The 51,151-nt window shown below is 46.0% G+C and overlaps 4 protein-coding genes and 1 pseudogene across 5 annotated transcripts in view; 3 read left to right on the top strand and 2 right to left on the bottom strand.

Annotated features, from left to right (window-relative positions):
* The first annotated feature begins 5,927 nt into the window (after positions 1-5,927).
* LOC130383974 (RILP-like protein 1) lies at positions 5,928-11,380 on the top strand. 2 transcript variants are annotated; one of them, XM_056591921.1, is made up of 6 exons: positions 5,928-6,256; positions 6,606-6,905; positions 7,516-7,719; positions 8,437-8,588; positions 8,742-8,840; positions 9,617-11,380. In XM_056591921.1, the coding sequence occupies exons 1-6, from the start codon at positions 6,062-6,064 to the stop codon at positions 9,708-9,710; spliced, it is 1,044 nt and encodes a 347-aa protein (XP_056447896.1). In that variant the 5' UTR covers positions 5,928-6,061; the 3' UTR covers positions 9,711-11,380. The 2 variants fall into 2 exon arrangements, with proteins under 2 accessions (XP_056447896.1, XP_056447895.1); XM_056591920.1 differs by having other exon boundaries at positions 8,434-8,588.
* Positions 11,381-11,584: 204 nt separating this feature from the next.
* Positions 11,585-14,601, top strand: LOC130383977 (RILP-like protein 2). Its single transcript, XM_056591922.1, is given in 5 exon segments — positions 11,585-11,885; positions 11,887-11,988; positions 12,105-12,256; positions 12,848-12,979; positions 13,554-14,601. Coding segments are annotated over 5 exon segments (600 nt in total). The 5' UTR covers positions 11,585-11,693; the 3' UTR covers positions 13,576-14,601.
* Positions 14,602-14,626: 25 nt separating this feature from the next.
* On the bottom strand, positions 14,627-18,394 carry LOC130383976 (N-lysine methyltransferase KMT5A-like; annotated as a pseudogene).
* Positions 18,395-19,448: 1,054 nt separating this feature from the next.
* LOC130383978 (mitochondrial translation release factor in rescue-like) lies at positions 19,449-20,367 on the bottom strand. Its single transcript, XM_056591924.1, has 2 exons — positions 19,934-20,367; positions 19,449-19,807 (listed from the first exon to the last, which is right to left on the bottom strand). Exons 1-2 carry the CDS (start codon positions 20,213-20,215, stop codon positions 19,586-19,588), a joined length of 504 nt encoding a protein of 167 aa, XP_056447899.1. The 5' UTR covers positions 20,216-20,367; the 3' UTR covers positions 19,449-19,585.
* Positions 20,368-39,136: 18,769 nt separating this feature from the next.
* The window catches only part of LOC130384026 (membrane-associated phosphatidylinositol transfer protein 2-like), a 32,780-nt gene continuing 20,765 nt past the window's right edge, over positions 39,137-51,151 (top strand). The window contains 7 exon segments of the mRNA XM_056591999.1: positions 39,137-39,318; positions 44,898-45,112; positions 46,117-46,238; positions 46,770-47,003; positions 47,474-47,577; positions 47,579-47,819; positions 49,187-49,285. Coding sequence (XP_056447974.1) covers positions 39,241-39,318; positions 44,898-45,112; positions 46,117-46,238; positions 46,770-47,003; positions 47,474-47,577; positions 47,579-47,819; positions 49,187-49,285 — 1,093 coding nt within the window. The 5' untranslated portion in view covers positions 39,137-39,240.

Raw genomic sequence — 51,151 nt, 5'->3', positions numbered from 1 at the left:
AAGAGGAGACAATTAAAAACTCCAAAGTTCAATAACATCAAGGAGCGCAGTAGGAAGATTTAGAGGCTGATTTAAAAAAAAAATTAAATTAAATCCCAATGACACTCTGCGTATTGTCGGTCCGTTCTTACTTTAAACAGTGTCAAGGTTAAAACGGAACATTTTAAAAAGGTTCCTGATAGAAAAACGGTTCAAACGGTGTGAATAAAAACGGTATGAATGTTAAACCCGTGTGAATAGCAGAATTGCCCTCGCAGTCCGCTCCGAGCGGTGGGCGCAAAGCGCTCTCCCGGGCTGTTTCTGAGGCGTGGTATTGGCTCTCAGTGCATCTCCCTCCCGTCCTAACCCCGCCCCCTTGTCCTGCCAGGTGAAGCCGCAACAAAAACAGCACCAGGCTGACGGTGCTGCAGCAGGCGTCCCGCACCGTCAACGAGATGGCGGCCAACGGTGGCGTCCACCGGACGGGCCTGGAGAACCTGGAGGAGAAGGGTGTGTGTGTGTGTGTGTGGTGATTGTAGGGGTTGGGGTGTGTGTGGATATCTGAGTTCTGTCTCCTGCACAAAATACTGGTCCCAAAAACAAGTCTGTCTGTTTTACATATCCGCGTTTTTTCCGTGCAGACACCATGGACTTCTCCGGAATGTCGCTCATCAAGTTGAAGAAGGAGGGAAATGAGTCGCAGGCAAGTTCTGATCCAACGTGTGAAATGTAGTTCATTGTTTCCACTTAGAACTACAGGGCCCAGGCCGCTCTGAACAAACCAGCAAGACCAACCCCCCCAATATGGCACAGTTTATAACAAAAACGGAATGAAGTTGCAATTAGATGTCTTCTAGTTCTCACAGCGACAGAAGAGTAGACCGTTGCTTCATGTTAGAACCGTACCCCCCCCCCCCCCCCACCCCCCCCCCCCCCCACCCACAGGTGAAGGTCCTGGGAGCTGGAGTCTCAGCTGGAGAACGAGCGCCTCCGGCTGGGGAGAGCTGAGGAAAGAAGCATTATGGGATAGACGGGCCGGCCTGTCTCCGACGACAACGGAATCGTGTCGGCCTCTGCCTCCTCCCCGTCCCACGGCAGTTCGGGGTTGTCCCCCAGGCTACAGCCAGACGCCAGCGTCATTGAAGAGAGGAAACCACCGCTGGCCCAGAAACCCAGCCTCCTGCCCAGAGGCATGGTAGGACCTGCCTGAATATCATTTACATTTAGGGCAACTTTCAATAAGTCTGTTGTCAGAAGAAAGAGATACGACAACAATATATCGCTGTCGGTACAGTATAATTGTATAGCGGAAGCTGCAACTCCAGCCACTAGAGAATTCTCATAGGACACCGTGCATAATGCAGGTTCAATTCATATTTGCTTGTTTGGATTTGTTATACCGATAATCTCACCATGGAAACAAGATTATTATCTTGTTTCAAGGTGACTTAATTCACCTTTCCCTTTCTGTTGCAGTTCAAGTGATCAAGAGCACAAAAGAAGAACTGGACTTTGATGGCTCGGACGCTGAGTGTCTAAGCTTCAGCCCAGACCGTTCAGCACCAGGGTCTCTTTTTACAGCTTTTTTAAATCTCTCTCTTCTCTCTATATATATATATTATATATATAAATATATCTCAACACCTACACAAAGTATTAATATTATTTTTGCCACACTGATAATTTGGATCCCAGATGCCTATATCCCCAAAGGTATGAGTATTTTGATTGTATTTTAAAACATGTTCATACAGCACCACACCTCCACTGCTTGTTAGTTGGTTCTTAGAGTGTATGGCACAAGGAAAGGAAACAAGGGAAGGAACCATGTGGTTATTTAGTGTGTAGGGCACGGGGAAAAAGGGAAGGAACCATTTGTTCTTGGTGTGTAGGGCACAGGGAACAAGGGAAGGAAGCATGTGTTCTCAGTGTCAAGGGCACAGTGAACAAGGGAAGGAACAGTTTGTTCCTTTATCATGCTGATTTGTTTCATCTATCTTAAACCACTGTATATGAGCCCCTCGTGGCTGCAGAGCCTGCTGCACTGTGTTGAATGTGTCTATCCTTATTCACAAGTATGTTTTCTGGTGACTGAATGGTGCTGGTGCACGTGGTGCAGGATGAGCACAACAACACGCCTCACGTCTGTTTTCTGCACTGTTTCTGTCATGTTCTGCTCGGTGGTGGTGGAGCCTGCCCCTGGTGACTGGTTCTTAACTGATGGCCGAGGGAGTCCATTGGAATGTATAGCTTTCATAGTGTGTGTGTGTTTCACCCTCCCTCCTCTGAGTTTTGCGTAAAGGGGCTTTGAAGCGCATCTTTTCTGTTCTATCCTTCCTCTGTATGTACTGTCTTTATACACTCAGATCTATTAATATATGTTAGTAAAGATAAAGGTGTTTCCAATTGTAGAATTGTAATGTGCTGAATAAACCATGACTGTTTATGAGTAAGTATGTCTTCAGTTTATTCTTATGAGTAACAACATTAACTTAACAGTAGCTATTTTGAATCGATTATTTCATAGCTTGCTGTTGAGCATTTACTTAACTTTGACTATGCTACTTTTGATAACAGAATTAATTGAAACTTAATATATGCAGCCTCTGAAATATGTGTTAGTTTCTAATTATCACAAATTGCATATGCATTATATTTTTGTTTTTTCTGTGAACTCCGGGGTCAGTTGGGTTCACTAGGGTTGACCTCGACCTGCCTAGTGTCACTGTTACAGGACGCTCTCCTAGGACACACGATTTTGATGTTTGTCAGACCGTTGAGTTATAAGTTGAGTTATAAGTTGGTTAAGTTTAGGGTTTGGGTCGTTAGGGTAGCCTGTGTCCTTTTAGATATTGGTAAATTTAGATAGGTTAGCTACGGGTTCTGTTTCCTCACTGTTGTCATGAATTATTGCAGTAACTCATGAGATTTCATTCGCCATCCCAAGCATCATCTACTCTTGTCCCGGAAGTCAGTCACAAAAAACATCGCGTCACGACGGTCCTAGAACTGGCAAGCCGCCTGTTGCAGTAACGTTGCGTGGCTCGAGCAACAACCGATGACATTCGCACATTGAGTCGGGTTTTGGCCAGCAACCTGCGCCCTTGAGGCGCATATAAACCGCTTTAAAGTCCGGACTCATGGACCGGCGCTTACCTTGCAGGTTGAAACTTAGTTATATTTGTTATAAACGTCTAAACTGACGGGAGGAGTATGTTATTCGGAAGAGGAGGGTTTGAGAACGCAAAAAGGAATATGGAGAACTTGGATCTGCGTTAGATACGAAGGCGTCGGAGATGACGGTGGTGGACGTTAGGATATCGCAGCTGTCGTGGGTCAGAGGAGTTCGAGTGGGGATCGACCCGCTACGGATGTGAGGCCTTGCTGCGGCTACTGCCTCTAAAGTGGTCCGGGCCTGGAGCTGCTGGGATGGTACTGGGTCCCGCAGGCGCTGTCAGCCCGGAGGGGGGAGGAGCTGCGGCAGGAGCGGGCAGGCTGAGGCGGGAGAGGGACGACCGGCAGTACCAGGAGAGGAGGGGCGCAGCAGGTTGGTGAACCAGAGACTCCGCTGCCCATACGGCGGGGGTAATGGCCATTTTAGCCTGTAGTGACAAGGTCTGAAAGAGAAGAATACGTCGTCTTAAGTCTTGTCCCAATAGCATGTTGACATCTTAGTAAGTTAGGCTATTTCAGTGAATAATACTGAAATACTGAACTCAAGACTCACTGTTCAGAGTCAACTAGACTCTGATAGCGATAGATTGTGGTTCTCTTTCTTCTGACAAATGTATTAATTGTAAGTTGCTTTGGATAAAAGCGTCTGCTAAATGCCCTAAATGTGAATGTAAATTAAAACTGTATCCTAGCTCACCAAAATTAAAACTGCTATATTATATTGTATATTATTGGTGATATTATGAAATGACAGTTCTAGAATGATACCTACATTAATGTGAGAACTTCCAATTCAACTGTGCAGAGGTTTTTTTGTGATATTGGTTTTTCCTTTGCCAAACGTTAGGAGCTTGAGTTGGTGGAGGACGCGTGGAGAGGTGAGATCCAGGAGATGCGCACTCAGATCTCTCACCTGCAGTCGGAGAACCAACGGCTTCGGACCAGCTTGTCAATCAAAGAAAAGCCAAGCGCTGAGGCAAGAGCCAACGAAGAGGTTGCAGCAAATTCAGGTTGCATCCCTTACGATGGCCCTTAAAATGCCATTTATTGTGCATTGAATGCACTAGTCAGATTAACATGGAAGGAGGCATATTCCGACCGTATAGAATCAAAGTTATTTGAGGTAGGAAGGCCTGTAACAAATCACAACACATCTTGACTGGCGTTCTCCAAGTTATTCATGTACAGGTTTACTGTGTAACATTACCTTATTAAATTATTGAATGAGAGGTTTACAACACATCTGAAAATATATTTAAAAGGGACCCTCAAAACATGTAATACTTCTGTCTCATCGCCTTTCCCCTGTGTTACTAAGTGGCACAGCTCTGCTAATATATACGCAGTGTGGGTGGTAACACGATATCAAAGTCATCAGACACTTGCTCCCCACTCTGCAAAACTCAAGGCTCTCTTGGGAAAAATAATGCAAGGCTGTGCAGTGTCAGAGGAAAAGTTAAAGGTGTAGTTCTGCATTGAAACACGCTGCTCCTGCAAGCTTTAGGGAGTTTTGCAGGAGTCTTGCTCGCCAGGTTATTGCTGAGGCAGTCCTAGTAGGATGCTAGCCTGGTCGGGAACCATTGGCTGTCAGAACAGATTAAACTTCAATTAAAAAGTCAACCCCACGACCTCACCCAAAGGGCCTGGCCATCAAATGTTCTGGGATATAATATATAAAGTTTACTGGTATGAAAACGTATGTATAGTACATGGGAATGGTTGTAATATGACATTCATATTGCAGTATCGATGGAAGTAATCTTGTAATTATCATAGAGTGATGGAATGTTCAGTGCTGGTTTACTTCAAAGTCCATAAAGGCCGGTGGTGGTCTTCATCGATGTCCTGCTCAGTCATGCAGACCACAGACTCTGATTGTGCCAATGCTGTGGAACTGTGTGGACAGCATTAGCTATTGTGTGGGGAGAGAGGGGGAGGGGAAGAGAGGGGGACGGAGAGAGGGCTATGCTGGCAAGAGGGCTGTAAATCTATTTTTTACCTAGACAGAAATACCAGGCTCATATGTGCTTGTCACTTTTGCTGCAGTTATTTTTAGTTTCAAGGACATAAACAGCGGTCAAACAGTGAATTATAGATTTTATTTACTTCAAGTTAGTCGCTGCGATATGGTATATAAAACAGCGAGCGTGCATTGTTCTTGGGGTCTTTGTACTGCAACAAAGGGGCCGGCGTACACCCAGTCGCATCACAATACATAATGGGAGCGAAAAGAGTTCAATAAGATGAAAGTATCTGCTTGGATTCACTTACATTGAACTATGTATATGGTCATTTATATGTGAAGACAAAATGGTTATTGATGGGAGAGTCGGTATTAGACACCTTTATTGTAAATGTTTCGATAAAGACCTTCATCAATGATTCGCTCAACAATTTATATTCTGATCATTTTATGGATATTATATTTTCATATTTCAGTCAATATTACACAACCAAACCCCTGGGCACAACTATTTTTACGCAATTACATGACAATGAATAATAATATGATGGTAACTAGAAGGTTGTAACGTGCAGGAAGATTAATATATTATCCTCTTTCAGTAATGTATCACTATGGTGATACATTATTGTGAGATGGTGATGCAATGATTGTGGTATGGTGATACATGATTGTGATATTGTGATAAAATTCCGAGATATGGTGATACATGATTGTGAGTGGTGATACATTTCGTGATTATGCTTGTGTGATATGGTGATACATGATTGTGATATGTTGATGCATGATCGTGATTATGGTGATACATGATTGTGATGTGGTGATACATGATTGTGATGTGGTGATACATGATTGTGATGTGGTGATACATGATTGTGATGTGGTGATACATGATTGTGATGTGGTGATACATGATTGTGATATTGTGATACATGATTCAGGGTGATGATGCCCGGTAGATATGCGCATCAGTACCCTTATGTTCCGAGCTTCATGAATGTGTCTTCTGCGTACCCCCTAGGGAAGTCAGAGAGGGAGCAGCAGTGGACCAATAAGATGACAGATATTGTGAACAAACAGAGACACGAACTCTGTGCTAAAGACCACAAGCTGTCTAAGAGGAACGAAGAGGTGGAGGCGGTGAGCATTGAACCTCATGAACCAACAACTCTGTTCACATCAAACTCTTATATTGGAAGTCTGATGGAGAAACATGGCTACTTTCTGAGTGCAGACTAGATAAGTCTGATCAAATGATACAAAGGTGCAAAAGTGTGGCAACTCAATTGCCTTATTCAGCTATGAATCAAAAATGAATTATTCCATTTCATCTTCATTCAGCATAAACGACTTAATCTTCCCACCGATCAGAGAGCAAACAATAAGCTCCGACCCAGACCAAGAAAGAACACTGGAAAACCCAGAAGTAAAACCCAGTGTAGGTAAACCCCAACCTGCTCCAACCCCGTCTCCCCCCGGCCTGCTCCAGCTCCAGGCCCAGCAGCTGAGGCTGATGCGGATGAACCAGGACCTGCGCCGCAGGCTGGCCGCGTTGGAGGGCCAGGGCAAGGCAGGCGTGCAGCAGAGGGTCGAGCTGGAGGCGCTGGCCCAGGCCAGGCTGCAGGAGCTGAGCTTGCAGCAGCAGGAGCTGCGCGCGCTGCAGCAGCAGCTGTCCGGCCTGGAGGCTGAGCGCCGCGGCATAGGGGGGCCAGAAAGGAGGGCGAGGGCGGAGGTCTCTCCGGCCCAGACCACGCTCGTGTCCACTCAGGTCGCCGTAAGCAGCAACAAGGTGACTTAGTTTAGTTTGTTGGTTGAATTGTGAGGGACATGTTGTACAGAAGGCCTGTCAGTGAGGGGAGATGTGTTGTTATAGTGTCACAATAAGTCAATTTAGTCCAGGACAGGTACGTATATTGTTTAACATAGGTAACAATGCAACAAATGATAAATCACATTATAGTATTTACATAAGCAACAACCAAAAACACTTGTCCATGTCTTAATTCAACACACACTCCGGCAGGTAGAGTAGCCCGCTGTCAAGGGGTCCACTAATGAGGATTCCTGCGGTAAACAAATCAACGCAGGCGGGTGGTTAGCGCTGATGGACCGTTAGGAGACACACCTGGCAGAGAGCCCTTGTGATTCTCACACCAAATTCCTGATAACAGACCACATGGAGAACTGCTGGCGCTGTTGCCTTTATTACCCAAATACATCAACACTCTGATGTCCTGTCTTCTGTCTTATCACCGCCCACAAGTGTTCATACATCTATAGTTTTCAAAATGTGGAGGGATTGGAGGCAAACAATAACCCCCCACTACATTAACAATGACCTTTAGAACCTCTTGTATTATATCGTGTGCGTTTGTGTATGTGTGTGTGCGTGTGTCCAGGCTGTGGAGGCGCCAACTGAGCCCATCAGGCAGCCCTCACTGTGGGTGGAATGCGGAGGAGATTCTGGACTCCTGGCCGGTGTGTTCGAATCTGAGCCACTGTGTCCGGTCTACACCTCCTCGTCAGACACAAGACCCCCAAGGGGGGTGGAGGAGGAGGTGGGGGAGGAAGAGGAGGAGGAGAAGGATGTGGCTGCCTGCGCGGTTGGTAACGTCTGTTTGAATGAGGAAATAGAGGGCCTCTCTACGGCTGCTGTTTTTTGGAATGTTTGTTCAAAGGTCTGTCGCATGTCAAGATCATTTATGAAAAGAAAGCGCTTTACATGTCCCACTTTAATGTCCTTGACTCCTTGTTGATGTTTAATTACATAATTACACAAATAATAAGCAATTTAGCACCCTGTAACAGCATGTACAGGTTACTGTTTATGTTATAATGGTATGGAACCATAACCTAGTGTTCCTAAACTTAACCCCTAACCACACGGTGTAATTACATGCTGTAACTGCTTCTGTTCGTTAAATTCTACGTATTTTAAACATTGTGCATTTAAAGCGCAACTGGCAGGATAGGACTCTGAATAAACCTGAATTAATCTGAATGAATCCCTATGTGGGGAAAGTATGAAGGAACCGATGGGTAAACTAGATTCCTGTTGTACAGTTTAGAATCACAGCTAGACTAATTTTAGTAGCGCAACGTGCACGGCACGCACACTAAAATACTGAATTTGACGCAAATCAACAGCCCCCTGCTGCTTTGTGCTATATTTGGCCCGTGGCGGCATTAATACCATTTACCTGCATGCTGCTCTTTAAAGTGGAGATCTGGTCCAGGATCCATAACTTGGCCCTGTGAACCTCTAATTCGCTGTTGATCAGAAATAGGTTGTTTAAGGGTTCTGTTGCTCTTTAAAGCAGGCGGTGTCTGGGGGGGGTGAGGTCTCCCACGGTTCAGGGGATGAGTCAGACACACGCTTCACGCTGCAGGAGCTGCGGGACGTCCTGCTGGAGAGGAACGAGCTGAAGGCTCAGGTCTTCGTGCTGGAGGAGGAGCTAGCATACTACAAGAGGTCCAAAGCAACCCTGTTAACCAAACATCACTGATCCTGATGTTAGATGTTGCTGCGCCCCATAAACAGGGCTGCTGTTATGAGTTATTTCTGTCCAGTGGTATCAGAGCAGCTCTCTGAGCAGAAACATGAAACTTCTCTACATTCCCTCAGTGAGGAGTCTGAGGATGAGGGGATGTTATTCGCTGATCCAGAACCAGATCCACCATGTTCTGCCCCGGCGGCTCAACCAGACTCGGGGATCAGGCGCCTGTGAGTAAAATCGACCCGGTCACCTAACACACAAAACACCAGTCAAACGTCATACTTATGCCTGCTCAGAAATACCTCATACACCACAAATTGGCCTTATACGCCACAAACATTCAGAGGTCACCACAGTCACATCCTACAAAATAGACCACTGCAAAATGTACACGATTCTCCACAAATCTCCCCAATACACCACAGTTAAATGTACTTCATTCACCACAGTGAAATGTACTTAATGCACCAGAGTCAAATGTACCCAATACACCACAGTCAAATGTACCCAGTACACCACAGTCAAATGTACCTAGTACACCACAGTCAAATTAACCCAATACACTACGGCCAAAATTAACCCAATACATGTACATTCATCCATATCATGTACTCATTTTCAAACCACAAATGAAAGACCAAGGCAACACTACAGTCCAACGTGCCTAATACAAACATTGTTTAAGGTAGGAATGTGATTGTGTGAGAATGATCGGCACATTTTAAAATTTGCATTAAAAAATGCATTCATATTAATAAACATATAGTGTATTACATTCTTCATTTTTATGTTTGATTGATGTGTACAATATAATATATCGGTATAGATATATTTGATGTATGATATGGATGGATCAAATAGTAAAGAATAAAAGAATAGTTAGATAAAATACATAGTCATTTGGCTTCTGTTTGTCAACATTTCTCTGAAAGGATTTTTCCAGTTGCAGTTTCTCATGCTGAATCTAGTTTTATCCAATTCTTGTGTTTTCTGGCCTGAACAGGATTTTCACGGCCATCATGCCGATGGTGGCGGCCGGTTTGATCCAGGACGACCCGACCTTGCTGCCCATCAGGAGGCTGTGGTCCCTCGTATGACCCATCAATACCTTCCAAACCGTCTCTTTTAAATGTCAACCTCCTGTGGAAACATCTCTCTACGCCAGGGGTTCTCAAAGTTTTGACAACTGAGGGCCAATTTAGGAATCCAAAATTTGACTGAGGGCCGCCAAAGGAAAAAAGAAAATGGCGGGAAACACCACCAGCATCCCAGTGGTCAAAAAAAACCTTGCACCGTGGACCTCCGGGAGTGAGGTCAAGTGAGGTCTAAATCACGAAACTGAGGTTCAGCCTTTCAAAGTAATGTACAGTCGGATTAAAACTTACAAATGTAAAAGGGTTTAATTGAAAGCTAGAGAGAGTCGACTTTTCTCTTTATATTCATTTATTTTTGTTTAAATTAATATTGATATAATAATAAAAAAAAAAAAAAATTCTTATATAAAACGTACATAATTATGTATGTCATTGCGGGCCGCCAGGAATGATTCCGCGGGCCGTCATTGGCCCGCGGGCCGCACTTTGAGAACCAATGCTCTACGCCAACCGCATAGTGTTAATATGGTGGCAGCAAGGGCCATCAGATGGAAAATGAACTGATGTATTTGCACTAAGAAATATTTTAAGTTAGTGTAAGATATTATGGGTTAAGAATATAACGGTTTCCCCACCCTGCACTCCTGCTCAACTCTGCCCTGCTGGAATGTTCTTAAGAACACTAGCTGGCTGGAGGTTTGTGGCAAAGGGAACACAGCTCATGACAACCAACCAACTGTTGACGTTAGGTGGAAGAAATACCTGAAATAATCGGTCAAACTTAGGTCATTGGTAAGGTAACCTTTTTAGAATGTTTAGAAAATGTCTTAGGATTCAAAGTATGTTTTATGTAAGGGTGGGTGATAAATTAACAGAGTACTTTTGTTTGGGTGGATATGTCATCATTGAGTTGAACAAAAATATTTTAAATATAGCCCTATAGTATTCAGAATTTGAGATAGCCTATCGGAATGGCTTTGGTCTAATCCACAAAATATATATAAATATGACTTGTTGACCTATTGATGTTATGCATTTATCATCTGTATCCTTGTGAATATGTACATTTATAAATTATGCATTAAATATATACTATTTTTGTATGTGGCAGGGGTTCACAGAACTCTTTAAGGATCCTTTCCTTTCCTATCCTTTCCTATGCTGCCATCTCAAATGAAAGCCTATTCTACTGACATCGGACCAATAGGCAGAGTGTGGTGAAATCTAATGATATAATATTCTGTGGTTGGAGAAGAGATAAACCATGACTGTATCCACAATTATTAATAATTTCACGTGTAGAACAAATTGAGAAAATCTTAATCGTCTAGAAAAATGTGTTTAAAGTGTGTTTGTTTTGTGTTTGTTTTAGCCAGTGAGCCCACTGCCTCATTTAATTGAACACTGTGATTTATAGAGTCAGTGAGCCACTGCTTCAGATTAATTTAACACTGATTTAAGAAAAAGTGTTATAGGAAGGTGGGGGGCATGTTAACGCCATGTTTACGACCCAAGCCAACTTTATGATACCTTTTTAGTAGCGTCCTTCTAACTGTTATGAGCGTTATAATAAGCGATGTTGTGTATGAAATGAGTCCGACAAAGCGTTATATTATTGGTGTCCATGAAGCAATTGGTGTCCAGGACAAATTACCCACGTTTAAAACGAATAAAACATGGGTTTTGGTTCAACTGCTCTTTCAAACATAGACATCCTATAGGATGTGTATGCTTTCATCATTAAGGTAAATTGAAACTTCCTATCACGTGCTCTGGCTCACCTGACTCATCGCCCGTCGCGCTAGGCTTCCCTGGTTACCATGGTGACTCTGCCCTCCTCCTGACTAACACAGTCCGCCCATTGGCTCCCGCCGAGGACAGCAATCCAGAAGTGACCGAAGGAAGAATCGACAGCAAAGTAAGTTTGCGTGTGTTTTTATAGTTCCTAACTTACGGATGCGGTCTCAGGAAGGCCCCCGCTGAGAAATGGAGCTGCGGGAGGACGCCTCGCCAGCTTCGGCCTTCGAGAAGGACGCGTTCCAGCTTACCGTGGAGGACGTGTACGACATCTCCTACGTGATCGGTCGAGATTTACTCAAGATCAGCAGCTCAGGTGAGGAAGTGTCGGACCTGCAGTTCCGGATCGTCCGCGTTCTGGAGCTGTTCGAGACGGTGGTGGAAGCAGTACAACCTGTCGGTGGAGGAGCTGAGGCTGGAGAGGGACAACCTTAAGACCGAGCTGGACCGTATCCTCGGGGAGAACTGCACGGAGAACGGCCCGGTGCGTCTGACTAGGGACTGGGCGTACGCACGTCTCTCTGCTCTATTTTCCCCATTGGTTTATTGGTCCATTTTCAATGCTTGTTGGGATGACGTGTGGTCGTGTTCTGATTGTAGCCGGCAGTGGGACCCGATCAGTTGGTGATTGACCTGAAGGACCCCAACAGACCCCGGTTCACCATGCAGGAGCTGAAGGAAGTGCTCCAAGAGCGGAACCAGCTTAAGGCCCAGCTGATGGTGTCACAGGAAGAGCTCCAGATGTACAAGAGGTGAGGGATCTCTGAACAAACATCAGTTTAACAATTCATTCATTACTTCACCAGAATAAGGTCAACAAACTGACCACTGGTAATTAATCTGGCAAAAATATTTCACAACTGACCATTTATATATTGAGATTTCCTTATAAAAAGTGATATTTTACGTTCCTAAGCGACATGTCTTAGGAACGAGAGTTTAATTGACCCCACAGTAGCACAGCAGCTGATCTTGTAATTTACTTGTATTCCAAGTCCTCACTCTGCTAAACAATGCAGACACTGAGACAATGTGTCACACATTCCACAGGTTGATAATGTTGTCATCAACATGTTGTCAGCGTGGCTCATCCAATGTTCCTAACTTTTGTAATTCAGGATGAAATGACTTGAGGGAGCTTAAGGTAATCACACAGGTTATATTTTTTATTATAAAATATGTATTGTTTATTATTCCATCTTATTTCATCCTCTGTTTGAAAAGGAGTATTGAATGCTAAGACACTGCATCCAGTGACTTCCCATCCTAGAACCAGCCAAGGCCTGTGATTAGGTTATTAGTGACCTTTCATTTGAGTCATTCATTCCTCTGCCCCATCCCAGTGGCAGGCTACCAATGGAGCCAGGTATGGTGGAGATAGACCTGGAATCTCCCCCTGCCACCGACAACGGCTCGGCTGCAGGCGACGACGCCAGAGAGGAGCCGAAAGATGAGAGAACAGCCATCTCAAAACTGTGAGTAATGTCTACTTAAGGTACATTCTTTCAGTAACATTTAACCAGTAAAACTGGTGTTCTTTGCGAAATATAGTACTTGCCGAGTAACACTGGTGTTCTTTGCGAAATATATATGTTTAGCTAAAAATAGTAGTTAACTTTTTATTAGTGTCCGTTCCCAAATCTCCCATGATTCCAAGGGATGATGTCCTCCGTAATGAGTGTTGTCTGAATGTGAGCGGACAGAAGGGCAGGAAGTTTGTCAGATAGAGCGAGAATACATCATGTGGGAGGGAGCTGGCTCTGAGATTACTGAACAGCCGGTCTACGGCCTCATAATGATTTACTTGTGACCTCTTCGTGTTTTTGCTGATGCTATGGATGCTTGCGTGTAGTCCAATGAAGGAAGGGATAATGGAATCTTCTTAAACCAGCGGAGACTGAGACTTATCTCCAGCTCCCATATCGTCTGTGACCTCAGCATAGTCTGTGTAGCTACTCTGGTGCCTTCATATAACATATAGAATACATTAAGAGAAACCCTCAGCATTGTGTGAAATATTCCCAACTAATTTTGTTGTTCTTTTTCTAGGTTTTCATTCAGGAGAAAATGAGGATTACTTCTTACAATACGGGACCAATTTATTAACACACAAGCCAACAAGGATTTTTTTCCACATATTTTTGCATTTTTTTATACAACTTTTTTAAGCTTTTTTGTAATCCATAGGATGCAATAGCATGTGATGCATTAGACATTTTAAAGGTGCAGTGTTTATAATTTAATGGAATCAAGAACAATAGACTTGGCAGAAATGTAATATAATATTCATAAGAATGTTTTAATCAGTGTATAATCCCGTGAAAAAACTAGATAAGAGTGGTACTGCTAAATGCCACCAAATCCTACATTGAACCTTTAACAAGTGAAGGACAATTATGCAGGGGATTGTTTCTGATGATGTACATGGTGTTAACTTGAAAGTATTGACATAATCTCATCCTGTCTCAGGACCATACTGCTTAGTATTCAATGAAGAACTTTCTGAAGTATTCAGTCCTAGATGTATTTAGATGATCGTCAATAGTTAAGCAATTGCTTTTTCAGCACCGGAAAGATTTACCAGCCCAGCAATAGTCCAGTGTTCTGGTTAAAACCAGACTATGGGATTCTGTACCCAAAGCAAACACACTTGAATAAAGTGATCTATACAATTTCTAGACAGACAGAATTTTCAGCGTTTTGTTATGATTGTGCTGCCAAGTAGCAACGCTATTAATCTCAGGGGAGAATTTGCTATTGTCCTACAAATGCACTTGGATGTTAGTTCAGATATGCAAGTCATGAGTTTAAACTACTCCTTTTATTGCCTGCATGTGTGATGGGCCACCCTCTGCTCACAGCAGTTTTAAATGGAGGACCTCAGAACTGACAAAGTATTACGATTCAAAGTTAAATGCACATCCCCTCAATCTCATTTCAGAAAATGCAACAATTTTCACTGATTTATTTCTCAATTTACAATATGGCTTTAGCCACAACAGTGAAACAGAATGGTAAATACAAGGAACTCCTACAGGGTATACAAATACTTCTCAGAAGAAATGGTATCCCTCACTCTTAAACTATCATTTTACGACAGTGGTGAAGAGAAATTAAAAGATAAATCATGAAAACAATACAGCCGCAGCCTCAGTTCAATTCGTGGAAAAGCTCATGTCTAAATATTTATAAAATCAGCAAGTTAAACTTGATTTAAAAAATGAGCAATTTTACAACTTTGCTCAGTCATATTATCATCTTCAAAACAGTGTTGTCAATTAAATATGTGAGGGGGGGTGGGGGTGGATGCCAACAGCCTAGTATTTGAGCCAGGGATGAGCACTAAGAGAGGCTTTTGCTGCGATCCCCATAGTCGTACAGCAGCTCTTCTTCTGCGTCAACGTCCCTGGCCGCCACCAATATGAGATGGGGTTTTCCATCAATGTCGTGAGCCTGGTCTGGCAGTTACCAGCTTTACTGTGGTTGATCAATCTGCCCAGGCGGGTAGTTTCCCTTGTTGCGTCCACACTAAAATAAAAAGGCGCTGTAAAAACAGACTAGTATACATCCATAGAGCTACTATTATTAGTAGCATGCAAAGTATTGACCCGAATGAAGTTCCTCAGATCATTGTACCACGTGTCCTTTGTTTGAAATTAGATGCCAATTCAATGTGGTTTTGGTCAAAGATCAATAAAAAAAATAAAGCCTTTTAAAAAATATGCAGTGGAAGTTACAAAATTGCTATGTTCCACTCACCAGTAGGTTTTGCTGTGGTACTGGAAGTAGTACATGTAACAGCCGGTGGCAGGGTCCAGAGTATATTCAGCCTCCCTTTTCTTAGCCCGTTCGATATCCAGCAGGTCTCCGTTGTACTCCACCACAAACTCTCCTTTTATGAAGCCCCTGGTTGCAAACACTCCCCTTCCTTTGTCATCTATGTGTCGCACCTATTTAAATGGAGAACACGTTTGCAATTAATATTGAAGGCGTAATATTTGGTCAAAACTTGAGGTGGTTAATTAACCTAAATTGGCGGTGATTTAATACTATTAACAAAAGTAGTTATCGCAGGGGAATCTTTCCTCCGCCTTCAATGTCCAGGTTTTCTAATGCTGTCCTTCAATATACTGGGATGGGTATAGGGTCCCAACAAGTTATTTTAATAAATGTTTACATTCTCGCAGCTTTATTTTTTATATGAAGCAAGATAAGGAGCAGGAAGATTAAACAATTCATAAGTTAAACTCAATACTTTCGTTAACCGGTACCTGCAATCCTTCTTCGACACCATTCTTGATAAGTTCGTTGATGTGTTTCTGTTCTTCATCCTTGGGAGTTTTTGGGAGAAAAATATGACTTTCGTAAGATTTGACAGACAAATTCTTATGCTCTAGTTCATCGATGAGAACCAAATTTTTACATTTAGGGGATTTTTTTATCCAAAGCGACTTACAACCTGTCATTCAAACACTGACTGTGGAGTTGACCACGCAGGGTGACAGCCAGCTCAGCAGAAGCAGTCAGAGTGAGGCGTCTTGCTCAGGGACAACCCTGACACTCTGAGCTACTGCCACCCCTCCTCGTCCTCCAACTCCTCATGCACCTTTCAATCCTCTAGTACCAAGAGGATCATGGCGTCTTATTTGCTCCAAGTAACACAGCAACTTTCATACCAACCTTCATCTCAGCTTTAGTTTTCCTTGAACTTCTTCTAATTGGATAGTAATCTGTGACTTTCCTGTTTTGGGAAATCTTATTCTCTGTTCTAGAAAACAACAAGGGGGAAAGAAACAAGACGTAAACAACCATGTGATTCAGGGTTACGCGTTTGGAATCATTTGGATACATTCAGTTTCTAAACATACTTTTTCACCCTGGCTTTGTGACCACCACCTTTCTGGGTTTTGGTTCCATTAGCCTTGTTTTGTGGTGCAGGCCCAGTCTGTGAAATGGGTTCTTTGTCCTGGGTTTTTTCTGTGTTGGTTTGTTCTCGGGACTCTGAGAGGAGCAGACAGGCCCGGGCTGACTTCTGTTCGTTGGACTTCGGAACCTCGCTGTGTATTTCAGTAGCTCGGTCTAAAAAATGCCAATCATCAAACATTAGACCAAGAACCAATCCTTCCAGTTTGCCATGAAACCGGTATCAGAACGAGTGTCAGTTAATACTGATATTTTGTGCAAGTCACAGACAAAAAGTCTGCCTTGCTGATCCACCGAGAACAGCAACAGCTGAACAATATTAGTTACAGATAAGGCAAGAAAAAACTAAAAGGAATCCAAAATGAGCACTTGTGATAGAATATACAAATGTTGTCAACCACTCAATAAATCCCCTACCTTTCTTTGGCTTTGCTGCATCAGTGTGAGGTTTTTCCAAGCCATTTCCTTCCTGGAATACACAGCTGGAGTTTTCACTCAGAGGGGATCGGGGTTTGCTCGGACTCCACAGGCTATGGAGTGTGGACTGGGCTTTACACAAGTTGTCCTGCAACACAGCATCATTCATGTTCGCATTATTGGAGAGATTAACAACCTTGGTGCAATACTTCTGAATGGATCTGCTGTGTGCTATTAATACAAAGGTATGGAATGAATAGAAGGGCAGATTACATATAGAATTAAAAAAGTTTAACTAAATGAAATGTCAAAAGTAGTTTATTCGACTGCTTAATGCTGAATTACCACCGCTACTGAGAAGCTGACTTTACTGCCCTGGATAATTAATGTGTAGCATCATTGTGTGAGAAAGTGTTGGTAAAAGGAGTAGCCAAGTAGGAACCCTGTACCATAAAGCTACGTCTATATCTGCTCTTAAGGCCACGTTTATACGTAGCAGGGTATTTATAGAAACGAATATTTCCCCCCCGTTTTTCTGGGTTGTTCACGAACTATTAGGCTACGACCGCCCATACTCAGTTTCTGTTCGCTTTGCATTGGTGGAAGTGAGTAGGGGGAGTGGTTAATTAGAGCGTTCAGATTGGACGGTTTGACTAGTCATGTTTTGTATTTTTTTTTTTTACAGGGACAAACATTAACAAATTTCTCCTACAGGGCATTGATAAAGTTCTATCTATTGAACAGAAAGAAACACTGTACCACAGCATTGGCCTACTGAATGACACATATATTTTAAGCATTGGACTGAATGAATAAATATATAGTTATGTTTTTGCACGTTTGCAACGTTTAAAAAGTTCAGGGAAAGGTATATGCCTCTACTGGTGTTGCTTAAACCAATAGCATTTTGAGGCTAAAGTGTTGTTTCTGAATATTAGTGTTAGGGGCCAATAATGCTTACTATCATACATTAGTCACCATGTCTGTGGACACATTGGTATGCCGTCACATGTTAATATACCCCCCCCCCCCCCCACACACACACACAAAAACTTGAGAGCCCTGCCGTTATCCAATATTTCAGTACAATAGTTCAATAGTTCAACATCATTTGACCTAAACAATGTACCCTGTTCATCTCTGGTTTGTTCTCCTTGGTCTCCTTGAGGGCTTCTCGGTGTTGAATTGGGTCCACGGGATTACTGGTGGTCGTCAGAACATGCTTCTTCCCTAAAGAATAGAGGCAAACATATAGGTAACTGAAGATACTTGATAATAACGCCGTGAAACCAACCACCAAACAGTCTTTGTTGTTAACACTAGCTCCATTACGATAAATCACCGACATGAGGTTACAACATGCTCCAGCTGGATACCTTTGGCCATCTCAAGGCTCTAGACCAGCCGAGAAGGTCGAGGTCTGCTGAGGGTTCGGCGGTCGAAGGCTGAAATGTGCAATATTGTCTAATTAGGAACAGCACCAGAACGCTGCTCGACCCAACGCCAGAGCGTGTGATGGATTTTAAAAAAAATGTACCGCGATGCTGATTGGCTATTTCTACAGCCAGGATATACAGAGCGAGGTAGGGCCCTCCCCCTTATTTCCGGGAGGGCCCTCCCCGTTATTTCGGGAACATCCGTCTGAAGCTTCTAGTGGCGAAGTCATGCCTCTTCCGGTAGGGTTATGGTTGGGTTTCAAATGAGAGAAAGTAATTAATTTCTGGTCCCAGTCTTTATATGCCCTGGATTACACACAGGTTGTTTGTGGATTTAAATTATAATTTTTCATCCAATGAAAGCTAAACAGTTTCATGAAGATGTTTGATAATGTAAGGTTTTCTGTGAGGCCGCTCTGTGAACTACAGCTCTTCGCTGCCCTCGACGCGAATGATATACGTCACCACCCGCGCTTAGAATTCCGGTACAGACATGCCGATCTCTCTGCTCCACTTCACCGCTTTTTTCCAAGGGGAGAATAAAACCCTAACCCATTTGCACAATAAACCGTCAAACTCTTGACATGAAAAAATATCATATAAATCCACAAACAACGTGTAATCCGGGGCATATAAAGACTGGGACCAGAAAATAATTACTTCCACTCCCTTGAAACCCATTCATATTTTTCAATCTAATAGGTCCCATGGGCTCTACTGGAAGGGCCGTGACTTAGTCGCTCTATAAGCCCATGCTCTGAAAACGTTTGAATTTGAAGCATCTAACATTTCTAACTCAATACATTGAGTTAAATATCGTTGTCACTTTCTTGTTTTCTAACTTGGTTTAAATAATATTCAAAGTTTATCATAATCGGAATGGGTTTTGTCGTTCACAAACTATTTTTGCTTAACCCGTTACATAAGCCCTCGAACATAATTTATCCGTTGGAGATAAACTTGTTCATAGTTCATCATTTGATATTGTACACACGGTTTGTGTTCATGTTGTTTGAGGAGTAACAATTTTTTTTTTTTTTTATTGTCATTAAATACAACCACTCGGGGAAGTGCATTTTTATTCAATGAGCATCTCCCTCAGGTTCTGGCTTCTTACCCAAAAATATCGTCGAAATAGGTTTCTTAAATGTAAATATTGAGAACAGAAACTGTCTGGTTCCTTATTCAAAACATAACAATGACGTTCTTATCAAGTACAGCCAATCATTGTTATCCACAACTCTTATCATTATTTACACTCACACACTGAAAAACATATACCACACTGAATATTACAATCATCTGTCACTTTATGGTTTTCATCTCCGCTGCAAGGGCTTCTTTGAACATTTTCTTTTTCTCTAGATTGTCATTGGCGTTTTTCCTCTTCTCTTGTTTCCTCTGCATGGACTCCATCTTCCTCTTGATGATTTCACTGTCTTCTCCTTTACATGCAATATCCACTTTTCCTCTCAGGATCTCTCGAGCACGTTTTCGGTTTGTTTCCACCGATCTCGTTTGATGACACTGGGGAAATAAAAGGCGGAATGGTGACAATAAGCCCGCACGACCCAGGAAGGCTAGTGGTGTTCATTCTCAATACCAGAGACCAATGCACAGACGTCCATGCACAGATAATCGTGATTTACATACCTTCACTACAATCCCAGTGGGAATGTGCTTGAGCACCACACAGTTGCTGGTTTTATTCGTAGCCTGCCCGCCCGGGCCCGACCCTCGAACGAATTGTTCTTCGAGGTCTTCCTCGTTCAGGACAGGAAGATCTATGAGGTCCTTCTTCCCAGCTGCTAAAACCCACGCAGGTCCTGCAACAGGAGCGACCCTCAGAAGGGGAGCTCTGGTGAGAGATCTCCCCCACGGAATCCACCTGGACGCTGAGTACACGGAACTTATCAGCAGCAGCACCGAGCCCATAGCAGCCGGTCAGATCCTCCTCACACTAAACATGATGTGGAAACATAACATTTACAACACGTGAAGAGTATGGGGTCCTCAAATCATCAAGGACGTAAACAGGATATCAGGACGACTTCCTACTAGGCAGCCAATCGGGAGGCAGAATGTCTTGGTGTTTTTTTTGTTTGTTTTTTATATGAATGCCTGGTTAAATGGATCCCTGTGTGTAGAAGAAGGCTGTAGGAAACACGGAGAACTAAGGTGTGTAGAAGGAAGTTCTACTTTTACACTTTTGGGGTCATTTGTAAAGTAACATCTGCATTTATTAGCTATGTGTACAGATATATAAAGATAGTAGTTGGGCCAACTGGGAAAGTTAATCTTTGAGACAGCGTCAGTGAAGAACCACAGACTAGGTTATTGAGTTGAAGAAGTCTGTGAGTGAACCGGGAGTTCTATGATGTAATCTGAGCGCGCAGTCAATCGACATGCAAATTCCTAAAATGATTTTTATTTCTTGACTTGTCATAGCTATGACTAAAAGCAGGTGTTATAGTTTAGACATTATGCAAGCCTTCCAAATATATAGTCAATACCCGGGCGCCGTGCAATAACAGGATACAAACTTAGTGTGTTTTATCTCCTAGACAAGGCATGCTATTAGAGACGCGTTATTCTAAAGCGTCCACACGGGGGTGCTACGGCGTGTTATTAAGCCTCCGCACGGCGGTGCTACTGCATGTTAATCCTAAAGGCTCCGCACGGGGCGCTATTTCGTGTTATTCTTAAACCCTCCGCTGGGGGGGCGAATCTTTTTCGTAGGATGGTAGGGGCAACTACCGCCTTTTTCACCTCTGATTTGCCTTTGATTAGTTAGAATGGCTCTCCTCCGATTGGTTAGGGTTAGAGTTAGGTTTATGGTTAACCCTAACCCTAACCAGAACCCTAAACCTAACCATAAAGTCCTCCAAATAGCAAACACGATTTGAAGGAGAGCCCTTCAAACCAACCAGAGAGAAAAATGCGGTACATGCCCCTACCATCCTACGAAAAAGAGATTGGCGCACGGGGGCGCTACTACATGTTATTCCTCAAGCCTCCGCACGGGGGCGCTACTGAATGTTATTCTAGAGTCTCCGCACGGGGGCGCTACTGCATGTTATTCCTAAAGCCTCCGCACGGGGTGCTACTGCTTGTTATTCCTAAAGCCTCCGCACGTGGGTGCTACTGCGTGCGTTCTGCGGAAGTGCGTCGCCGCTCGGATGCATCGCGACTGTTCGGCCGACAGGAGGCGTTTCAAACCGTGTGACTCGGCGGCTGATCCTGGGTCTGCGGCGGACGGTGGAGCAGCGGTAAAAGGCGTAGTGTAGACTGAGGATGGCTGCTCGTCATCCATGTTCCTGCTGTACTTTGGATTCTAGGAAGTGGAAGGAGCTCCTCGGCTAAGATTTCTCCTGCCAGACGATCACGGCTGTCCAACCGGGAAAAGTGTAGATACCAAGGACGTTTAGTGGGTCGCGTTAGCCTCTCCTCGTCCTAGCGTTTCAGCGTGTGGTGTTCAGCGCTCCGATGCCCCGGGCCGTCAGGAGAGCCAGAACCCTGGTCTGACCCAGAACCCTGGTCTGACCCAGTGCATCTCCGCTGTCGAGATGTTTCTGCACCCAGCGCTCTGATTTGAAACGTGTTCCTCCTCCCATGTCGCAGGCGTTACCGGGCAGCGACGTGTCGGACATCAACACACTCAGGTTCCACTGATGCCAACGGGATCGGTGGCCGATTTTTGGTTGACCTAACGTGCCGGTGTTTAGGAACCCGTCTGGTGAACTACGAGGAGGACAGCGTGCCTGTGAACTGGATGTCCCGGGTCCCGTGTGGACCGTGGGTCGGACCGGCTGACCAGGTATGTGAGGACCAGTCTGTGATAACCATGCTGGGATTGTTGCTAGGTAACTAAACGGTGGACTTCGTGTAAAGATGGAGTGTTTACTCCAGCTCTGTTTCTGCTCTGCTCAGTGACGTGAAGTCGATCATCTGAACGCTGAACGGCTCCGTGCGATAATGAAGGCATCCCACCGTGATGTCTTAGTTTAGTACGGAGGATTCCTCCGCCTTTCCTCCTCCGACTCTAACCTTAAAAGCAGTGTTTGTGCTGTGGTGGTCCGCACTGGAGGTACCTCCTGGTCTGGTCCCAGACGTCCACCATAAAGCTCCTCACAGGGTTCGGCCACAGGTAGATCACCAGTTGCATCTCATTGGCTAACACGCCACAACGACTGCATTTGGTTGCACTTGCTAAGTCAACACAAATGACTCCCATAAATGCCCGTTCTTAAACGACGGTCTTTGATATCCAAACGGGGTGTACTCAGTATTTGGTTCGATAATGGAGAGCAGAACGCAGTGTTTTGGATTTGTTTTGGAGAGCAGAACGCAGCGTGATCACACATCGTGCATTGTATGTCAACGCCGTCAGAACATGTTAGTGGCATTCAACTTAATTTTCACTTCTCCAGCGACTGCAAGTCTGCTGGGTGAGTCACGGACCCACTGCTGCTCTTATCGGGATGTTCGCTATTACAGAAGACTTCTGATCAGGATGCTCACTGTTACAGAAGATCGGCTGTCTATCAGGACAGCAGCTGAACATACCTTCAATCAAACATGTACGTTTGACTTGATATGACACTCGTGCCATTCAGGTACAGTGTGCTGTTGGTGAGACCCCTTCGCCCGGCTAATCAACACAAGAGCACAGACAGGCCAGCTTCTCCGCTGTTGACACAGAGGCAGAACGTGCTGGTTGTGTGTTGTTCACGTTTCTAGCACGCTATAGTAGCGTGCCAAAGTTTGTGATTCCTAGTTCAACGTGTAGAAACGGGCCCTGTAAATGTCACTGCGTGTTTCACACCCCGGTCTTCTGTCGGCTGTAAACCACGTCATGGTGTTTGTCGATCTAAACCTGAATCTAGAACGACTTGATCTAAACCTGAATCTATACCTACCCACATGATAACAGCGGAGACTGACGAGAGCCCGCCCTCATTCCTCAGTGGTATCTCAGCCTGGCTCGACATCACATCTGACATAAATTTCCATTTTGCATAATCGAAGTCCTGAAACTTCTTATAAACAGGGTTATTATGAGCCTGACAATAAGTCCGTTTTCATTGGTCATCAATCATCTTTTGATTGGTTTGAAATTAAGATATTGGCTTAGCGTAATTCGCAGTTTTATAGTTTAGTCTCTACTGAATTATGATTAGTAAATTATTAATAAATACTTTATTAAATTAATTAACATCAGTGGCCTGTTTAACAATATAATCAGAAGGTCACAATGCGCTTTTTGTGAATAAAATGCAGATGTTTATCGTGATAATAACAATGTTTCCATGGTGGCGGCCCTAGTCAGCTGATATGCCAGCCCCTATTCCTTCTCATCAAAGACACATGTTGCATTTATGTGTAGAGAAGCCTTTTGTTGTCAAACTGTGTTTCTGAGGTCATAATCTGCTGCTCCCGCGCGATCTGTCTGGGTCTTCTCTTAACCAGTCTTCATGGCGTACAGGTCTTTCTTTCTTCTTTTTGCTACCCGACTGGTTTTCTTTGTTTTAAGTGTTCCCTCCTGGGCTGAACCTTATTTTTCTAGTAGTCTGGCAGCAGCAGCCAATGGGCTGTCAGGCTGCTGTATGCCTGATTGTCGTTGCTTCTATGAAAATGAAGCAGTGGTTGTACTTCAAATGTACTACTACTACTACTCTACTAATATTGTACTTCAACTGTACTATTACTACTACTTGTACTATGTTACTTATTACACACAGTGCTTGAGAATTCGACCGAGAAAGTAATAATGCATGTATTAATGTCCCAGACAGACGGTGCTCTTAAATGTACTAGCTTGGATTGTTTGAACCAAAAGTCAATTGTTGTTCTTTGGTCTGTAAAACCGTATCAGCTTGGTGAGATGGACCCGTGGGGGGGGGGGGGGGGGGGGGGGGGGGGGAGGAGAGTGACCCTCAACCAGGGTCACTCTCAGAGGGGAACATGGACCAGAACTCACTGCCGTTCAGAATTCGGTGCTAGAAAAACCCTCCATGGTAAGGTGGCAGTAATGTACCAAACAATGTTTTGTAGACATCATAGATGTTTTGTAGACATCATGGATGTTTTGTAGACATCATTAACCCGTAGCAACAGTAGTGGTGATAATCAGGATGCAGATCGCCAACAGAAACACGTCCTGACATTGCAGCTCATTACCAACGGCGGACTGTTTGCAGTTAACCTCTGACGACGGCCTCGCCTCGTTGAAAAGCGTCTGCGGCGTGATTCTGATGATTTGTAGAAAGCCCCCAACCGGTGGTCCTCATGGTGGTCTGGGCTAGAAGTGTACGGCGGTATGGTTTGAATCCCCGCCAACCTTCTCTCTGCTCCCCAGGTGGTCTCTGAGCGGTGTTGCGTAATACCAAGAGTGAAAGTGGAACTTCTAATGAAACGCTGCAGAGCTCGGGACATAAACGGAACAGAGTGAGGGGTTTATGGGACTGTTTAAAGGGCGGTGGACACGTTGTCAACCTGGTCCATCTGATAACTGGTGAATTCTCTTGTATTTTGAACTAATGCAGGACAAAGGAGGAACAGAGAGTTAATGATTAATTGGTCTAGTTTGTATAGTTATGTAATTCGTAAAGGTATGATCTTGACCTGGAATCATCTAGACCTTATTTTAGCCGAGGCGATTCTTTCGGTTTCTGTGACTCGACGTGGATCATCCCCCAAACCCATCACGTTAAGACCATGCAAGCTTGCACTATAACTTTTGATTCTTATACGGAATAGGAACTCCTATTGGTTTTGTAACTAAAGAGAGAGGAACATTCAGTATGTGGGCTGTACATAGGCTTTAACATATCGCCAAGTAACGTGTCAGACATCTTTATGCTTGTTTGTTATGGTCACTCTTAATACATAAATTTACAGGCAAACGTATTTGGTATGTTTTTTTTTAAATCCAAAAGCTGCTGATAATCAGCTTACATTCGTCATCCTGTATCTTTGCCCACAGTCGTGCTCTGGGACTGATCATCCCAGAATCAAATTCAGTTCAGCAAGCTAAATGAGACACACTTCCTGTCAGTTAGATTGATAATGACACTCAATGTTACTCGATGACACAATATTATCGAATTATGTATAACAAGAATGTATGTATTAATAACCTGATTCAAATCTGGACACTCCTGTACTGTGAGAGCAGAACCATGTGTTTGGGTCCACCTGATCTAGTAAGGAGAAGGGATTTATTTTATAATCAATATTAATAGGGTAGGGTGGTTAAACCACAAAGAATTACAATTGTTTGATTGCAGGTAGAGGGATACACTTATAGGCCTGCATCCTATAGCCAACTTTTTTTCTGGCACCGATGTGTGGAATTACTCCCCCTGGCCTTAATTGAAAATGTTTTTTTCAAACATGGAATCAGTAAAATTCTTGGAAATTACAAACCTCTTTGATTTTCCTCTGTTGTATAAAGAATAGTATCTGCAGTGATTTGGAAGCCCTGCTTCTGTCATGTGACATTGGATTTATAAAGCTACCCCTACTTCGTCCCCTCTTCATCAGTACAGTAAAGGGCAGAAAGATTTAGCTGATGTTTTTCACATATCCGGTTGTAAACTATACCTGGTTAGCGTATGCATTCATGACAACATAGACCTGTAAGGTAATGGCCATAATCCTTGTTATAACACACATTACTTTTGGAATGCCTGTCTACCTCCTCAGTTGTTTATTTAATATTTTACATGGTTCATTTACTATTTCTTGTTGCAATCAAGCTAATCTGTGCTGATGTTTAAAAATGTCAGTAGCAAACCTTTTGATAAGTTACAGAGCAGCTTTCCAAGTCTTTAAGCCCTTATTAGGAGTTTCATCAGTCATTCAGAAGCCACTTTGTCTATGATGGGCACAACTATTTAGTGTTCCAGAAGATCATCCAACGACCCTCAAGGATGGTCTTAAAGAACCGTGTTAGATTCGGCTGAAGTCAATTATTTGTGCTCTTTACTTTACAATTAATGCAGATTTACTGCTTTCCCAAAGTGAACAGGGTCTGAACGCTCAGTCCTCTTCACGCCTGATGGTATGCGACCCTGCAAACGACTGGACAGACTCCCACAGACAAGTACCACTTAGGCCCCACAAAGCATCGCCTGTTAAAGCAGACACGGAGAGCATGTTGGACCCTGCTGCTAACCCTCGGGAAACTCCTTGTGACGTTTTGAACGAGGATCTTTCTGGTTCATTATTGGCCGGTTAAGTGTTTGTTTTCGGTTGGTCTCATGGTGTTGAATGCATTTTGTGGAATGTAACGGAACAACCAGAAATTCAACCGCTCTCTCGGATTCAGTCAGATTCAGAGCCCCCCCCCCCCCCCCCCCCCCCCCTATCACAGGAGTCTCACCGGAGTCCCGACGTGAAGTGTGGTGTCTGGGGTCGTTGTGTATGGGCCGTAGATGCCTAGCGGGACTGCTGTCCTAGTTTTAAAATAAGCATTAAAGGGCTTAAAACAAAAAACAAGCATTTGAATTTATGTTAATCCCTCAAAACAGTAAAAGCAGGCTCCTTTTTTATGTTCTGAGTTGCAGTCCAAAGTGATTGGTGCCGGGCAATAACCGCAAGGGGACAACCTGGCTCTTCAGAACGGGTTTATATGAGGAGATAAAGACTGTGATAAAGACTAAAGACTGACGGTTGCCCCGTAAGCAGCCATCAATCATCTCCTTCCTCATGTTTATGGAGAGCAGTCAAGGGTGTGTACTTTGGCCTGTGACGCCATGGGCGTTTGGCGTTGGCAGGACCGGTCCACGGACGCAAGGGCGTTCCCCCTCGTCAGCTAGGTGTTGTAGCATGGCCGCCGTTGACGTGGGCCTGAGAGCTTCAAGGTTTTTAATTTGCATACATTCAAATCCCCGCTTATGTGGCATGTTGTTCAGGACATCCTGTCCATGTATAGAATCAGGTAACCCATGTATCATGTTTAGAAGAGGAACCCTGGAATGGAGACCCAGTGGGAACGTGTGTGTGTGTGTGTGTGTGTGTGTGTGTGTGTGTGTGTGTGTGTGTGTGTGTGTGTGTGTGTGTGTGTGTGTGTGTGTGTGTGTGTGTGTGTGTGTGTGTGTGTGTGTGTGTGTGTGTGTGTGTGTGTGTGTGTGTGTGTGTGTTCCAGTTCCATCGATCAATGTATGCCTGTGTGAGGGCCGTGCCCCCCCGTCCTCCAAGCTAGCATGGCGCCTGAGTCATAGCCATCATGTCAAATGAGAAGCTACGTCCTCTCTCTACCAGCCCTTCTGGATGTCCTCCACTGGTCACCTTAGCATGGGCTAAAAGTATACCCTTCAGACCGTAACTCCCAACACACCACCATCTTCCCTGAGTCTTTTATAACAAGGCTCCCAGTATCATAGCTATCCTTTGCAGAGGGCCTCAGTGTCTCCATGGTGACCCTGCGTGTGTTACTGTGGCCATGTTGGGGACCGACTACAGACGGTTTGACATCGAGGTTGACTTGTTACCAGAGGCCCTGGTTCGGGTGAGAGTGGAAGGGTCTGCTGAGGGCCGGTGGGTCCACAGAGTAGAGCACTCCTGAGCTCGGAACTCATGGAGATACGAGTCACATGACCTCCAGAATCCCTGGAAATGAACTTATATGGGGCAGTCCAAACAGTTTATCTCTCTTGGTCTTTGTCCATCTCTGTTTATTGGTCCAATCTCTTTTTTTATTTTATTTGTACAACTGCATCTGTTGCATTCGGGTACCAAAATGAGGCAGTATTAATTTGACAAGTTGATAGACTTGATAGTAATTAGAATGTGTTGACAGTTGGCTTTGCTTGACGTTACGTCCGTATATCTGGGGACCGCTGGAACCTGGCACCACATTACTGGTTGGTTTTATTTTAGTGTTTGGTGGCTGTCTGAGTTAGTTTTCTATTTGCGTATTTTCCCTCAAACATATCAATTGTTGGGTGAACTTCTCATGTAGCTGAAGGATGAGCTTCAGCTGATAATAGGAGGCGATGCAGAGCCTCGTTCAACCCCTCATCCTACATCCTTTCTCTCTGCCCTTATCTTTATATTTATCCTGGCCAGATAACCACCGCGCTAGTTAATATAATAATACAGTTGGATCTATTTCCACGGTGAATTTTCCCCACTTGAGGTGTTTAATCTCTCTGCTGAGCTTAATAAATCAAAGGCATGTGTTGTATTTCGTTTGGTTCTAAAAAAAGGTTTTTACTATACTTTTTTTTTAACACTAAAATCGATGGATGTGTGCTTCATGGTTCCACAAAATCCTCAAAATAGCAGTTGCTGTTGCACAGTACTGAAGCACTGTCTATAGAGGAGGAAAGGGAGTCCAACTACTATGTGTCTATAGAGGAGGAGACGGAGTCCAACTACGATGTGTCTATAGAGGAGGAGAGGGAGTCCAACTACGATGTGTCTATAGAGGAGGAGAGGGAGTCCAACTACGATGTGTCTATAGAGGAGGAGACGGAGTCTGACTACGATGTGTCTATAGAGGAGGAGACGGAGTCCAACTACGATGTGGCTATAGAGGAGTAGACGGAGTCTGACTACGATGTGTCTATAGAGGAGGAGAGGGAGTCCAACTATGATGGTATCTATAGAGGAGGAGAGGGAGTCCAACTATGATGGTATCTATAGAGGAGGAGAGGGAGTTTAACTACGATGTGCCTATAGAGGAGAAGAGAGAGTCCAACTATGATGGTGTCTATAGACTCATGGTATAGGAGGAAGTGGTGAGGGAAAGTGGAGACTGGAGAAAAACTATATCAGTCTCCGCTCTCCTCGTCATGCTGACTTCAGCGGGGCAGCCAATGAGGAGAGGGCCTTCTTTGTCTCCATGGTAACCTTCTGTTGAAGTTATCACAGAGAGGATGGGGCGAGAAGGAATATGTCTTGCCCTCAAGCTAAATCTATTTATTCCGTGCGTTCTTTGGCCGTCATTTCTATGCTTCATTCATTTTCTATTAGGCACCACAAAGCATAATTTCCTTTGATAGGATCATTACATGAATGATTCTCTCTGAAGGCCCGGTAGGAGCAGGGCTGACCCCAGATCTGGCGGTCTGACTGGGGAACACGCCATGTAATGAAGGAAGGAGGTATTGAAATGTTATTCATGAATTTTCAATTTTTTTGCTATTTTTTTCTCCCCAACGTCCTGTAAAAAGATATTTGATGTCCCGACTTGATATGTTTTTCTTGGTTATTATGGCAAATATATTAATCAATCGACCTAGCCCGAGTGGGCCAATCACCATCCTTTATCCAAAAGGGGGCGGGTTTGATACGATGACTGAAAGAGGAGCGCCCTATGGGAGTGCCGTTGAGGCAACTTCATAAACAACCAAGAACGCGACTGCTGATGTGTCACACGATTCTTTGCTCTGATTGGCTGTGTGTCCCTCAATTGTGTGCAGAGGCACTTTGGCCTGTGCCCCTTGAAAACAGAACTGTGAGGTTCCACACACGCATTTGTGAATTTGTCTGGCGATGTCTTGATGTCATGAATGAACATTTGGCTAACAGTTTACACAGTTATATTCACTTTTATACAATAGTTTCATTTAGTCCTCAACTATCATACAATATCTTCAATCACTGCCACTTCAAAATACAAGCCAGGTCTTCTGAGCTGAACTACAGACCAGGTAATCTATTTCTAACCTGTGAACTACAGACCAGGTAATCTATTTGTAGCCTGTGAACTACAGACCAGGTAATCTATTTCTAGCCTGTGAACTACAGACCAGGACTTCTAGTTCTAACGTGTGAAATACAGACCAGATCTTCTGACCTGGGAACTACAGACCAGGTCTTCTGACCTGTGAACTACACACCATGTGACCAGGTCTTCTGACCTGGGAACTACACACCATGTGACCAGGTCTTTTGACCTGGGAACTACACACCAGGTCTTCCTAGATTTGACATTTCAAAACAGTAGTCATTGTATTAAAGTTAATTGAACTGATGGATTTGATCATTGCATCAAAACCTTATCTGACCTTTGCGTGTCGTCCCTTTATAACAAGCAGGTCTCTGTGCACTGGGGCAATCCTGAACCTTCCTCAGGTTTAATCGACCCTATGATAAACGTTCTGCTACTGACCCCAGCATGTAAAACACTATTTTCTTAATGTATACAAAATGTAGTGTTGATCAGATGCTGTGGATCTGCTGGTGCCTTGCCTTGACCGTGCCGGTGGAGAGAGTTATTCTCATGACCGTGGACTTGTTTAGAATAGCCTGCCCCCTTAAACTCTCATCAATACTGTCTGAGCCATCTCCAATGTCACCGCTTAACACAAATAGTGGTGTTGGTTTAGAAGTGGAGGAGGTGGGGGCGCGGCGCGCTATGACTGGGTCTTAGCCTGTCTCTCTGTTTCCAAAACATGCTATGCGTCATGGATCCATACAATCACAGGGATCAGTTAAATATTATGATTTAAAATGTATGACTAAGAGGGCTGCATCTAACACATCCATTCATTATATTTCAAGACTAACTCATTACCAATAGTCCAGCTAATGCCGATGGTAGCAACAATGTGTCTGGGACTGGGTAGAACCGGCTGGCAGGAGCTCTACACTGATCCAGACAGGTGTGGGGAAAGGCGTGGATTAGTCCACTAGGAAAAATGCTAGTCTCACCTGGGTTGGCTTTGCCTCATGAATTCTGGATCATGTGATTGAGATCTGCAGGCATTTGTCTGAGTTTCTGTTGTCCTTTCACATGTGCTTTGTGCATGTGATTCCAGCCTCTTGACAGAGAGAGGAAACTCTACTGAAAGTTGAATAATTAAAACGTAGCACTAAATTGATTAATTCAAGATTAATGGGATTTTCTCGAAAGGTCAAACACTATTTCCAGGGGGCTGTGTTGTGTTGATTATATTAGGAGCCCGTGTGATCACAGGGTTACGATAATGTGTTGATGAGTGGTCACCTGTAAGCCAATGGTGACCCCTCTTATGAAACAGATTGTGTTTTGGTTTGGAAGGTAACTCCTACCTGCTGGATTATGTAATCACAAAGATGCAAGTCTGTTTTAGAGGAGGTTAACAAAGATTTTGTTGTACAATAGGTAAACAAATGTTGTCCTCCTTACTGTGAAAAGGTGCTTGCAATACAAGAGTTGAGGAGGTCCAACAAAGTTGCATTTCATTCTTAAAGACTATACAGTTCATGTCTTCCGATATTCTACTAGCCAGACACAACTCTTTCTGGTTTCGTTTGAGTAGCAGTAGTAACAGGATACCATGGGAGGAAGCTGATGGAGGAGATGCTCGAATCTTCAGTGAATCGTCAGTATTCATATACAATAGTACAGCCTTTGTAGACAAATCATTGTTATTGCCCTAATATTAGGTTGTATAGCTCTGGTCATTATTAAACCGTCTGGTCATTTAAGTTTTGTTCTTAAATGTTTATTTAACGAAGTTGCTCATCTCTCAACATTTATATTACAAGAGAGACCTGGCCAAAACATTTGCAGCCTCCAGAAGCATTGTTTCTTTGACCCTCAGTCACACCTTACACATACTCGTACTGTGTGAGGGTGACCTGCTCTCCAGCATCAGCCTGCTCTCAGCTCATTCAACCTAGGGGGGAAACTGGAGGAGTTTCTTGCCAAACCTTCTCCAAAACAATATGATAATCAATATGATGAGCCTTATAAAGTGTTTCTCGTGGGAGTTAAATCCAGTCAAATCGGTGTCTACAATATTAGCTTAATAATGAAGGAAGTTGATATGTTAAATAGGAAATGTTTCTATTTACTTTGTTACTTTATTAACTTTTGTCTGTTCATGCAAACCATATCCTGATAGTGATAGTAGGTTTGTCTTGGCAGAGCAGCGCGGAGCGATCACAATGTGGTCGTAAGTCTCTGGCATTTTCCCGCCCGTGGCGCTTAAACCTGTAAAGCCAATTAAGGTAATCAAATGTGTTATTTTTCCAATTATCTCTCGGCGAATGGCATTCTGTGTTTGTGGCGGTTGTCATAGCGGAGAGGGGCTCCGCAAGGTCAAGCAACGTTGTGTGAAAATGATATGTGATATTTTGGGCTTGCCACAAGCTCAGAGTTTCCACTTGTATTTTGAAGGGGGGGGGGGGTTGTTGCATCATTGGACAGCTTTGAGGGGGAACCCCTGCCCTCTCCCTGCCACCTCCCTCTGCGGCCACCCCTCTGGCCCCCCAGGCTTTTCCATGTTCTACGTCACTCACCCTCCACCCACACGACCCCCCACCCCTCCCCCCAACTCTTGGAAACTGTACTAAATTTAAAGCGCTCCACCGTAGGGGGGGGGCCCACGATGGAAACGGGGGGACACGAGCCCCCCCGCCTGACAGGAAGCCCTGGCTGCGTGCCCTCCGGCCCCAGCAGGCCCGGCTGTTGTTCCACCTGAGCGTGGTCTCTGGTGGTCCGGGTCGGGGTACGTTGTTGATGTTTAGCAAGTGGGTGAAAAGTGGTGTGAAAAGTAGAGCTCTTCATCTTCTCTCCCACCATGGTGTTTGGTTTTATTAAACCGTAAAAAACGGATGCAATAGCTGAAATGAGTAGAAACAAACTTAATTGAAAAGATGCAATCTCTGTATTGTTGGACCCTAATGTGCTGAGAACACCACAGTATTGGCTGGGTTTGACCTGAAGGTCCAGGTTAACTACTACCAGTACTACCGGTACATCAGCCTGCACTGTATAGACACCATCGGAGGTTAACTACTACCACACGAGTACAGCCTGTACTAGACACTAGGGGTGTGACGATACACTCAGCTCACGAGACGAGACGAGACACGATATTGGGTTCACGAGAACGAGACGAGACGAGATTTTAAGAAAACTACAATGACAAATTATATGACTGGACCAACAGACTTTTATTTAACCAAGTCGCGCATGCATTTTGAAATGTTCTATTATAACTCTTTACATGCATGAAATTGAAACTAAAACTAAAATTTATAAAAGTTAAATTAAAATAAATGTAATTAAATAATTCTCTTTTTTTCAATTGCAAACAATATTATGTGCAAATCAAATCAAAGTACCCAAAATGTACTTTGATTAAATGTATTCATTTTCGCGGTTATTCAGCCTCTTCTTCTCCTCCGGAAAAACACGAACGCATTGCATTGTGGTATACGGGAGTAACATGTAGGCTACATCGTATGTACACTCAAATTTGGGGTATTTTAAGTGCACTATATAGTCCATGAAATTAACCACTGAGAATTCGAACACCACTACAAAATGGCGAGCACCCTATATAGTACACTATATCCGTGATAGGGAACGATTTCGAACACGGCTTATGGCTGCTTTCGATGCTTCCCCTGCTTCCCCTCCTTCTCCTCCTCTTCGTTTCCTTCTCCTTCTTTAGGTTCTGGCAGGCTAGATGTAGCAAAGGTGCATTACTGCCCCCACAGGCGACAAATAGAAGTTTGGATAAATCGAGACAGATTTTTAACGCGACGGGTAATATCGTCGGGTTTAATCTCTCGAGATCTCGTGGCACGAGATCTCGTCACGCCCCTACTAGACACCATCAGAGGTTAACTACTACAAGACGAGCATCAGGCTGTACTGTAGAGACACCATCAGAGGTTAACTCCTACCAGAGGAGGAGCATCAGTCTGTGCCACAGAGAAAGCCTCACATTATTGGATGCTGTGATGGCCCTTTGGCAGTGTGTCTGTGGCGGTGAAGGCCACCGCTGAGGCTGGAGAGTGGCTCCCTGGCACCGCGGGTCCAGCTGCGTGACGGCTGAACGCGGCGAGCCACGTGCCTCCGTTGCGTCACAACCCAGGGGGGAGCTGAGGCAGTATTTTTAGAAGGCAATGAGTGTATTCTCTAAACGCACAACAGCAACGCACGCTGCTTGCGTATGCAAGGATTATTGTGACCAGGCTATTTTTAGATGCTGCGTGCAAATTATTTACATTTTTCCTCTGCTCTTCCCTTTTTTTTTTTCTCTTCCTGGGTGGAGCGTGGCGGCAATGATACTCTCGCTGGGTGCCGGGGGAACGTGAGCTGCTCATCTGATCCTAACACGTCTGTACTGCAGATGATGCATGTCATGTGGGCCGCATCTCTTGGTTAGATGAGCTGCTGCGTTGTATTCAAGGCCCTGCCACCAATACATCTTTTGTATAAACATGTAGAAGCAAAGGGCCTCATCTATATTTATGCAGTCTGGGGACTATGAGGGCCAAAGTCCTTGTGCCGCGGTTGTGTCTGAGGGCCAGAATGATTGAGCAACGCAAGGAATGCCACAGAAAGGAGTGGGAGATGGATGAGGTGGACTGAAGGCAGGGGCGTACTGAAGGCAGGGGCACACTGAAGGCAGGGGCGTACTGAAGGCAGGGGCGTACTGAAGGCAGGGGCGTACTGAAGGCAGGGGCACACTGAAGGCAGGGGCACACTGAAGGCAGGGGCGCACTGAAGGCAGGGGCGCACTGAAGGCAGGGGCGCACTGAAGGCAGGGGCGTACTGAAGGCAGGGGCACACTGAAGGCAGGGGCGCACTGAAGGCAGGGGCGTACTGAAGGCAGGGGCGTACTGAAGGCAGGGGCACACTGAAGGCAGGGGCACACTGAAGACAGGGGCGTACTGAAGGCAGGGGCGTACTGAAGGCAGGGGCGCACTGAAGGCAGGGGCGCACTGAAGGCAGGGGCGCACTGAAGGCAGGGGCGCACTGAAGGCAGGGGCGCACTGAAGGCAGGGGCGCACTGAAGGCAGGGGCGCACTGAAGGCAGGGGCGCACTGAAGGCAGGGGCGCACTGAAGGCAGGGGCGCACTGAAGGCAGGGGCGTACTGAAGACAGGGGCGTACTGAAGGCAGGGGCGTACTGAAGGCAGGGGCGTACTGAAGGCAGGGGCGTACTGAAGGCAGGGGCACACTGAAGGCAGGGGCACACTGAAGGCAGGGGCAGTGGGGGATGGAGAGGGACTGAGAGACAACGGACAAACTGTATGAATGAGGGACAGTAAAGAAAATGATATAAGGGCCGTAAGCCCTGATGTGAGCGTCGAGCTGCGATGTGACTTCTAGAACCTTCTCCTAGTTCACCCAAAGAGAAGCTTGTTAGTGCAGAGTTGTATTCAGTTGGATTAAAGTTGGATTTGGAATTTAAAATCCTAATAGGTGAGTGTAATAGGATTTGAATAAATGATTAACCTAAGATTTCTTCAGTATTTGATAAATTCCCTGAACTTGTAAAGCGGTCTCCCCTGCGGCCTGTCTGACCATGAAAGATGTCTCTTATCACGGGCAGGATCACAATAGGCTCGTTGAAACGCCGCCACGCGTCGGCGGTTAGTGGTTAGTGGCAGCATCCCAAACTCGGCCCTAAGCCTGGGCCCTCACAGACTCGTCCCTCAAAAGGGCAACGGAAACCTCCCCCTCCCCGTACTAAAACAGTTTTTAAATAGTTACTTGACAATAAACCCTGGGATTATGGTTGGGGTGACTCATCCAGGACCTGATTGAGCGGTCTCGTCAGGGGATTCTGCTTCCAAGGCTCCAGCAACCCGTTTAAGTCCTAGGGGCCCGAAGGGGCCCTTAAACGGGTTGCTGGAGGGTTGCTGAAGCCTTGGCTAGGACCCGCCTGCGTCCTCTCCTCATCTTCTGCTAGCCTACTTTTCGTTGCAGTCCTTCCCCAAGAGCACCGTTATTTTAGGCAGGCCGCGGTTGTACCGCTCAGTGAGAGGGGGGGCCGGGTTCTGGGGGGGGGGGGGGGGGGGGGGGGGGTTCTGTGCGCAACAAGCACATTGTGCGGCAGAGGTTTCAAAGGGAACTGGAGGACAGAGCAGGAGCAAGGCGGTAGCTCTACTGACCCCATCGCTGCTCCTCCTTCACACCATGCAGGTGGCTGATGTGGGACGTCCCAGATGGGGAGGCAGCAGTTGTGGCACATTTACATTTATACCTACATTAAGGGCATTTAGCAGACGCTTTAATGCAAAGCGACTTACAATAAGTGCGTTTGTCAGAAAAGAGAAACCACTATATAACTCTGTCGGTACAGTAAGGATGTTCATAGAACCAAGTGCCAAGCAGCACTAACAATGGTTAGGTTAACCCATTCCCCGTACACAAAAAAGATAGGTAGGATAAGATGCTACATAATGCTAAGTACTATTTTTAAGTGCAAGGATGCGTACAACATACAATAAGTGCTTAAGAGAAAATTTAACCCAGGGTCTTTTTCGACAGGAAGACCCATAAAATAAGCCCTCCAGATACTGATTTTCTTTGGGTTTCGTCATAGTAAAAATCTCCCCTCTTGATAATTGGCCGTTTTAAATTAGTTGGAGCCTCTTTTATATTATTTACGGTAGCTGGTAATCGACTTGTGTGGACTTCCTGGAAACATGGACCTACTGGTAAGGCACAGATTTGGAAAATAGTATTTTTGTAAATCACTCCCGGTAAGCTAAATAAGTTGTTGACGCTTCGTTTTATGTGTAGGGACCCTAATTATGCAACTGCAGAGTTTGGTGCTATTTTGAGCAATATTAGAGGTTAAAAAATGCAGATTTGTTCACTGTGCCTCTAGCCAATAACATGGAAGCCATTTGGGCTGTAACATTGCTCCGGGCAACTTTGGGCAAGCTCTATACTCGATTATCAACGAAAAAAAAGTGTCTGGAGGGCTTATTTAATGGGTCTTCATGCCGAAAAGACCCTGGGTTCAATTTTCGCCGGAATTACACTTGGTGTTTGTGGAAGCTGGTGGCATGCTGCATTTACTTCATTAACTTCACAGATTAAAAAAAAAAAAAAAACACGTCAGATATTGTCCTATTGGATAACGACTATGATAATAATGGAATGATTATATAACTGATTATTCTCATCAAGACATTCTGCTAAAAAAAAGCCTAAATCATGACCCATTTGCCAAGGAGAATTCGTTTATATTCTTCTGCACCCCCATTCCTCCAAAACCCACTCATTTTCATGCATTTGCATGTTTGGACCAGTGACGATATTGGTCAATAAATGCTTTTTCTCCAGAGGAAGAGCATGAAAATGGTCCTCATTGCATGACACAATTGTGAATATTAACAAAGCAAATAAATGACTCTCAAAAACAGCCTTTGTTGGTTGTGGTCAGCAGAGATCGCTCATGTTGCTAGCTGGCTTCAGATTGCCTGGGAATCTGCTAGTCTGGGAGCGTGAGGAAAACTGGGTTCTACAAGGCTGGTTCAATCACAGAAGGGCTCAGGTGTGGGGGTCTTCTCTGAATTGTGCGCACATGAGGGGAGGAGTTTAAAGAAACATTGTGAGTTAAACTTACAATTTGTTTATTAGGTTGTAAAAGTTAAACTTGGAGCTGTTGGTTGGTCAATTTGAGAAGTCTTAAGAAATGTGTTCACATTGGTTGGTTGAACCTGACAGTATATTTATAAGATATAGTATTTCTTGGAGGTGGTCATATGAACAGATTTGCCTTGGTATCGGCCCTTTACACCCGGGATGCAGCATTAGCCTTGATAGTCCCCTACACCCAAAATGCAACACCAGCCTTGGTATCAGTCCCCTACCCCCAGAATGCAACAGTAGACTTGGTATCAGCCCCTACACCCAGAATGCAACGCTAGCCTTGGTATCAGCTTTGTACACAAGCTTTTGTGGCTCAGTAAAGAGGGGGAGGTGAATTCTGAGTAATAACGTAACACACTGGATCATGATGAAGGAACAGTGCGGACATATTGCATAAAACTACCAAGCACAACATGGAGGGCAGGTTTAGTAATCCATGGGACCAACAAGTCTAAAATGTAAACTATTCTTTAAGAAATTCACACATTCGGTCTTCATTGAAGACTATTAAATAGAAGTGCTTTGTAATTTCAACCGTAGCATAATTGATCAGCCTAAGTAGGCCAACAAATAATTAAAAAAAAGATACAACTCCGCAACAAGCAAACAATAAAGGCCAACAAATGTATCCATATACATTTAGTGACCGTGGCAGCCACTTCAATGTTTTGGATAAACGGTCAACTCTCTGTTTTCATGCACTGCATGTAAATCGTTCAGGAATAATGTGGGTAATTCTGCAGAATTATATTTACATGGAGCAGTAAACCTGGGCCTTATGTGGCAATTAGAGAGTTATGTAATTCTCCCCAATGCACAACAGTAATCCCTCTTATTGCTGAGCTTTGCCATGTGATGCTGCTCAAGGTGTGCGAGGGACCTTCTGTTATTGCCTTTGTTTTGGTCAGCGAGCGGCGACCGGCCGCGGGGCGGTCTGCTGCCTATAAAAAGCTTCACCCTTGAGCCCGGACAACCGCGCTTGTTACTGGGAGCTGCACTTGGATGCTGGTGCCGTTATACAGCCGATTCCCACGGAGAACCTTCTGGTCCGAGGAAACCGCGCGAAGTACTGAACGCAGAACGCCTCGTCTGTTCGTCTTTGTCCCTGCAGGACTGGAGTATAATCGACCTGTGAATACTTTATTGATGGATTGGTTTTTTGTCTGTGTTTTGTTGTAGGGGCAGATTTAGCTGTCGTTTTATTCAAGTGTTGTTGATTGACATGCCCTCGAGCGTGCTTCCTCAAATGTATCGGGTGTGATCAATATAAATGCAGTGCTGGAATATATGCAAGCTAAAAGAAGAAGTTATGTAATCAGAAATATAGCGTTATGCAGCGTTGTCCCAATATTTTCCGAGCCTCACGGTCCGTCGCTCTCCCCTTCCTTCCCAGGCTCCTTCCATGCGGAGGCTCCATCCATGAGGAGGAGCTGATTCGGACGGGTCACAAATAAGAACCCCCCCCCCCCCCCCCCCCCTTCCCCTTCCCCCTCACCCCTTCCTCTTCTACCCCCTCTTTTCTTCTCCCCTCCCTCTACACCTCCCTAACTCCCCCGAGCCCCGTTGGGTGGTCACCCTGAAGACGTCCCACCTCCTCCTCCTCCAGCGCCATCATGCTGATCAAGGAGTACCGCATCCCCATGCCCATGAGTGTGGAGGAGTACCGCATCGCCCAGCTCTACATGATCCAGGTGAGCCTCTTACCTTGGTGATGAGTGTGCATTCCTCAGAGAAACGGGGTATCATACTGCCGGACGCAGCGCTGTGATTGGGCCTTGCCAAGGGGAGGAGACATGCCAGAAGCCCGGAGAGCTGACTCAGGTTTTACAAGCGGGCGGGGGCTGAAGAGGACAGGCTGAAATTTGTTTCAAAAGTGCATTTCATTTTTGTTTCTTTGCTGGAAATGAGGGTAAAGCCATCCAGTGCATTTGAGGTTGGTGCTGAAGGCTATATCTTCCTGGATGACTTGTGAATAATAATAATAATATTAATAATAATAATGGCTACAACATGAACTGATGCATGTTCAGGGAGCTAAAGTGGTAGACTAGGTGTTAGTAGAAAGTTCAAAACCAAAACATCCCCAACAGATACTATTTAATCGGTGTGTTGGTCTGTATATGAGCGATGGTACACTTGCTATCAGGAATGAAAACATGATAAGATCACAGGAAGCTTAAGGGGGCGAGCCTCCAGCGTCAGCAAGCCTCGTTCTACCTGAAATGCTGTCATGCAGAAACATCAATTTTAGTGTGCCGACCCACTCAGACAGGTCGTTGTAAAGGGAGGATGTTTCCCAAAGCGTGCCGATTGCTTACAGAGTTCACCCCGAGCGCATCACAGTAAGGAGGAAACAAAAGGTTCTAGTGTTCCTTCGACCGAGGAACAGCTCTGGACTCTCTTCTGGGTCTGTTTCTATTCTGGAAAGGATTGTGTCCTCCCGCACTCCATCCCTCCCACTCTCCCACTCCCACTCTCCCACGCAGCCGCTCACTGTACACACGGGGCGGGTTGGGATGGAGAAGGGATAGGATGTAAGAGGGATGTCTTTGCAAACCAGATCACTGGTCATTGTTCAGCAGATGCTGGTTCACTCAAACAACATAAATAATGAACATTATTCAAATCGAACTGACGTTATCAGATTTTCCCTGACGCACCTGTAGTTCCTGTGAAGTGGCAGGTGGGTAAACTCTGCATCCTGAAGAGGCATGCTTAGGGAGTAGGACACCTCGTGTTAACCACTCACCTGCCATGGCCCAGTTTCCTCAGTTCAGTGTTTCATGGTGTTCTGGGTGCAATGTGAAGGACGTACTCAGCAGAAGCCTCCCATAGCGGCTGCAGCGTGTGCCCATCTATTCCCGGCTCTCTGCAGCGGAGCCACCAGGCCAGGCCGCTGGGTTACTGTAGTCAGAACCGCGGAGGCAGAGAGGGAGGACTACACTCTGCATGTTAGAGAAGTAAAAAATGCGGATGATCATTTCACATGAACTTTTCAAGGATAGTCCATGCTAGAATGCGCGGACTATCCTGCGTAAGTATTGTCGATTTTCTAAGAATAGCTTATTTATCTGGAGCCGGTGGATGGCCTTTAGATGCAGCTGGTGCAGAACGCGTGGACTGTAAACGGCGAGCCTGTTTTTACCAGTCAAATGAAGTTCTGCAGGCCCAATCAAGACGACCGTTTAATGGGATCAATAGAGCGAGAATGGGCAGGTTCAGGGGGAAGCTGGCCTGAACCTACAGAAGTAGGAAATCACACTCTGTATTTTTACATCCAAGGTCAGGGTCTGAGGTAGGCATGGGCGTCGGGCGATATGGCTGAAAGCCATATCACGATATAAGTTGTTCATATTGATCGATAAATATTAATAATTTGAATGAGCTAAATAGACTAGGAATGAACATGCTGGATTTAAATACTTCTGCTTAACACTTAATATGACCGTCCACTGTTCTTCTTTGATAAACACTCCAATGTCGATAAAACAATGAAAAACACTCAAATATTGTAAAAAAGTATGGAACCGTGTTCGTATAACAAACCCAGATTCGGTGGTCCAGTCCCTTATAGATATGTATTGAACATGTTTTATATTGATATTGATCAAAAGTCTATCACGATACAATCATTTACTGTTTTATGGCCCAGGCCTAGTCTGAGGGTGGGAGAGTCAGGCCCTGGGACATGTATGGTATTGGTAGCTGTAGACTAATGTACACACTTAAAAATAGTACCGTGTAGCATCTTATCCTAGCTATCTTTGTTACATACACTTGGTACTTGGTTCAAAGAACACCTTTACTGCACAGTTAGCGATATATTGTCGTTTCTCTTTTGTCTGACATTGGATAAAAGCGTCTGCTAAATGCCCTGAATGTAAAAATATACTCTGCATCGCTAAATTTGAAGTCTAAATACGTCTATTATTCATGCGTGGATCAAAGTGGAGGAGAGGGACCTGCTGACGACGTGTTGTGTAATCCACTGACGTATTTAGGCCTGCCTTGTGTTGCGCTACATCTTCATAGTGTCTACTTGCACCACCAAAGTGCCTTACTGTATTACTCATGTTTCCCAGAGAGCCCCAGTGCTAGAGGTTCAGCACTCGCTCTAGGAAACGAGCCGCTTCTCCTCTCCGCCGCGCGCCCCAGACGGTAGAGGAAGAAAGGAGAGAACCTGGGAACTCTTCCATTAGTGACCGGCAGTAACCCCCCCCCCCCCCCTGCAGCCCATGCCGATGCCAGGCTTTTGTCGCCACGGCAACCGTGACATTGCCGGTGTGTGACGGTGGTCAGGTTTTTGACCACCAAGAGGGGAGGGAGAAGAGGGAGAGATAGAGAGGGGGGGAGGGAGGGAAGGGGGCTAGAGAGATTTTTAAAAGGGATTAGAAAGAAAGCAACTTACTTTTTTTTCTAAAGTTAAAGGAGGACTGTCGAGGGTAACCATTCACCCTCTCCTCATTGCAAGGTTACCAGGGCAACTGCAGCATGGAAACAAAACCCCGGGGGGAGGTTGACCCTGGAGCCAATGCCGGGCACCCTGCGGGCTGGGGGTGTGATGCCTTCACCGTCTTCAGTGACTGTGTCTTATGACCTTCAAGGGCCGCCTCCTCTTTCGTTGATGGTCAACAGCAGGTTCTGACAGCGCTGTGCTTTTGGTTTTGTGACACAGAGTGCAGCTCGAGTGCAGGATGTGAGGGGGAAGTGACGCCTGTACGATGTATGGGTCGCAGTGTGGGGGCTGAGCTCTGTCTGGTCCAGGAGCCTCTTGAGGGGAAACAAGCCGACAAGGCCTCAGCGGTGGCGGTTACATGAGGCAACCAGGACGTGACCTCACGCTTCCTGCCAGCGAGGCCTCTAGTTCCCCTCTGCACACACGCTCTTATCAACGCTGCAGAGCATATAGGGTCCGAAAAAATATTTACATTCAATTTTTTAAAAGAGCTCACTCATCCCAGAAGACGAAATAGTGGAAAATGTCGAGTGTGTCGACTCTATGTTGATGTTTCCCTGGCATTTTTATTAGCTGTTTAAAGACTCCACTAGTCCTGGGATTCTGTTGGTAGCACTGGGAGACATGGGTTTGGGTTCAGCTCCTACTTTCTGCTCCTTCTCAACCAAGGACTAAATGAGGCTTTAAAGAAGGACTGTTACTTTCCACGAGTCCATTTCCCTCCAAACCTCTTTCCTTATTAAGTGGACGACCAAAAACTATGTCTCTGACTCTGTGTGTCTGTATCTGCGTCTCAGTCGCTCTCTCTGTTTGGCTCTCAGTCTCAGGCAGTGGGAGGAAGAGGAATATATACCAAGTTTTTTGGCATACTTAGAGGTTGGCAATATAATTAGCATCATGCCTTTTCCTTCCTCATTATAATTTATTTTAGTTTTGCATTTAATCATGTACTCATCTTTTCAAATGTAAGCCTGCCTGACCATGTATTTAGTACCCGTTTTTATATGATTTTAAAATCGCCATGCTTGTTGAGCTTGAAGTGGAACTCCAGTCCTAAACGTTGAGCTGTTGGGTCTTCATGGGTCCTGGGTGGATGTTGTCTCTGGGTTTGAAGGTATTGAATGGTAATCGTTGCTTCGGATTGTTATTCGCTGTTATGGCATCGCTCAGCATTGTAAAATTAGTGTTGCAACAATTAGTATATCAATCGGTTCTACAGATAATGTATCAAATCTAATTTCGATAATTGAATTAAGAGTTCAAGTTATTTATTTGTACAAGAATAGTACTAGCTACATCATGTCTCAGTTCAATAAAACATGATGTTCATGGATCATTATAAAAGGAAAAGTTAGGTTTTTCTGTGGTGCTTGCATATAAAAGCAGCCGTTTTAAGACCTCACTGGTAGATGAGGACGAGTGGTTGGGCGGCGCTGAGACGGTCATTTCCGGAACACAAGTACCAAATGTCTGAACCCTGAGTTCACTGGGCTCACATCACGAAGAGGCACACTTCCTCCTGTCTGTTCTTAAAGCGTTCAGGGAAGCAGTCGTTACTGTGACGACACTGCAGTGTGTGACATCCTTAAGCCACGCACAGGGCCTTCTCTCTCGTGTGTGTGTGTGTGTGTGTGTGTGTGTGTGTGTGTGTGTGTGTGTGTGTGTGTGTGTGTGTGTGTGTGTGTGTGTGTGTGTGTGTGTGTGTGTGTGTGTGTGTGTGTGTGTGTGTGTGTGTGTGTGTGGTGTGAGAGATGTAAATAGAGAGAGGGTGGGGCACCAGGATTGGGTATTGGGGCTTCCTGCTTTGCAAATAGTGTTTACGTGACTCCAGAACGTCGGCTAATTATGGGAATATACAAATGGTCTACCAACGTTTGCCAAAGTACAGGCAGGCTGAACTAGGTCAATGAGGGCCTTGTGTGTTCAGGCTTCACCGCCTCCAAAGGAAACCCTCAGGGTGGGTGTTTGTGTGTGTGTGTGTGTGTGTGTGTCTTTGTTCAGAATGTTTTTAATAAAGCTGGGAGGAGCATTAACCAGAGCAGCACTGGGCCGGAATTTGGCTCGGGAGGTAGAGCGGGTTGACAACCGCAAGGTTACTAGTTCGATCCCAGACTCCTCCTAGCTGTCGAGTTGTCCCTACGAAAGGCACCTTACTGCTTCCGATGATCAGGGTGTCGCCTTGCATGGTTGACACCAGCCGTCGGTGTGTGAATATTAAGCAATATTGTAAAGCATTTTGATTGGCCGCTGGTTAGAGAAGCACTGTATATTCAGTCCATTGAACATCAGGGCTGGGTAAAAAAAATCGATTTTATCGATTTTGGATCGATTTCATTAAAATGTTGTGATATCGAATCACAGGGCATGAGATCGATTTCTTTTTTCATTTTTTTTTCAGATTTCTTGTTACCATTATTATTTTTGCACTTTTATAAACAATGCCTTAATGCAATTTGCAGTGAATGTTGTAGTTCAGGTACAATTTCAATTGCAATTCCTTTTTAATTTCAAAATTGCACTTTTGCGACTTGAGACAAGTTTAAACTGTCCAACTTAAAAGTTTGCACTTAAAACCTGTTGTTTAAGGTGAAGAGAAAAAAGAAAGTGCATTTGTATTTTGTAACACAGTTGAGCCATTTTCATTATTTAAGAGCAGATTGAATCGAATCATGATTAATCGATTCAGAACCTTATGAATCGAAATCGAATCGATTTAGGACATTGGCCACGACACCCAGCCCCATTGAACGTGTAGCACTGCTCCCGCCCCCCCTCCCCCCTCCCCCCCTCCCCCCTCCCCCCTCCCCCCTCCAGAAAAAGAGCCGTGAGGAGACCTGCGGCGAGGGCAGCGGCGTGGAGATCCTGGAGAACAAGCCGTACGAGGACGGGCCGGGCGGCGCTGGCCAGTACACCCACAAGGTCTACCACATCGGCATGCACATCCCCAGCTGGTTCCGCTCCATCCTGCCCAAGGCCGCGCTGAGGGTGGAGGAGGAGTCCTGGAACGCCTACCCCTACACCCGCACCAGGTGACTCCCCCCCCCCCCCCCAGTACTCAGTACTCTCTTATCCGTGAACCTGTCAGAGGAATGCGTTGCTTGGTGTTTTGTGAACTCAACTGAGCAGTTAGGTTGTTCAAGCGTCTTCTGAGGACGCGTGGGTACACATCCGTACGGGCGCCCTCAACAATCATGGAACGAAGGAGGACTGGTGAGCGTCTGGTGGCGTCCTCTCTGGTCTCTGCTGCACCAATTAGAAAAACAGACCCCCGGTCAGCCAGGCTTTTCATTAGTGCTGGGGGGGGGGGGGGGGGGCCTGTGGAGGTCTGGAGGTGCTGACAGGATATTGACATTTAAGAGACGAGCCGCCAGCTGCTCTCCTGCCCTGTTTGATGTCGGCCACCTCTTAATGCTCCGGCTGGGCCCGCCTCATTGGCGACCCAGGGGGCGTCCTGATTGGTCGGTTTGAGGGCGTCCTGATTGGTCCGTCCAGAGTGTATCCTGATTGATTGGTCTGTCCAGAGGGCATCCTGAGCCAACACAGAGTCATCCAAAGGGCCGCTGCATCCAGACCATCCATCGTCATGTTGATGAAACGGGGGGGGGGGCTCTTGGCAGCAGGCTCCTCACTCTCCTTCTCAACAGACAGGGAGGAGGAGGGCCCTGGCGCTAAGGGAGGGAGGAGGAGGGCTGTGGGGGTGGCCTGGCTCCAACTCTCCCTGTGGAGAGGGAGGAGGAGGGCCGTGGGGGGGGGTGGGAGCTGTCATGTCTTTTCAAAATAGCTTCTTATTCTCCAGCCCTCCGGCACTAAATCGGGCCCCCGTTTGTTTGTCTCGAAACGAGGGCTTATGTTTATTTGTGATGCAAGCACACTGAATGCATTGGATGTTCTAGAAGATAAAGCCCCCCTCCAGCTGGTCCAAGCATCATCGCCATGGACCATGATCAGCTTCTCATTATGTCCTCCTCCTCCTCCTCCTCCTCCTCCTCCTCCTCCTCCTCCTCCTCCTCCTCCCCTCCTCCTCCTCCTCCAGGTACACCTGTCCGTTTGTGGAGAAGTTCTCCATCGACATCGAGACGCACTACAAGCCCGATACGGGGAACCAGCCAGACGTCTTCAACATGGGGGCCGCTGAGAAGAGGCAGAGGACCCTGGGTGAGGCCGGGGACCCCCTCTGTGACCCCCTCTGGGCCCGTGCGCACTTGGAACTTAGCAGGCATCATGTGGTGTACGACGGGATGGTTGAGATGTAATGTTAAAAGCTGTCATATTGACTTCCTGGTTTATCAACGCGCCCGTCATGAGGTCTGGATGGAGGTGAGGCCCACTAGTGGTGACTGCAGGTAGCGCATGTTAGTGTTTATTTTTTATCATGAAGTATTGTATGGGTTTGTTTGCACTGAGTATTGATGACACCCAGTTATTATGTGGTATACGTATCATAGTGGCGTTCTTTGGTGAACCATCCACACGTTTTCTATTAGGATTACGATTTAACAGCCACCGTTTTTCTGAAAGAGAGCGGTCCCCTTGAGAGACTTTACTGAGGGTGTAACCCTGAGAAGACATTCAGAGCAGAGCCTTTCCTGCCCAACGCCGACCCCTCCATCAGACCTCCTGTTTAGAGAGACGATGAGGGCCTTGAGAGACGTCGTCCCCTCCTGACGCTGAGCCCCCCTCCCCCAGACCCCATCGACATCGTCACGGACCCCGTCCCGTCCCACGAGTACAAGGCGGAGGAGGACCCCCGCCTCTACCAGTCGGCCAAGACGCAGCGGGGGCCCCTGAGGGACGACTGGATCGAGGAGTACAACAGCGGCCCCGGCGACACCCCCGTCATGTGTGCCTACAAGCTGTGCAAGGTGGAGTTCCGCTACTGGGGCATGCAGTCCAAGATCGAGCGCTTCATCCATGACGTAGGTGGGTACCCCCGACGCCCAGGTCCGTTGAACCCCCATGTCCCCCCCCCATCCCCCCCCCTTGCAGCCCCTTCTATCTGATATCTGTAAGAATCCCTTGTGTCAAAGGCTGGGGACACGGCGGCGGACGAAACTTAACCACGTTTTTATCAGAACAAACTTATCTGGAAACTTGCCTTTGGAGGCTTGCTTTGTAACCAGGGAAACCTCTCTTCATTTCCTTGTTACCAAGGGAACGTCGTTTAGTGCCTTGTTACCAAGGAGACGGAACACGAAGCTTGGCTTGTTACCAGGGACACCTTTTCCCTTTGCCTTGTTACCAAGGGAAACCTCCTCCCCCCCTCCTCCCCTTGCCTTGTCACCACGGTAACCGTATGTACCGCCTGGTCGCGAGCGGGACCGCCACAGCAACACACACTGCCCCCCCCCCCCCCCCCCTGTTTGAGCTTCTCCCCTGCTGCCTTGCTCCAGGGCTGAGGAAGGTGATGGTGCGGGCCCACCGGCAGGCGTGGTGCTGGCAGGACGAGTGGTACGGCCTCACCATGGAGGACATCCGCCAGCTGGAGCTGGAGACCCCAGCTGGCGCTGGCCACCAAGATGGCCCAGTTCAGCCAGGCGGAGGAGGCGGCGGAGGCCCACGGCGGAGCCTCCTCGCCGGGGGACGCCGAGAAGGAGGCCGGCGGCGGCGGCGGCGGCGGCGGCCCGGAGGCGGAGGAGGGGGGGGGCGGCTCCTCCGGGGACACGCTGCACGCCCGGGGCCCGCTCACCAAGCAGTGGTCCACCTCCTCCCGCTCCTCCCGCTCGTCCAAGAGAGGAGGTGAGGGGCCCGGGCTGGGCTGGGGGTGTTGGGGTTGTATGGGGTGTGCCTGTTGGGGTGAGGGGTTTTGTGTGTTTGTGTGTGGGGGGGGGTGTGTGTGTGTGTGTGTGTGTGGGGGGGGGGGGGGGTGTGTGTGTGGGTGTGTGTGTGTGTGTGTGTGTGTGTGTGTGTGTGTGTGTGTGGGGGGGGGTGTTTGGGTGTGGGGTTGTAGGGGGTTGTGTGGGTGTGGGGTTGTAGGGGGTTGTGGGGTGTGCGTGGGTGTGGGGAGGTGTGTGTGTGTGTCTGTGGGGATGGAGGTGTGCGTGTGTGTGTGTGTGGGGGGGGGTGTTTGGGTGTGGGGTTGTGGGGGGTTGTGTGGGTGTGCGTGGGTGTGCGGAGGTGTGTGTGTGTGTGTGTGTGTGGGGATGGAGGTGTGCGTGTGTGTGGGTTGTCAGTGCCGTAACAGGTCTCTTTGGTGTACGTCGGTGTTATTGTTAGATTACAGCACCGGTGTTTTCAAAAGCTCTTCCTTTTGAATTCCAGGGAGCAGTTAAAGTGAGAGCCGTGTTCCTACTGTCGGAGGGCTTCCTCCATGCGTAGCTCCGTATCCGGGCTGTATTCTCCACTCACCCCCTCCCTCACCCCACTGCCCCCAAGGCAGCGCTCCACAGCTATTTTTAGCTGCAGCGGCTCTGACATCACCAGCCACATGTCAGGACAGCCCCCCCCCCCCCCCCCCCCCCCCCCCTCATAGCCTTATCTCTCTCCCCCGCTCTCTCTCTCTCTCTCTCTCGGTCTCTCTGTCTCTCTCTCTCCCCCTCGCTCCCGCCCGCCTCTGCTTCTCCAGGTTATTTTTAGCTGCGGTGACATCACGGGGCAGAGGAGGCGGATTGCCCCCCCCCCCCCCCCTCCACCACTGCCGCTTTCTCCTGTGTGCTGACAGCCACAGCTGTGCCCCCTTCACCCTCTACCCCCCCCCTCCCCTACCACCTCCACCCCTCCACCACCACTGTCCTTCACACCCTCAAAGCACAGATTTAACCTGGGAGGATGACCTCTCCTCCCCCTCGCTCCGTCCTCATGATACTGATGGCGGGGGGTTGGGGCGGGGGGTTGGGGGGTGGGGGGGGGGGAAGTCTTCACTCTCTGAGTCTGATGGACAGGGTTGCCTCGTCATTGTTTGCCAATTAATAATAGGATAATATTTGAACTAGTCAGCAGGTGTGTGTGTGTGTGTGTGTGTGTGTGTGTGTGTGTGTGTGTGTGTGTGTGTGTGTGTGTGTGTGTGTGTGTGTGTGTGTGTGTGTGTGTGTGTGTGTGTGTGTGTGTGTGTGTGTGTGTGTGTGTGTCAGCGGTCCACCCGGTAAGCTCTGTGCTCTGTGTTCCAGTGAGCCCGTCTCACCACAGCATCTCTGAGTGGAGGATGCAGAGCATCGCCCGCGACTCGGAGGAGAGCTCGGACGACGAGGAGTTCTTCGATGCCCACGGTAAGGCGCCATTTCTGGCAGTGTGTCACACTGCCAGAGAAAGAGACACGCACAGGCCATCGCATGCTTTACAGGGTAACAACAGGCCGGGTGTGCTGCCATCTAAGGGTAAATCAGAGTACTACCCATCAAGCTCCAACGCACCTCCGGTCCCCACAAAGGGGCGTTCTCGTGGGTTTTGGTCTGCACTGACCTTTGATAAGGGAGAGAAAATAAAAGCTCTGTCCTCTGCTCTCTCTCCTACGTTTTTCCACCCTTAAGTGTGTGTGTGTGTGTGTGTGTGTGTGTGTGTGTGTGTGTGTGTGTGTGTGTGTGTGTGTGTGTGTGTGTGTGTGTGTGTGTGATGGGCAAGATAAATCTTAGCTACACATTCTGAGGGTGCATAGGAGTGTTTTGTATAGCTAATTGCTAGGCAGTACGGTGGTGTGTGTGTTTTAACCTCTAGATGGCACCAAACCCCCAGATGTGGCCTGCATGTATTTCTGCTTTAATGTTAGCTGCTTACCTGCTCTGTCCCCCCCCATCCCTGTCTGACTCTGCATGCATCTTTTCAATCACAGATCAGTTCTTAAGCTTCTCAGATACCCAGCATGCATTGGGCCTTCAGATGCAATAGATGAGCTGGGGCTGGCTGGCTTGACCTGAAGTCAGACTCCTGCAACACTTTCTCCCGTCCGTCTCCTTGGGCTCATCAATCGGTCGATCGGTCCCTCAATCCCTCATGCTGTGAAGCGCACTTGACCTCCCCTACCTCCGCCTAACGGCATTAGTCATGAGTCTCCTCAGGCTCACGGCGGGCCTCAAAGCGTACATGTGGAAGAATGACTTATTAACTCCTAGTTATGCCTGTATTGATTTATGGATAAAAGCCACTTGCCGAACTATGCCCTATTTTAATGTTGCTGACGTAGTCTTCCTTATCAAGTATTATGATTATTCATCAAGTGATGAATAAAGATGAAAGTGGGTTGTCATGGATGCATGTCAGAAAAGTTATTCGGAAATCATTAAAGTATACTGCCTTATGTATTCATTTGACCGTATTCATTTTGTGAGTTACAATATCGCATTGAATACCGTTCAGTACTATCAGTCAACCACATTTAAAGTTGCAATGTTACACAAGCACTATTGCATACCCCCTTATTTAAATTGTTTGATTATCAAGAAACAATTACAAGTACGTTACTAACAAACGCATACCAGTGTCCATAAAGCATGTGAACATTTATTAAGGATGGCTCCTTTACCTTCATATCATATACAGAAAACATATTTTTTCAAATTTAAAAAGAGGTAAACTAAAATAAATCAACATTCCTTCTTTTAGGATTTTGTTAGCTTATATTAGTTGGCATTAGTTCGATTTAGGAAGGATTGGTTATCTGCATCACTGACACCCCAGATACGGTAATCAAAAGAGTCCTTTACTTTGGACAGCCGAATCCCTGTCCTGATACTTTGTGTGTCATAGAGATGGGAGAAGGTCCATGTTTAGTCAGATTTATGGATCGAATCCTCGTAGTATTGCAACACTGAGGTAGAATGTTGTGCTAAAAAACACAAAGTTATTCTACAATGACATCATTCCAATATAATATTAGGTATATGCCACTTCTTCCATATAAAATCAATTGAGGGCACATCATAACCACATGAATCCATACTTATAAAATCGCACACAACATATCTTATCGCATATTACATTTATGTGGACATAACTGCAATATTTATAAAATCGCAATGCATGTCATCACAGCACTCTTAATGGTTTGAATGTTAACGTATGGTGAGGAAGTGGCTTATTCACGTCCCCATACCGAACAAAAGGTTGACCGGTTGACCATGTTGACCCTCGCTCAACGT

Source organism: Gadus chalcogrammus, chromosome 6, assembly GCF_026213295.1.
Source record: "Gadus chalcogrammus isolate NIFS_2021 chromosome 6, NIFS_Gcha_1.0, whole genome shotgun sequence".
Classification (NCBI taxonomy): domain Eukaryota; kingdom Metazoa; phylum Chordata; class Actinopteri; order Gadiformes; family Gadidae; genus Gadus; species Gadus chalcogrammus.
The sequence above is the reverse complement of the archived record's forward strand: the minus strand, read 5'-3'. Positions and strand labels throughout refer to the sequence as shown.

Bases quoted from the DNA above. Each gene is read 5' to 3' on its own strand.
- LOC130383974 (XM_056591920.1), top strand. From the start codon at position 6,062: ATGATGCCCGGTAGATATGCGCATCAGTACCCTTATGTTCCGAGCTTC. The intron at 8,589-8,741 runs GTCCAAAGCAAC...ACATTCCCTCAG, and splicing joins GAGCTAGCATACTACAAGAG to TGAGGAGTCTGAGGATGAGG. The intron at 8,841-9,616 runs GTGAGTAAAATC...TGGCCTGAACAG, and splicing joins GACTCGGGGATCAGGCGCCT to GATTTTCACGGCCATCATGC.
- LOC130383978 (XM_056591924.1), bottom strand. From the start codon at position 20,215: ATGGGCTCGGTGCTGCTGCTGATAAGTTCCGTGTACTCAGCGTCCAGG. The intron at 19,808-19,933 runs GTATGTAAATCA...TTATTTCCCCAG, and splicing joins CCACTGGGATTGTAGTGAAG to TGTCATCAAACGAGATCGGT.